A 72,089-nucleotide genomic window follows, 5' to 3' on the forward strand; every position below is an offset into this window, starting at 1 on the left:
GAAATGGAAGGAAGGAAGGAAGGAAGGAAGGAAGGAAGGAAGAAAGAAAGAAAGAAAGAAAAGAAAGAAAGAAAGAAAGAAAGAAAGAAAGAAAGAAAGAAAGAAAGAAAGAAAGAAAGAAAGGAAGGAAGGAAGGAAGGAAGGAAGGAAGGAAGGAAGAAAGAAAGAAAGAAAGAAAGAAGAAAGAAAGAAAGAAGAAAGAAAGAAAGAAAGAAAGAAAGAAAGAAGAAAGAAAGAAAGAAAGAAAGAAAGAAAGATGGAAAGAAAGATGGAAAGAAAGAAAGATGGAAAGAAAGAAAGAAGGAAGGAAGGAAGGAAGAGAAAGGAAGAAATGGAAGGAAGGAAGGAAGGAAGGAAGGAAGGAAGGAAGGAAGGAAGGAAGAAGAAAGAAAGAAAGAAAGAAAGAAAGAAAGAAAGAAAGAAAGAAAGAAAGAAAGAAAGAAAGAAAGAAAGAAAGAAAGAAAGAGGAAGGAAGGAAGGAAGGAAGGAAGGAAGGAAGGAAGAAAGAAAGAAAGAAAGAAAGAAAGAAAGAAAGAAAGAAAGAAAGAAAGAAAGAAAGAAAGAAAGAAAGAAAGAAAGAAAGAAAACACTAATTTGAGAAGACACATGCACTCTAATGTTCATAGCAGCATTATTTACAGTAGCCAAGATATGGAAGCAACTTATGTCCATCAAAAGATGGATGAATAAAGATGTGGTATATATGTACAATGGAGTTTTATATAAAAAAAAGAAAAGGAAAGAAAGAAACTTTGCCATTTGCAACAATATGGATGGAATTGGAGGGTATTATTCTTAGTGACATAATTCAGGCAGAGAAGGACAAATACTGTATGATGTCATGTACAAGTGGAATATAAAACACAAACCACCCCTTCTTGCCACTTCTATTCAACATAGTGTGGACATTCTAGCCACAGCAATCAGACAAGAAAAAGAAATCAAAAGAATTCAAATTGGAAAGGAAGAAGTAAAAGCATCACTGTTTGCAGATGGCATGGTACTACACATAGAAAATCCTCAAGACACCACTAAAAAAAAAACTACTAGAACTCATCAATGAATTCAGTCAAGTTGCAGGATACAAAATGAATACCCAAAAATCTATTGCATATCTATACACTAAAAACAAACTCTGAGAAAGAGAAATTAAGGAATAATACAATCTATAATTGCATTAAAAAAGAATAAAATACCTAGGAATAAACCTACCTAAAGAGGCAGAAGACCTGTACTCTGAAAACTATAAGGCACTGATGAAAGAAACTGAAGACTTCAGCAACAGATGGAAAGATAGACCATATTCATGGATTGGAAGAATTGATATTGTTAAAATGACCATCCCACCCAAGGCAATCAATAGATTCAATGCAATCTTTATCAAAATGCCAAGGACATTTTTCACGGAACTGGAACAAAGCATTTGAAATGTTCTTTGGAAACACAAAAGACCCCAAGTAGCCAAAACAATCTTGAAAAAAAGAACAGAGCTGGGGGAATCATGCTCCCTACATTCTGACTCTACTGCGAAGCTATAGTATTCACAACAGAATGGTTCAGGGACGAAAACAGACACATAGGTCAACGGAACAGAATACAGAGCCCAGAAATAAACCCACACACCTATGGTCCAATGGAGACGAGACAGTTCTTTCCACAAGTGGTGCTGGGAAAACCGGACAGCTACATGTAAAAGAATGAAATTAGAACATTCTCTGACAGCACATACAAATATAAAAATATAAAAAATGTACTAAAGGCCTGATTGTAAGACCAGAAACCATAAAACTCCTAGAGGAAAACATAGGCGGAATACTCTTTGACATAAACCATAGCAATATTTTTTTTTGGATCTGTCTCCTAAAGGAAACAAAAGCAAAAATAAGCAAAAGGTACTTAATTAAACTTGAAAGCTTTTGCACAGCAAAGGGAGCCATCACTGAAATGAAAAGACAGTTTACTACATGGGAGAAAATAGATGCAAATCATATCACTGATAATGGGTTTCTATTCAAAATATATAAACAGCTTCACAATTCAACATAAAAAAACAAACAACTTGATTTTAAAAATGGGCAGAAGACTTGAATAGACATTTTTGCAGAGAAGATACACAGATGGTGAACAGGCTCATGAAAATCATCACTGTTAATCATCAGAGAAAAGCAAATCACAACCTCAATAAAATATCACCTCGCACCTGTCAGAATGGCTATTATCAAAAAGAATGTAAAAAAAAAAATGTTGGCTAAGATGTGGAGAAAAAGGAAGCCTTGTACACTGTGGGTGGGAATGCAAATTGGGGCAGACACTGTGGAAACAGTATGGAGGTGCCTCAAAAAACTAAAAATACTGCTATCACATGATCCAGCAATCCCACTCTTGGGTATATATCCAAAAAACTGAACAAGACACTAGCTCAAAAAGATACATGCACCCCAATGTTCACAGCAGGATTATTCACAATTACATTTTTACAACTGCGTTTACAACATCATTATTACACAATATGGAAGGAACCTACATATCTATCAATAGATGAATTGATAAAAGATATGGTATATACATATATACAAATAGAATATTACTCAGCCATGAAATAAATGAAATTTTGCCATTTGCAACAACATGGATGGACTTGGAAGGTATTATGTTAAGTGAAATAAGTCAGACAGAGAAAGACAAATACTGTATAACATTCCTTACGTGTGGAATCTTAAAACTGCAACAAAGTAGTGAATACAACGAAACAGAAACAGAGTCACAGATACATAGAACAATCTAGTGGTTACCAGTGGGGAGAAGGAAGGGAGGAGGGCAAGAAAGGGGTCGGGGTCAAGAGATACAAGCCACTATGCATAAAATTAATGAACTACAGGGGTGTATCGTACAACACAGGGAAAATAGTTTATTAATTTCCCACCAGCTGTAAATGGAGTTTAACCTTTAAAAGTGCATCACTATGTTGCACATTTGAAACTTGCATTGTACATACACTGTACTTCGACAAACAAAAAAAAAATTGGGGAAGAAGCATGAGATAGATGATCTGTTTTTCCACAATGTGAGCACACAGCAAGAAGACAGCCAGGACGCATTTACTCACCAAACACTGATGAAAAAAATCTGAGGCTGGAAGGATTAGCAAGTTTGAAAGGTGGGTTACAGTCTCTTACCTGCCATGATGGGGTTTTATGACCTAAACAATTGTTCGTCTTTCTGGGATTTTTTGAACATGGGAAATATATCGGGTAAAAGTAACACCAGTTATATCGTATTTTCCTTTCCACATACACAATTTTCTGATTCGCTAATAATGAAAATAAGAATACCGTGGAAAGGGTTATCGTGTGTTCAAATCCAAGATTTTCCTGCGTGACCTGCTGAGAGGGTCACAGTTGCATTCATGGCCTGATCTGCAAATTATCACGACAGCTTTTGTCAGTAAAAAGTAGACCGTCTACCAGCAGCTCTGAACAGAAATGAAGCAGTGTGAACGCAAAGCCTACTTAAATTATTTATAGACAGTTTCCTCTCCTAAAAATACTAGGAAAAGTTTTCAAAGTTTAAATAGAAAACAGTCAAAAGAGAGAAGCTTCTGGATGGCTTTACCTCCTTGGCTACCACGAGAATTGTGGCAAAATAGGACAGAAGCTGACCTGTTAAATTTATGTCTTGGGGAAATACATATGGTCATCAAATATGAGTAATTTTTGATCATCAAATACAAATAATTTTTAACAAAAAAGGGAGTCTTAGCTAAATGGAGATTTAGGCTTTATTTAATTAAATTAAAAAGTGCTAACACAACATTGCCAGCTTCGCCAATTGTAACCAAACTGGACCAGTTTTTGAGAAAATAAGCAATTTTACTTCCCACACAAGTTAAATAAGCAAGATTTTTTTTTTAATTTCTCTTTTGTCTAAAGTAATCATACAAAAAAAACACAAAGAGAAAATCCCATGATTCTGATCCTTAGGGAGAGATTGACCGAGATAAATTCCAAGGTAACTGAAGTGAAAACCTACTTTTACAAAGGGTTTTGCAAGAGGAAAAAAATCTTAGGGAATGGCTGAAAAAAACAGTTACTTACACAGTATCGAAATGTTTTAAAATGTAAGTGACATGAGTCTTAAGATAAACCTTTTAACTAAAAGTTTTTGAATCGTAGTTAACTATTTAAATATAAAATACTTTGCATCAAATTATTTTATAGGTCGATTTGTACTTTAAGATTTTAATAAAAACTTATGAAACATACAAGTGCACATGTCATGCAGTCTCCGAGGACAAGATCCTCTCTGTTGTTTGAGAAGACCCTTTGCAGGTGTAACATAATTTTGGTCATGGGTTATGTCATGTTGTTTGATAGAAATCTCACATTTGAACTGTCTTCCTCTCCAGGAGAACCAGAAATCTAAGAGCTAGTATGTATTTGAAAGCTTTTTTTAACGCCTCAAGGTGAATATTGGTATATTACAAGGAAGGAACGTCTTTGACAGCTGAGTGCAGGGCTGACCAGGTTGGTCTTCCCAAGAGACTGTCTCTTCGGATGGGGTCTGAGAACCAGCATCAGAATTCCCTGGAGCCTTAATAAAAATGTACATTTCCATTGAGATTGTATTAAATGGAACCATTAAAATCAAGAGAATTGGCATCTCTGTAGTGTTGAGTTGTCCAGTTCATTAACATGGTATATCTTTTTATTTATTCATCCTTGTTTTAAAACTCCAATAATCTCATGTATACATTAAGTGACAGTAATTGCTAACTATTGTTTTTGCTTTTATTATAAACATTTCCTTTTTTTCTTATAATTTCTAGATTTTTAACTCAGGTCTAGAGAAATGCAACTGGTTTTCAAAATTAATCAATTACCTGCATTACTCTTTCCAGAACGTTTTATGAACTTTGTGTATAGATTCTAACCTTTCCCATCCTAAATCTCAAACTTCTTGTTTCTCGTTTTATGGAATAGCCTTGGACTTCTGGTACTGCATTAAGCAGCAGAAATGGGGACATTGTTAGAGTAGGAGAAATGACAGTTTTCTCTATTAGATATGACTTCCTCTAGGTTTTGTTATATAATCTTTATCCACTGTGGCAGGCAGAATTCTATGATGCCCCCCTAAGATTCCTGCCACCTTCTGTATACACCCAGTATGATCTCCCCACCGTGCTCAAACAACTTGTGAATACGACGGAATTTTATTCCCACAATTAGGTTACATTACATAGCAAACATGAAGGGGTTTTTCTGGTGTCATTGGAGTTCCTAATCTGTTGACTTTGAGTTCATTCCCTCAGTGGGTCTGACCCAATCACAGAAGCCATCCATGAGAGGGCCCAGGGCTTTTCTGAAGGGAGAGATCTGTAGCAAGAAAGATGCTCCAGCAGACTGAAGCAGCAAATAGCCATGTTGTGAGCTGCTTGTGGAGGGAGCCACATGGCAAAGACCTCTAGAAGCTGAGAGCAATCACGGACTTCATTCCTACCCTTCAAAGGAACTGAATTGTGCTAGCAAACTGAGATCTCTTGAAAATGGATTCCTTCCAAGTCAAGCCACCAGATAGAATGCACCTTGGCCAATATACTGGTTTGAGCTGGAGAAACCTTGAACAGAGTGAGTGAGCATGCCCAGAATCCTGTCCCATGGAAACTACGAGATAACAAATGTGTGTTTTGAGCCATTAAGTTTGCGGTGATTTATTGTGTAACAATATAAACCTAATACATCACATTATCAAATTCACTTTTTTCAAAATTATTAAGAATTTTTAAGTAAAATCATATATAATCATTGGAAATTATCTAAGGCTTTTTTATATATATTGATTTGGTAAATTATCCCTAAAAAAGCTTATTTTTTAAAGGTTCTGCTGAATTCAGTCAATATTCTTTTTAGGATGTGTCTACCTGTGCTCATGAGACAAATGGACCTCGTTTTCCACTTTTATGTTGTTCTTACCTGATTTGAAAGTATAAGTTGAGCCAGGTACATAAAATGATTTGGGAAAGTTTTCTCTCTTTTCACCTTTACTACATTTATTTCTATAAGACAGAAATTATCTGTTTTATGAAAATTTGGTTAAAAAAAATTACCTTAAAAAACATATGAATCCTCTTACAATGTACATGCATATCAAACGATCATGTTGTATAATTTAAATATGCTTTACTTTATTTATACAATGGAATACTATTCAGCCATAAAAATGACAACATAATGCCATTTGCAGGAACATGGATGTCCCTGGAGAATGTCATTCTAAGTGAAGTAAGCCAGAAAGAGAAAGAAAAATACCATATGACATCACTCATATGTGGAATCTAAAGAAAAAGAAAAGAAAAAGGTAAATGAACATAAATACAAAACAGAAACAGACTCATAGACATAGAATACAAACTTGTGGTTGCCAAGGGGGGAGACAGGTGGGAAGGGACAGACTGGGAGTTTGAAATTTGTAGATACTGACAGGTATATATAGAATGGATAAACAAGATTATCCTGTAGAGCACAGGGAAATATATACAAGATTTTGTGGTAGCTCACGGTGAAAAAGAATGTGACAATGAACATGTGTATGTTCACGTATAACTGAAAAATTGTGCTCTGCACTGGAAATTGGCACAACATTGTAAACTGGCTATAACTCAATAAAATAAAATTTAAAAATTAAAATTAAAATCAAAAATAAATAAATATACTGTACTTTTATTTGTTACTTATGGCTCCATAAAGTTATAAAAATGATACAATAAGCCCTCCTGAAATTTGGGAAACATGGGAAAGTAAAAATAAGAAATTAAGGTCAGTCAACATATCAACACTGAGAGTTGACAGACACTGAACAGGGACTTACAGGTGCAGCTATGCTGTGACGGCAGGTCCCTGGGAGCACAAAGTACAGAGATGCGACCCGGCTCAAAGTCCAGGGAAAACTCTGAATTAAACCTGAGACTGAGGAGCACATGGTGGCCAAGTGAGAGTGACAGGAGAGCGTTCCACGTGGAAGCCACAGTGGGTGGTGAAGGCACTAACGTGGGGAAAACGATGCACTTTTGAAGGACAGAAAAGTGTTTAGATGTGGTGGAGCAGACAGAGCAAGGAAGAGAGCGACGTGGGATGAGTTTGGAGACCACGGCAGGACCTCGGAGGCCATTCAAGAGCAACGGGAAGCGGGACTTGTTCCTTCCGCAGCAGTTTCATGGAGACGTGGGGACGTTTAATATGTCCCTCGGATCAAAGCTTGAGTGGACGTGGGGGGACCTGACGGGAGGTGATTGTGTTCACGCGACAGACGATGAGGCTGGACTAGAGTGGTGTCGGTGCTGTGTGTGAGGACGTCTCTTAGAGGGTGACAGAAGCTCTGATTCCCAGTCCAAATTCTTCAATATAGATTGAGCTAATCAATTCTCTGCTTCTTTTTGAGCTTTTAGTTCCATATTTTCCAGAAGTTTGTCCGGGGCTTCTTGAGAATGTGTTTGGGGGGAGAAATTCAAAGGTCAATGCCATTTTTCGATATTGTCACAAACTACAAGCCATTCCTGTTCGTTCCCTCCCTTCCTTCCTTCCTCTTTCCTCCCTCCCTGTCTCTCTCTCCCTCCCTTTCTCTCTCTTTCTTTTTTTTTTTTTTCTAATTTAGGAATAGAGTACAAACTTAAGAAATATTCCAAAAGAAAAAAAGTTACATGCAAAAGAAATGAGACTGGAAATATTGGCTACATATTGAAACATAATGTAAAAATTCTACTCAAAGCTAAGATGTTTCTCATAAGTACCACAGTCTTACAATACAGGACATCCTGGTACTCACACACCTTTCAAAACATCAAAAATAACTGAAAAAAATCATCTACTGAACATTTTGCCTTATAATTATTATACATTATTTTTCAAATTTCTTCAGACCATCACCCCCCCCCCAAAAAATTGCTTATATCTTCAGCCAAAAGGGAAAATTTCATAAAATATCCAATGTAGTAATAATAGAGGACGCGTGGTCTGGCAGGAGCAAATAAAATTATAAAATAACAATGTTTCCAAAAATTGAAACTTCCTGGAAAATGATTCCTGTCCCTTGTATAACTCCAAGTTCAAAGAAAAAAAAATAATAAGCAAAAAAAAGTGATACATTTAAAAACAGAACGATGGGACTAGAGATAAAATAATCTGTAAGAAGGTTTTTTTTTAATCTATAAATTAGTTAGTCATTAGGCCCGCACATGGCTTGGCCACTCTCTTCAACACCAAGTCTCTGACCCCTGACACATCCCCAGCCCCCCAAACACTCAGCGACCCCATCCTGCATGCTCACCTGGGGGCTCTTGAAGAAAGGGGCTCTGCTCCTGTGTCCTCACTTCGATCACACCACTGCAAAATAATTTCTCGTTCAAAACAATTTGGGTTCAGTGCCTGCTTTGTACCAGATATTGTTCTTAGCTCTGGAGACCAGAGCAACGAATGAAGAGGGTGCATCTCATTTGTGTCACACACAGGGTATTTGATCTGTGTTTCTGTGGGTAGTTAAAAATGCGATGGTCAAGAGTGCATCGAACTAATTAGACAGTAATAAGCACAAAAGTTCAATACATGGAAAAACCCAAATAGTCATCGGCAGGAAAATGGATGAATAAATTACCGTATTTTCAATGAAACACCAGTTGCAGTGAATGTCAATGAACCCCAGCCAACCACAGTACTGTAAAGGAATTTTTCACCGTATAAAACTGGGTCGGGGAGTTAAGTCCCAGAAGATTCCATAGTGCCTAACACCCTTCTGATGAAGTGAAAATACACATTTTTATTACACAGTGAACCCAAGACTCAGCATGCCGGTTACTCTGGTGGGAGTTGCAGGGGAACAGAATAGAGGAGAGATGGTATATTTAGCTGTAAGTTACTGTCAAGGATTCTCTTTTTGGGTTCGGTGGTAATTTCAGGATGCAAAATAAGGGAGAGAAAAAGAGGGAGAGAGAGAAGACGAAGGGGAAAAAATTACAGACGAGAAAACCTCCTTTCTTTTCTTCCTGAAAAAAAAAAAATTCAGTCCAAAATCCTAGAGGCAGGGCTGATGAAGGTAGGTGTCCCCAGAGGCGTGGAGGGACAGTGGCCCAGGAGGGGACTCAGAGAGTCAAGAAGAGGGCATGTGAGCTGGCCTTGAGATGAGTTAAGGCCGTGGGACCCAAGGCCACGATCAGAGCATGTTTGTAGTAATGCAGGAAGTAATTGCTCCATGCATGGGTCAATTATATAAGATTTAGAACAAAGAAAATAGAAGTACGCATGTGCTAGAGATATTCTGTAAGCCTAATGAACAAAGAAACTCAGACCGCGCATGTGCTGACAGAAAACAGATAAAAGCAGGACAGGTGCATCATAGGCACGCACCTCCCTGTGGCAATAAAGTGTTGTTAACCCCATGGTGTCTCCGGCGGAAGTCTGTCCGGCGGTTTGGCAACTCCTCGTGCATTTTTTCATTTGGGCCGCTCACCTCCTAGAACCCCACATCAGCCTCCCTCGGCTGACAGGGCATATCCATGGGTGGGCACCATGGGTTGAATGCGTGTGTCCCCCACCCCTGATTCGTACATTGAAGCCCCGACCTCCAGTCTGCCTGCATAGGGGGCTAAGACTCTAAGCTCATAAGGGTAGGACCCTGATCCAATAGGATTAGTGTCCATCTCAAAAGACTTGCAAACTTGTGAAGGTCATACATCAAGGAAAGAGTGAGGCACAGCTCCAGATCGAAGAGGACTAAAGGATACGACCATCCATTCAGCACAGGACCTTGGGTTTGACCCTTTTGTTGTAAAAGACATTATTTGGACCATTGGCAAAACCTGGTTGGGGTCAGAGGAAACAGATGCACAGTGTGTATAACTCATTTAGACGGTCACGTGGGAGAACATCTTTGCTTGTAGGAAATACACAGCATTCGGAAGTTGTGGGCTTCAGGGAAAACATTATTTGTCCTGAGCTTGAAACTTTGGGGCAAACTTGAAATTGTTTCAGAGTAAAGAGATTTCTAAAAAGAAAGAGAAAGGAAGAAATTAAGGCAAGTGCAAACCGAGATATGAAATTGCAGCAAAACAAACAAGCAAGCAAAAAACACCATAGTTGGAGAGAAATGCGGAATCAGGGAATAATTCTCTTAAGGTGAAGTGGTGGGTCCACCCAATGTGTTTGTAGGGTTCTGGGAGTGATGCAGCAGAGAAGAAAAATGTATCATTGAGTAAAGTGGCACCTTGGACAGATGAGAAATGTGGGGGTCCGGCAGGAGACGCAGGAGTTACCATCATTTAGGGGCAGAGAAAATTAATCCACTGAAAGAGAAGACAAAAATCTACCCGTCTGGAGGCAGGTAAGTTTGTAGATGTGATTGTGGAAGCATTTCTTTGTTTCACTATTTCATCCGTGACGTATCCACCTGTCGGGCAAGGGGGAAGGTAAAAGAAGTCGATTGTGATGTGGATAACGGAACAGAAGCTGGAGAAGAGGAGATGGTGAAGAGATACTGAGGGCCGGGCACCGAGAAAAGGTGATTAGGTTAGCGGATTGGTGGTTTTGATGGGAGAACAGATGGTGGGGGGTTAGGGGTCAATATTCAAAGAGTGGGGCGTTTGGAAAGTAAGATACTCATCTTACTGAGCTGTCTCTCATGGTGACGTCAGAAATAACATGGCTCAGTGGTCTCAGGACTGGATGCACTGGTGTCAGAGACGATGTGGATGGATAGGAATAAAAGCATGTCTAGAACTGTATCAGACCCGGGGCTGTGGGGGTGGCAGCTCTTAGACACATCGCTGAGGAAGAGAATCAAGGCACCCCCACTTTTTGATATTCATGGCTTTTGGTGACATGCACGTATAAGGGATTTAACAATCATAAAATGAGTAGATTTTAAATCGCAGCATTTAAAAAACTTCTATAATATGATGGGAATATATTCCACTGTGTTGCTATTCTTAAATATCTGTCCTGGCTAGAAGTGGGTTTTTATCTTGCTGGGAAAACTCGGTGTCTTGCCCGATGGCTGCTGAAAACAGGTAAACAAAAATGGGGAAACGTACTCATTTTGATCATTTTGAGTCGTTTAAAAATATATTTGTTTATCCAAACGTAGAAAGAGTTCATCATTGCAGAAATACATGGGGATTTTTGTGACATGTGAGTTCCCAAAGTTAATGTGGATTCTATGATAAATAGGAATGTGGTTGAGGAAATATCGCGGATCACGTTCTGACATAGTTTTGCCTTTATTGGAGAACGCAAGTCACCAATGGGGGACTTTTCTGGTCTGTGAAGTTAAGCACAAAGGGAAGGAGAGATGATTGTTTATGAGAATTGCTGGGACCATATGTAAGTGGCTTAAAAACATGAGAGTTTCACCTACTATGTCAAAATAATTAAATCACAGAACATTAGAGGTGAAATATGCACATTTTAATGAGTTTTAGAGTGCCTGTTTACTCCAGACCCATCTCTAATTTATTCTCAAAAGTTCTTTCTTCTTTTCTCTTAGTCACGTTTCATTAAATCTACTTCGCATTTTTCCGTCTTGTCTTTTATTTACTGAGCTGAAATAAACTTTTTTGCAATTTCCGTTTGCGGCGTTATCCTTTAGAATGTCAGCGCAAGGAGATGTAAAAGCTACTTTTCTAGGTCATTATTTTTCCAAATTACATTTACAACTTTTTAAGTCCAGCGTTTGTAGAGTCATAAGGTAGACAAGCTGTTAGGGAGATGAAGGCAGTCCCGGGAACCTGAGTGGAGGCTTCCATGTTTAGGGCCCATCAAAATCATCTTGGAGACAGAGGCTGAAAATAAGAGCCTGGCAATCGATACGATATCCTCTAAAATTGAAAATTTTAACTCGATAAACTTAAAGAATGGCCCAACCCAAGCAATAAATTCCTAGTTTCTTAAAATAGAAACATGCATTGGTTTTTAAAATAAATTTATGATTGCAATTCATCAGTTTTGACAAGTGTGGACCCGTTTAACCAACACCATGGGCATTTTTATCACCCCCCAAAGATTCATCATTTTTCAGTCAGTCCCCGTCCTCACACCACAGAAAAGCATCGTTGGCTGCAATCATCATAGATTAGCTTTTCCCGTACCTGAATTGCCCATAAGCAGAATCACTCATTATTAAGCTATGATGTCTAATTTCTTTTGCTGAACGTTACAGCAACACGGTTCATGCTGTTTTGTGTAGCATATGTTTTCTCTTTTTTTATGGTGCGATTTTCCATTGCATGAATATACCGCAATGTATTTACCCCCAACTCTACGTGAATGGACACTGGATTTTTTTATTATTATTATTACTATTTGGAGCTTAGAAATAAAGCTGCTAAGAGCATTCTAATTCAAGCCATTTGACAGACATATTGGATGCACACCAAGGAATCAAAAAAAAAAAAAATCAGAAAATAAGTGTATATGTAGCTTCAGCGATCCTGAAAACCATTTCAACTTGCTTGTTCCGTTTCATTCTCCTACAAACAGGAGGTAAGAATTCCCATTGCTCTATATCATAGCCAATGCGTGGTGTTGTCACGGCTTAATTTAATTTAAATCATCCTGGTGAGATTGTATTTCCCTGATGGCAGCCATCAGTCCTAGAATAAGCAAGTAAAATTCTACCTCAGGCACAAAATTTAGGAGGGAAGATGCCTAAAAGGTCACTAATAAAGATACATAATATTTTAGTGCAATAATTTAAAAAAATAAATATTAGTGAGAAAAATCCATTGGAACAGAATATCACAATGTTAAGTAAATATGTGCCATGCTGACAAGGATAGGGGAAAAGCCTTTATGTTTTCCCATTTAGCATCATGTTAGCTGGAGATCTTTGGTAGGAAAGTCTGCTAATCAAATGAGATCAATTTCCTTCTATTCCTAGATTTCATGCATCGATTGAAATAATCATGCTTTTTTTTCTTGGATATTAATTGATATTAAAATTTTAAACCAAACATTCACCACTAATAAACCCAACGTCACTGTGGTATGCAAATGTATTTATACATTACTGAGCTCACTTTGCAAACATTTGTATAGAAATTTTATCCCTATGTTTCTGAGGGTGATTTTCCTGTTTTGTCAGGTTTTGATACCAAGTTTAACCTCACAAAATGAGATGGAGGTGTTCCTATTGTTTTTCTATTGTCTGGAGGAAATTATGTAAAATTAGTGTTATTTTTTTTCCGTAATGTCAGGAGAAATTCACCAATGAAGACATCTGGACACAAAAGTGTCTTTAAAATCAATTTATAGGTTTAGTACCGTCAGAATGTCTACTTCTCCTTGTATTGGTTTTGATAAAATACATTCTCAAGGAGTTCTCCAGTTCGTCTATGCTGTTAAATTTATTTGCACATAACTGTTTATAATATCCTATTAGTCCTTTGTCTGTAGGGTTTGTAGTGATGTCTCTGTTTCATTTCTAACATATTTGCTTTCCTGTGTTTTTCCTCTACCAGTCTTGCAATGGATTTATTAATTTTACTAATCTTTTTTTTTTCAAAAACTGAGGTTTAGCTATTTAGTATTTTAGTTGAGTATGTCTCCTTTCTACTTTATTGATTTTTTTCTCATCTCTCTATATTTTATTCCAGTTTGATGACTTAGTCTGCTGGCTTTTACTAGCTTCTTGGGATGAAAGCTTACATCATGGGTTTTCAACATTTTTTTTTCTTTTCTCTTATATGCATTTAAAGCCATAAGCTTCCTTTCAATCATCGCTTCAGCTGTACCCCACAAATTCAATACGCCTTGTTTTTGTTTCATCTTTTATTTGAAAATATTTCAAATTTTTATCGTGATGGCTTCAGTACAGTACAGGTTATTCGAGAGTTTGCTGTTAATTTTCAACCCTCCAGGGATTTTCTAATTATTCTTCTGCTGTTGATTTCTGGTTTAATTCCACCGTAATCTGAGAATATAGTCTTTATTATTTCATTCCTTCAAAATGTATTAGGGCTCAGTTTACGGCTCTCCAAACAATTTTTTTTGTTTGTTTTTGGTAAAGAATCAGTATATTTATGTGTGTTTGAAAAGGACATGAATGCTGCATTTGTAGGAAGCGGTATTCTGCGTAGATTGCTGACCAACGTGTTAACTCTGTTATTCCAATCTTCTGTATTTTCATTGATTTTGAGATTGCTTGTTCTGGCATTGAGAGACTGAGTTAAAAATCTCCAGCTACAATGATCAATTTATCTATTTCTCCTTTTTTCTCTCATAGTTTCGTTTCATGCATTTTGATATTATTAAATGCATACGAATTTATGATTTCATTTCTTCTTGTTAAATTTTACCATTATAAATCTCCCTTCTCATTTCCGGAAGTACTTCTTACTATAATGTCCCAATTTTCCGGTAGTATTATAGCCAATATATTTAAGTACCTGTGAGCCTCTGGTTACAACGTATTTACCAATTGATAACTGTATGACCTTGTTTAACACGTGTTTCTGTTTAAAGCCCCCCCCCCTTTTTTTAATATATATTGTTGATGGATTAACCTTGACCTCGTGGCCAATGACACTATAACACGCGTCCAAAGGAAGTAATCTAACACATTCAGTTTCTCTTAATAGCCTTCTTGCTATTAGGAACACTGGGACGTCAGTTCAGTACTATTTGGGGGGTGCCATTTAAACACGAAAGTTCACCCCCCAAAAAACCCACCAAAATGCAAAAAAAAAAAGTGATGCTGAATAGACTGCAAGAAAGGACACCTGTTGACAGTGTGAGAGCTGAAACAAGAAGGTAGAATGTCACCCTCTTTTTTTTTTTAACATTTTTTATTGATTTATAATCATTTTACAATGTTGTGTCAAATTCCAGTGTAGAGCACAATTTTTCAGTTGTATATGAACATACATATATTCATTGTCACGTTTTTTTCTCTGTGAGCTGCCACAAGATCTTGTGTATATTTCCCTGTGCTCTACAGTAAAATCTTGTTTATCTGTTCTACAATTTTGAAATCCCAGTCTATCTCACTAAGTTAACAATTTCTCCCCTTAAAATTCTACCCCTCCACTCGCTTTCATAAAGTTTTACTTTTGATAACTTCTTTATTTGAATGTTCTATTTATTTATTTTTGATTGTCTTGATTAGTAAGAAAAACATCTAAGTTGAGAAAATGTTTCTAAGTACAGCTTTAGAAAATTCCATGTGTTGCTGCATAAAATATTCTTGCTATTACGCGTCTGTGTATTTAAAGAAATATTTAAACAAGTACCTTACATCTTTTGGATCATTTAGTAACTACTGATTATTTGCTAATCTTACTCAATGTGTCAGATTCTTTATACATTCATACATTTCATGTTACTTAACACTCTCCAAAATCCTAAAATTTTTTTTAAAAATTCCAAAAATAACAGAATCTAAAATCTTGCCCAAATGTGACAAATTCATGGAGAACTCCAATGGTATATGTTCAAGTTGTACAATTTTTGTAACCCTCAGCATTTCTTACAATATTTTCTATATTTAAAAAAAAATCAAGTAAGTGAAGGTCCATAAACACACTAAAACCTCACTCATTCACAAAATAATAAAATACTAATGGGAATTTTTGCTTTTAAAAAAATTCCAATTTCACTGTCATATTCTTATCGCATTCATGCATTCTTCAACACATTTAGAAGTGTTTCTTGACCATTATTGGCAAGATCACAGTTTTCCAAGGAAAACAAAGAAAACATAATAAATTGCACAGTGTCTTCCAGTTGTTAGCTCTCTATGAAGACCACTGAAGTATTCCTTTCAAGGTATTTAAATTTTTTCATATTTAAGTCATCCTACAACTGTTAGCAAAGTCCCCACAATGACTTTTATAGTACTCCGTCTCCGTCCCAAAGAAACAATTGGAAAAACTTCATCGACTTCATTTCACACAAAAACAACCAAATTTAAATGAGTTACTTCCAACCCAATGAAAGGAAAATTAATCTAAAAGTTGAAAAAAAGAGTCAAAGTGAATCATGATATTAATACCAATTTTTAATAGAAATTCATCAATGATAGGATATTATCAATAATATGTAATAGTTGGAATCAAAAGAATACACATTTTAAATATTGCCAATGAAGAGATACGTGAAATAGTTGCCTCTCTATGTGTGCATTTTAAGTCTATTCTGGGTTCTCCTATAGTCTTGTCTGTCCATCCCTCACTTCCATTCATTCAACCCATCATGTTGAGTGTCTACTGTAGCCATTGAGTTAGGTGCTGTGAATACAGTGGTTTATGAAAGAGATGTGGTCCATCCTTCTTGGGCCTCACAGTCCAGTGGGAAAGAAAGGCACTTTATCAACTGAATAAACAATTACTTATCTGGCTTCATGATATCCTGTGAAAATGCATAGGACCCAGATTGCTTATAGCAAGAGGTGGGAACTGAATTCTCACATCGCTCAGTCCCAAGTGTCTGTAAAGGAAGCAGTAACACAACTGTGGGGCAGCTATGTGTGTATAGATTTCCCTGCAAACAAATTGAATCAACAGGAAAACTACCCCCCCACCAAACAATGGGGACAATTATAGGGAAATTTGGTTAAAAAACTACAAAGATAACCTCAAAAGTCAAACTCATAAAAGGATATATACCTTGAGAGATACACCACAGACAATATGCAATTTTTAGGTACTTATACTCCGTGCATGCAAATTAAATTACAAATTAAAGATACGTGTGTAACATATATAAAAACTACATTATAAGATAATAGTGTAAGATGAAAAAGGGAGCAGGCTGTGAAAAGCACAAGGTGGTCACATCAAAGAAGAGATGAAGATCACACTTTTGGGGGAACTGAATTAGTCATTGTTAAGTGGGTCTTAAGAAGCTATTCAAAAATGCAGCAGAAAAAAATCAGAATGGACTATAATGAAAGAAGAGATAATATATACAAAAGAAAGAGTGATAAATTGTACCAAGGGGACAGATCGAATGGATCTGAATTCATAATCAAAGTTATAAATGAAAGAAAAAGACTTTTAAGTAGAAGGACCCATCAAATTCAAGACAAGAAAATAGTCCAAAAAATTGCTAGTGGTTATATTCATTTTTGTGTCTGTCAGTGATTCCCTGAATTTTTACAATGGATATATAATTTTTTAAAGTTATTTAAATTATTTTTTTTATTTTAGAACAGATTCAGATTTACAGAAAGATTGAAAGATAGTACAGAGAACTTTATCGTTCATCCCGCAGTTATTAGCATCTTAAATTTTTATGGTATATTTCATCCAAACAAAAACAAATGCTGATAAACTATGATTACCTAAAGTCAATCGTTTATTCCGATTCCCTTAGTTTTTAACCTAACATTCTGCTCCTCTTCCAGGATTCCGTTCAGGTTGCAACAATACATTTAGTCATCATTTGCCCTTAGATTTCTCTTGCCTGTAACAGTTTCTCAGAATTTCCTTATTTTTGACAGCCTTGACAGTTTTGAAGCATGATGGTCAGTTGTTTTGTAAAATAATCCTCGACTGATATTTATCTGATGACTTTTGTCATGATTAGACTTAGGTTATGGGTTTTGGGGGGAGGTAGACGCCAGACGCAAAATGCCATTTTCATTGCACCAAACCAAGGGTATAAATAAACATAAATTCAGGTACATTTATTTTGTATTTTGGGTTATAATACAATACTACTTCACTCAACTGTTGCTCAAATCATTCCAACTTTGACACTGACAATTCTTTCCCTTGGCCCCTGGGTCCCTTTGACATGTCCCCATCGTTGCTCGTTGCTGGTTTGAGCACATCCTTACTCTCTGGCCCTACAAGATGACTTAAGGGCATCCTGTGTATTTCCAGCCACACTTCCAGAATCAGCCATTTCTCCAAGGATCTCTGATGACTTTTTTGGAGAATGGTGTTGGAAGCCAAGTTCTGACAGGTCGGTGGGCTCATTGCTACTGCATCTAGGCATTCTCAGCTGACAATCCCAGAAATATAAATATGTACCAACCACGCATGTGCACATATATATTTTTTTCTGTGGGTGACCAGTTGCATCTATATTATGTTAAAATGAGTTCCCACTGATGTCTTCAAATCTAACCCATGTCTGCACAGTCATTCCAGCCTCCTCTCCTTTCTTGCCTGTAACCTCCCACTCCAACGGTGACAAACTGGGCTCCCAACCACCGGCCACCCATTCACATTAACTCCAGTGTACCTGTGCAGTGGCGTGAGAATGGTTAACTCACACCCTCATGGAAAACAACTCGATCAACTAGGGCACAGGGCTTACGCACGTTTCCTCCTCCCTTTAGACTTCCCTGCAGGATCCATTCCATTGCAAACTTACTGAGATCCGCACGCTTCCCCCACTAAGTTCAGCAAGTTTGTCTCACACAGTAGTGATAGAGTTAGGTCCCTTTGTGATATTTTGCATTCCCTCCTGGAATCCCCAAATTTCAAATTAATTTTTTAAATGCGCATATTGCTGAGGTTCAGTCTGTGAGCTGTAAAGTTCTCTGAGTTTTCAAAAATACATGATATTTTATATTACTAATTATTGTAGGATTTTATCTTCTAGTCAAAGGGGTCATAATTGGCATGATGACCTTTTGCAAAAGAATTATTAAACACTTTAGCAATGAGATGCTTCTTTTGGAATCTCAACCTGGGCATAGTGGAAACAAAGAACCTTTTTTACTCCATGTCAGATCCTTCCACTCTAAGAATTCTTCGTTGTCCCTGCTCAGCTTGAAGAAGTTACAGAAATCAGATCTTTGCCCCTTTTCCATAGAAATGGAAGGAAAATCTGACAGTGGGGACTGTCAGTGAGGCAGAGAGATTGTAACTAGGGACTGTCAACTTTCTGGATTTCTCCTTGTTTCTTTCTTTTCAGGACTAACTAGCCAGAGACTGATGACTTAAATAATGTTCCAGCCACAAGCAAGACTTGATGGCTGCTTGGAATCATGTGACCAACACAGTCATCTCTGAAAACAGAAGATCGCCGTCTCTCCAGAACAGAACCCTTTCCTCTTTTCCCGATAGAGTCTCTGAGCCAAACCTGGGGAGCTGGGAGTTGGTTCTTTGCAACATGAGTCCACCTTCTCCCCTGGACTGCCGGCTTCCTCAGTAAAGCTATCTTTCTTTTTGTCCAACACTTGTCTCTCAATATTAGATTCTTGAGTGATAAGCAGCTGACCGTGAGTTCAGTTAACAATTACACTGGATTAAGTAGTGAATATTTTAAGTATATTTTCAGTGATGTTTTGCATGTGCAAATGAGTAAGTTGGTTGCATTGGAGCTGGCTGCACTGATAAAAGCTCTCGTGCCTAAAATCGCCCTCTCCCCAGAACAGAACCCTTTCCTCTTTTCTGCTGCCTGGAAAGCACATGTGGCCATCCTGAACCAAGAGGGCAAAGGCACACTCTGCTTCTCTGAGGCTTTCAAGAGTAGAACGTCAGATGAGCTCTGAACCAGTGATGTCCTCTGACCTTGTTACATGACAGAGAGATGAGGTTCAATCTCGCTGACAGTTATTGTTATTTGGGAGTGTCCATCACTGCGAGCAGAACTTAACTCTTACTGACAAACCTGTCCTCTTTATAGTTAAATAGCCTTAAATGCTTCAATCCTGCAGGTAAGTTTGTGTGTCTGGTGACCGAAAGTTGGGTGAGCTTTTCTTCTGATAGCTTCTATGTAATTCTCGGCGTGAGAATAGAGTATTTGCACGTCGGAAAAGGGGGGCTCTGAGGTTGAAGGCTGAGGAACCTGGAAAAAGTTTCAAATAAACCAACTAGGAAAATAATAGACTTGTTCATTACTCCAATGAAAATAACAGAGTTACAGGTTTCGCTGAGGGCTGGTTTGAGGCTGGTGAAAATGAATGTTTAATGATGTAAGATTAACGGCAGTGGTTTTGAATTTCTTGTTAAATTTTCATTAAGGAAAACTTCAGAAAACATAAATGTTCAAGTCGATAATAGCACGCTGAGAATATTCATATAACCAGCTCCCAGATCAGAAAAAAATAGATACGGCCAGTACACTTTGAGAGTTTTCCTGCAAGTTCAGTAACGACTTCTGTCACGATAGTAGACCGACATCTGGGGGGTTTCTGGATAATTTTATTGAGTAGCTAAAATACAGTATATATTCTTCTGTCTGGCTTCTTGTGCTCAATATGCTTGTGTTGTACCAATTTTCTTATCTACAGCTGTAATTGTTCATTTTCTTTGGTGTTTCATGTGTGAACACAGCACAATTTATTTATCGACTGTAGACAGTCATCTGGTTTACCTCCAGTTTTGCGTTACTCAAAGTAGGGTTAATTTAAATATACCATACAAGTGGGGTTTTTTTTAGAATATATATATATACATACACACATACATTCCTGTTCTAATGTACACCCTCATTAGAAGAGCTAAAATTAAAAATTAAGGGGGGAGGATAGAGTTTAAGTGGTAGAATGAATGCTTAGCATGCACAAGGTCCTGGGTTCAATCCCCAGTGCTTCCTCTAAAGATAAATAATTCTAATTGTCTCCCCCCTGCCAAAATAAAAATACTATAATAATAAATAAATAAAATTAAAAATTAATATTCCCACACGTTGACCTGCATATAAAGCAATTTTGGAAAGTTCGTGCTGTTACATAGAAGTAGCAATCAAGTTGGAACCACCATTTTTGAACACAGTTTGATATATACTAAGAAACTTGTGGACGTGTATTTACAGTAGCACGTCTTTTAATCACTCAAAACTAGAAATAAACCAGGTGTCTCTCTACGGTAGACTAGGTCCTCTATTTCAATCTCCTTTGTCCATTTGTAATCACACTAATGTGACAATATCTTATAAATTCTTTACATTGTCTTGGCATATCTAGTAGACCAAGTCTTCATTCCTCTCTTTTTTTTCTTAATCTTTCCTATTTTTATGCTCAAAAAATTTCCAAAAGAAATTTCAAATTCACTTGTCCCTGACCATAAATAATTCTTGAGGTCTTGGTTGGAACTGCATAGATACATACATTCATTTGTCTTCTGATCAGTAAAGGTGCAAATACCCTCATTCTACTTAGATCCCTTATGTCTCCCAAAACGTTTACAGTTTTCTGCATAAAGACTCTTGACATTTTTCATTAGACTTATTCCTGGGCATTTGACAACTTTATTCCATCGTAAATTCTCTCTGTGTATTTTTTATAATTTAAATAGTCTGAGCTTTGTTGCTAGAATATGGCAACACAATTGATTTGATACATTGATCTCTTGTCCAGCAATTTTTTTCAGAACGTTCTCATAAATTTTGACAATTTATCTTTAGATTTGTACATTTTACATATATTTATATACTTTTACATGATTATAATTTTATATAATCATCTCAACTACAAATGTTGACAATTTGTTTCCACCTTTTTTATTCTCACATATTTTATTAATTTTTCTTAGTTTAACTCATTAGCTAGTTCCTCCACCACAATGTTAAATGGCAGTAAAGATTGTGGACACTTTTGTCTGAATCACAGACCCACTTAAGGTACACATTAAGATTTTTCTATTAAATGTAATATTTACTATTGATACATAATAGACCACCTTTGTAAGACTGAAGATGTTCCATTATGTTCCTTGTGAGCAAAGGGATTTTTTTTACAGTAATTGTAAATGGATACTTTATCTTACGATATTTTTATTAGTTTATCAAAATGGTTCACTAAAGGAAATGCAAGATTTAAGAGGCCAGCATTAGAAGTTCCAGGTGACTTTAAGAATTGGGTTGGCTCAGAGAATAAAACTGGGATTTAAAGATGGCTTACGTTTAACAAAGTCAAAAATGACAAATTTCCTTAGTGTAATGTGGAGGAAGGTTGCTCATGTGCAGAAACAGAAATGCTGCCTGTGTTTTTATATGAAACTCAACCTCCCCACTATTCTCAAGGATATTTAATTTATTTTATTATATTTTTCTCTCAAAGATCAGTCCTTTATTCCTCCAGATTACAGCTCACCACAAAACCCTTTGATTGTAGAAGTCCTGGGGGCCCCTTGAAAGAAGCTCTGTGACACTCGGAAGCCTTGGGTCCTAAAATGCCACCGTAGTTCACCAGCCTGGAGGCTTACTGAAATCACATCACAAACGGAATACTGGCTCTGGGACCAGTATTTGGAAAGCATCGTCCGACTGATGGTTGACGTAACTAAAGGAAGAGGTCAGCTTATAGGTTAGAGGCTAAGAGATGAAGTGCTGAATTCTCAATAAATGAAGCGGACCACCTGTAAATAAGAAAGAGACGTTCTAGATCGATTGACACGCGCTTCCAAGGGGCACAGTCATGTTCAAGGTGGAGAAATCAGATTGGAAAGTTCTGATCTTTAGTTATTTGAAGTGTGGCAGCCAAAATGACCTCCACGGGTGAGCAAGGCTTCTGGGGATGTGGTGTCATTTGGAGGGAAACAGGCTTAAAGGGACCAAACGCGGGCGAGAGAAAATTGGTGGAGAGACCGAAGATGTAGGGAAGTTTGTGAACCTTAAAAGAGAGACTTTTAAGGCACAGGGGAGAAAAGCAATGGAGAATGTCAGCAAGGGGATGGAATGAGGGCCCCATGGAGGAAGCTGGACTCATCTTCCGTGGGGAACAGGTGGATACAGCACGCTGGATACAGTGAGGTCATCTGGCCAAAAGAGTCCTGGAGGATGAGTGATAGTTGGCATTTTTTTCTTTAACCTTATGTTTATTAATCTTTCTCCCGATCCTTCCAACCCCTGAATTTCACTGCTGCAGAGACACACACACACACACACACATGCATGAATCTCTACTCTCAACACAGAGTAGCGCACACACCTTTCATGACTAGTAACCCAGCCCTGCAAATACAGAACACATCTCAGAAAAAATTCTAAAGACCTTCATCTTTTCCCTCTCTCCTTCTGAAACTGCAAAGCATTTTTCCAAAACAGTTTCCTGTATTCATATTTCCTTCCACCTAAAGCCTTTGTCACAATTACCAAGGCTAATGGATGACTCAGCCCGGCCATCGGGGGCTCCTCCCACAGGGCCCATGGGTCTCTCCAAAGAGACGGCGAGATGATGCTCGCTCTCTAAATTTAGAACACTCTGACTTGGGATCAAAATATTCTTTTCCTCCAGCCTCAAATAACCTCGCTGCTAAATCCGGCCATTTACAGCAGCCTTACTTAGCCTTCTGTCGCGTACCTTACAGGTTGCCCAGTCATGGTCCTGAACTCGGCACAGATCTAAGGGCTTCGTACCCCTTTTTAACTAGGATGGGCGTATCATTTCTCATCCAGAGGGAGCTGCTTTTGAGAGCACAAGTGTGCGCTGTTCACAATTATGGTGAGACAGCTGATGGGAACCAGGACCATCCCAGTGTGGTCACTGTATTTTTGACCAACATCCGACCTCCGAGATGCTTCATTAAAAGATGGGGGATTGAGGTGGGAAGGCACCAAGGTCTTATGATGACAGAGGTCCCTTATCTAAGTCGCTGGACCCTTCCTTCTAGAACCAGACTGATTCCAACTAAGTTCATTGCCATAAAGAATCATTAACAGTCATTTATGAACATTCCTGGTTTGGTTGGATGGGACCCCCCCCCTACATACTGGACTCAAACCAAAGGCCGTTCCCTAATGTGACTCTTTGCTTTGACTAGGCTACACCAAGTTTAGAACTCGGGGCTGTTGCCTTGGCTCCTTCTCATGAACATAACCTCAAGGCCCTAGTGAATTTTTTTCCTCAGTCTTGATGTTTTCAACCAACTCCAGTTTTTCCCCTAAAAAAACCACTCTAAGATTGAACAAGGCTTCCCTTTTCATTCAGTCTGAATTCTAGAAAAAGGCTCATGAGTCAGAAATCAGGACAACTGACAATAAAATCAGAGTTAACTTTTATTGAGCACTTACTGTATACACGACATGGTCCTCACAAGGTATGAAATAGGAACTGTTAATTATAGGGAACCTGGGTGACATCTGGGGAGCGTAAGTCACTTGCTCAAAAACATGGGATAAATACTGAAGGGAAACTTGAACTCAGGCTGTGAAACTCAATAATTGGGAAACATGTGCACTTAAAAATGGAAGGCTAGTTAAATGTTTAGAAATTGCATTTGTCTCTTGAACGATTTTCAACAGTATTATTATAAGTTATTATTTCCTTTCCCTCAGACTGTAAATATAGGCAAAGAATCACGGACAGGCTTGGAAATTATAGACTTTACCAAAAGCTGCTGTTTTTTCTTGTGTTTTGGTTTTCTTTCCACAAATAATTATCTGTTGAACAAAAATAAATGTAGAAGGTAGTTATTCATGTCTAATCAAACCCACAGAGTTTTTAGTGAAAAGAAGCATATGTTAAAATTAATAAATATCATAAATGCTGCGTTTTAACTGCAGCATAATTTTGAAGTAGGAAGAAATATTCTGGAGATACAGAGATTCAGCTACGAGATGCTCAGTTTTCCTTACTTCCTGGCTTCTACTCAAGGATAAACAAAATATTCATGTTAACGTTTTTGCTAATGAAGAAATTAACAGACACAACTTACATTTGATTATGGGCCCATTTTAAACTCCCATAAAAAAATGGATATAAGGGTCTATGAATTGGGGGAGCAGCAAGATAGAGGTAAAGGATTAGATGAACTGATATCAATAAAATAAATAAGCTACAAGAATATATCGTACAACACGGCGAATACAGCTCACATTTTATAACAACTATAAATGCAGCATAATCTTTAAAGATTGTGAACTGTTGCACACCTGTAACTTATATAATATTGTGCACCAACTATGTCTCAATTAAAAAAAAAAAAATGGTCCATGAACTTTGTAGAGCCAAGCAGATCGTGGTGTTAACTTTTACAGAAACTGTGATGTTTCCCTTCGCTGTTTCCAGAGGTCACCTTTTGTCCGGATATTAGTTTTAAAATGACATAACATGACCTCATGAATCACTTGAGTTCTAACTTCGTGAACTTCCATTACCAAGTTACACAGAGCCGCACAGAATGTAAGTTCGATTTAAGCAATTTACATTTTAGCCACATATCAAAAGAAAAGCCGAAGGGAGAAGTGCTGGGTGGAATTTTAACATGAACAGCAGTCATCTCATGGGCAGTTGAGAGTCCATTTGGGACACCTGACTATTTAGAATGGTTGATTTCTTCCCGTAACCACCAGTATCCTCTCTCTCTCTCTGAATTGTTTGTAAAACAGAAGATACAAGACAAGAAGAAGGAGATTCAAAGAAATTCTCAGAGTCTGAAAAATTCAACGCTTGTTTGCCAGGGTCTAAGAAAGAGTTTGGGTGCAATTAATTTTGTTTTTAACGGTCCCTTTTTCCATCTAAATAGTAGAACCAAGAGCATCAACAACGAGGATTTGTTTGTTTGCCTTAAAATATTTAATCCTCTACCCTTTGCTTTAAGCATTTTGGATCTTGGAACCTGAAGGAATAAGGTCTTGATTTGTTTTTGTGACACAAGTGTCTGTCACGCCAGCCACAAGACCTCGTAAGTCGCATAAGTAGTTGGGGTTAATTGCTTCCTAAGCTCCATTCTGGTTCTGAAATTCACTCATTTTATGAAGACACGCTGGAGACATGCATGGAAAGCACCTTTTTCATGCTGCTGCTTCGGTCATTATTGTGTGTCCTCGAGTCTGTCAATCTTTGGAAAAGAGACAACCGAGAGGATACTGGTAAATCCAGCATCACCAACACATAGATAATTCAGCAGAAAACAAATTTTAAAAGCTCATCTCTGTTTTGATATGAGTTCGTGGCCTTCTCCTAGACACTTACTCCCTTTATTTTTCCCAAGTGAGAAAAAAATAACACAGGCATGAGGTTACAAATGAAAATTCTCCTCAGTACACTGAAATATTCGCTCCTGTTCAGTTTTGAGCTTCTCCAAAGAGCGTGTTCAAGACCACAGCGGGACACACTTCTAGGTGCAGGAACGGAAGAGCGGGCTCAGCTCCGTAACCCAGTGGGATGCCTGCCAGAGAGGTGAAGAAACCAAGTTCCCTGTTCCATAGACGGCTTTATTTTAAAGGCTGCTTCTAAATAAAATACCTAATTTTGTGTCTTCCAAACATTCAGAAACTGAAAAATGTTTGCATTGGGCATTTAAGGAAAAAATGTAGTATGGAAAGTAATTCTACCATGAGTCTACGGGAGTGAGATGCTGTGGCTCTCTGTTACATCCAAGATGCAAAAATGCCTCAAAGTCTTCTTAGGAGAAAGACATTATATAGCTTATGATCACAGAACCTGAGGCAACCCCCTCTCCTGTTAGCTCTTGGCCAGACCAGTGGCTCTGAAAGCCTTTGTAAAATAAAAAGCTTACAGACATTAAAAGGGAGCAGTGTTACCACTCCTGGGCATACACCCAGAAGGAACCCTACTTCAAAAAGACACCTGCACCCCAATGTTCACAGAAGCACTATTTACAATAGCCCAGACATGGAAACAGTCTAAATATCCATCAACAGATGACTGGATAAAGAAGAGGTGGTATATTTATACAATGGAATACTACTCAGCCATAAAAATGACAACATAATGCCATTTGCAGCAACATGGATGTCCCTAGAGAATGTCATTCTAAGTGAAGTCAGCCAGAAAGAGAAAAAAAACAAAAATACCATATGAGATCACTCATATGTGGAATCTAAAAAAAAAAAAAAAAAGAACATAAATACAAAACAGAAACAGACTCATAGACACAGAATACAAACTTGTGGTTGCCAAGGGGGTGGGGGAGTGGGAAGGGACAGACTGGAAGTTCAAAATTTGTAGATGCTAACAGGCATATGCAGAATAGATATACAAGATTATCCTGTAGAGCACAGGGAAATATATACAAGATCTTGTGGTAGCTCACAGTGAAAAAAAAATGTGACAATCAATATATGTATGTTCACGTATAACTGAAAAATTGTGCTCTGCACTGGAATTTGACACAACATTGTAAAATGACTATAAATCAGTTAAAAAATGTTTTAAAAAAGGAGCACAGTTTGAGACAAAGTTAAGCAAGGTTTTATATACACACACACACACACACACACACACACACACACACACACACACACACACAAAGAATAAACTGCAATCTAAATAAGATACCAAAAGAAGGCAATGAAGTGAACTCAGACTGATTATGCCTGCGGAAGGAGCATATTCATAGAAGCATTTCTATTAAAATTTTAGGGGAAAAATAGTTATGAAGATACACATATTCATATGTTAAAAAGAAGATACATATATTTATATATAAGAAAAATAAAAGACCAGAAGCTAATTCAAAGGGCGAGAAAACAATAATAAAAATGAGATGGTGGGGATTTTATTTTTGCAGCATCTCTTTCCTATATAGGTGTTTTTAAAGAAAAGGTGAGGAATTATTTTTACAGGATAAAGCGTCAGCAATCATTTTGGGGAAGGAGGAAGGGGCAAGAAAACACTTCTCCCATATCTGGATGCAGACGAGCTGGTATGTTACTTCCAGGTAAGTTACTTTCCTGGTAAATTACCACCTGATACATTTCTTTCCTGATAAGTTACTTCCAATCCTGAAGGTGAATACAGTGTTTCACAAGGATTGATTAAAAAGAATGGGACTTCATCTCATCCCTGTGTCATTTGATACACTGGGTATATTTGCTTTTTAATTCCATTTTCTTATTTTAAACGGTTCCTACAGAGTTATTTTGTCTTTAATCAGGCGAATGTTCTAAAGGAGATAATACAAGTGTGTTCAGCAGCGCTATTTACTTAACTTGAGATGGTGTATCAGATACATGAGGGAACATTTTTGGTCTACTTTTGCAAAACTGAAAAAATATATATCAGGCACCTTTGATAAGGAAGAGAACATGTATTCTTTTTCAATTTTATCTTCCTTCTTTCTTCATTTCTTCTTTTCTTACTTTTTCCTCTCTTCCTTCCTTTCAGGCATTCTTTTTCTTTCTTTTGCTGCTTCAATGCTTACAAGTTTTTATTTAAAGTAGTTTGGTGGTTTATCTGTCCTATGAAAGGTTTGCTCACACTTTACTTTTCACATTTTTCAGCCTATTTTTGTTGTACTTCTGCAGTTATAGTGATCAAGTTCCCCTCAGGAGTCAAAGAACTTGGCTAAATTAATTCAGAACTTCTCTTGCTTAACATGGACGCCCCCTTTTATATATATATATATATATATCTCAGAAACTGTTCTAACAGCAGATAACCTTGAAGTCAGGTCATTTTCATGACATATTAATCTCATGTTTATGTCAAATGCTCAAATAAAGCTCAAACCTTGGGATAAACATTGAATGTATCTTGTTAGGCATAAAATTTAAAGCTGGAGGGGGTTAGCCCCTGAGGGTCTGCTCTCTATAAAGTTTTGTTTATTTTTCAAATACTGTTTAGTATGGAGCAGATGGATTAACTTGGATTTCTTTCTCTGTTGTGGGCACGTTCTCCATGAAAGAGTGTTTGGGTATAAAAAGATGTATTTTCTTAAAATGACATCCTTCAGAATCCTTTGCTCAATACAAGTTGGCCTAAACATAAGCAGTTGTAAAACATCACTCAGGACTTCCTCCAAATGGTATGTTCTGCCACTCAGCACAGTGAAAAATAAATATACACACAGAAAATAATAATATTGTTATGAATTTGCTGTGTCTGTTTTCTGATCATTTAAGTTACTGCATAGTCAGCATTCGAAGGGTAAGTCGTTTAAAAATCCAACAGTAATTTTTTTTTTCTTTTTCTGATCAGCAAAGGGGTTAGCCAACTACAAAATTTTTAGCAATCAAATGAAAATGCTATATATCCTTCATTGGTTTCCCAACAGCATTGTTAACACTGAGTCACATTTCTAAATGAGACCAAAGGTTTGTGGTAGAGCTCACAGAAGTTGGAGATTAAATACCTGGGAGTGTCTGCACATGGCAAAACGATTTTCATTTTGTTAAAAAGATTTAAATTCTCTGACTCATGGTGAGACTTCATAGGGACAAATAGTCTTTAAGGCGGTAGACGCTGCTCTTCATAAGAAATAGAACGTACATCTCAAATCTCCTCCAGGGAAGATAGCCAGGTATGTTCCGAATTCTAAAACTTGTGCTTTCGGTTCTTCAAACAATATCACTTATTAATACAACCTTATGGGACATTACACCATTGCTGTGTTAGGCAAAAGAAAAGCAAATAAACAAAGCAAAAAAATAAAAATAAATCTGGCAATATACACCTTTTTGGTGTTGGAAACCCCTCCCCCAAATTCATTTGAAATGGAGGCACGAGAGGCAAAGGGGTGTACGAATTAGGAAAACAAAAAAAAAAAATCAAAGTGAACGTGCTGTGGCTTTTCTTTCTGGAAAGATCTCTCAGTACGTGAATTTCTGTACTTTCTTCGTCTCTTCCATTCGCCAGCTGGAGCGGCGTGCCCCCTGCCTGAGCGGCTCCCCTTCCAGCCGGGGCTGCGCGCGGTAAATCGGGCGAAGTGACACCATGTGATCACTCCAGCTGGAGCAGTTCCTAACTGGTTAAGCCCCGTTTCCCTCGAATGGCTGCTTTCGCCGCCCCGAGCAGCGTCTTCCACCCCTTCCCGCCCCTCCCCTCCCCTCCCCTCCCCTCGCAGCCAAGCCCGCCTCCCTCCCCGCCATCCATCCCCCCACCCCACCCCACCCCACCCCACCCCACCCCCGGCTCCGGCCCGCGTCAGTCGCGCGCCGCAGTCCGCCCAGGCCGGAGGGACCCGGCCGCGCGACCGGGAAGGAGCCGGCCGGGCAAGGATGCGGCGGCGGCGGCGCCTCCTCCCCGGCAGGCGCGCGCAGACGGAGCCGCGGGCCCGGCGCGCACGGAGTTAACGGAGCGGGGCGCCGGCGCGAGCCCGCGAGGCCCCCGCCCCCGCCCCGCGCCCGTCCCCGCGCCCGTCCCCGCACCCCAGCGCCCCAGCGCCGCGGGGCTGCCGCCGGACCCGCCGCAGGAAGCGGAAGGCGGGCGGGCGGCCGGGCGGGCGGGCGGGCGGGCGGCCGGGCGGCCAGGCTCTGCCCCGCGCTGCCATCGGGCGGTGCGCGCGCAGCCCCGCGCCCCGCGCCCCGGAGCCAGTCCGCGCCGGCGAGCAGCGGGGATGCTGGCGGCGCCGCGCCCCGAGCGCTGAGACCCCGCCGGCCAGACCGTGCCATCCCTTTCTTGGAGGGCTTTTTGCCTGTCGGCTACGCTGGCCACGCTGATGTGACCACCCCCCATCTTTTTTTTTTTTTTTTTTTTAGGGGAATGATGGGGATCTTTTTGGTGTATGTTGGATTTGTTTTCTTTTCCGTTTTATATGTACAGCAAGGGCTTTCTTCTCAAGGTAAGTCTGCGCTCATCGGCAGATATGCATTTGCTTGTGCTGTGTGTGTGCGTGTGCGCGCGCGCGCGTGTGTCTTCTCCACATTCAAAGAATAGCCAGGCAGATGTGGTGAGGTTCTTAGCAAGTCAACAGAGAAACCGTGTTCTGTTTGGCATTTTTCTTTAAAGTTTATTAAATAGTAGCCATGCTCGATTTGTGAGCGAATCTGGTCGGCGCCTGACGGCGAGGTGGGTTTCTCGGTGAGCACAAACACAGGGCTGTGTGATGTGAGTGTGTATGTGTGTGTGTGTGTGTGTGTGTGTGTGTGCGCAAAGGGTAACCACTCATGCATACAAAATCATCCTGAACAAACAGCTGGGGAGAGGGGACTCTCCATGGCTGGCCCTCCTCTTCGACGTGGGCAGTATGCGCTTAGAGTTTCCTTTCTCTGGGGGCCGTGTGACTTCGTTTGCATGTGTGTTTACCAAAGGACAGTCTCCTCCGAGGACCCATTTTTTAAAAAGGCACGATTTGCGTTGCAAGCAGCGACAGCCTGCAGAATCCGGTTGCTCGGGACTTCTCAGGCTGCGGTTGTAGTGACCATTTCAGCGCTATGACCAGATCCCATCTCGGCTGCCAGAGGACTGCATCACTCCTGCAAACCGAAAATGCCGTGTTCTCGTTCCTTCCGGCTTGCCCAGAAAAGTCCTTTTCAGATCCAGAATGTCTCCCGAACGTCTCCCATCTCCTCTGAGTGTGAACACAGTTCCACTGCAGGCGAGATCACGCGGGGATTTCATGACATTTTTGAAAAAGAGACGCTGACGGTGACTCGCTTTAAAAAGTGGGAGCAAAGTGCAGCCAGCCTGATTCAGCCCTGCAGCCCCCTCGGTCCCCTTCCCCATGAGTGCGCATTGTAGTGTGCGCTTCCGTCAGCCACAGACCCCCCCCCAAGACTTTTAGGGCATCCTCAGCTCCTCGTAGACTGCCCCTTAGTCAAGATAAGAACAGCCATCCAAGGCATTCCGTGTTTGAGAAGTACCTTTGGGAGACAGGGAACATCTTTTTCTTTTTCGAGTTTCACCATGACTCCATGAATCTTGCAAACTAGCCGTGCCAAGGTTGGTAAAGAGAAGGCTGGCGGGGAGGGGGGGGGTCCTCTCTCGTGACTTCTTTAATCTGAACAGTCGAGCCCAGATGTGTGGTTCTTGCGTCCCATGATGCATGACAGTTTACAGTACAATGCTTGATGGGAACAAACAGGAAGGTTAATTTGGAATTTGGAAAGGAGGAAATACGCACAGCTGGCAAAGGGCGCGACTTGTTTCACTGCCTCGGAATCGCAATTGCCAGCAACCGTTTTGATGTATCAGGAAAGTGCATTTTGGCAGATAATCGTGACCCGTTCTCTGTTACATGAAACACGCAGTGAGTCATAGATTGTTTAGGAACTTGGAGGCAAGAGGCTGTCCTCGTCTACCAGTTTGACAGATTTGTCTAAAAATGTACTTCAGTGAATCCCTGAGTACGTTTCGGGAGCTACTGCAATCTGACAAAAGGCATTTGTACCTAACTGCACATCTTGGCTCACAGAGGGGAGTCATTGGCAAGCTCGTTAACCTTTCCATTATCTGGACTTGATCGGCAACAAAATGATTTCGGCATGATGCCAAAAATAAGACAAGAAAGAGGCAAAGGAAAAGGGCTTGGGGAGCCAGGCAAAGTCTGCGATGTCACAGAAGGGTTTTTGTTCCGGTTTCCCGCCCCCTCCATCCCCCCACCAACTCCAAGGGACATGTAGTGAGCTCTTAAGAGACGCTGGCAAGAGTGGTGAGGATATTCCAAAAGGGTGCATTTCTGTTTTGCAGCAAAATTTACTGAGTTTCCGCGGAACGTGACGGCAACCGAGGGGCAGAATGTGGAGATGTCCTGCGCTTTCCAGAGCGGCTCCGCCTCGGTGTACCTGGAGATCCAGTGGTGGTTCCTGCGGGGGCCCGAGGACCTGGAGCCCGGGGCCGACGTGGCCGGGGCACAGGTAGCCGAGTCGCGGTGCCCGCACCCGTCCCTTCGCGTCCGTCCCACGCGCGCGGGCTTAGCCTGTCGAGTGTCCAGCGGGGGGCGGGGCCCGGATGGAGCCTGGGGACCCACCTGGCTCTCTCCGTGTGGATGGCGCCCAGGGGGTGAGCATGTGCCCTGGGCACACGCCACGTTGAAACCAAGGGAGGCATGTTGTCCGGTCTTGGTCCAGGAATAGCCTCCCCTTTCTAATACTATTACTGTCAGCTGCCCGTGATGACACTGCCGTGTTGTCACACACACACGCACACACCCGCTCTGGACCCTCGCTGCCCCCTTCAGGGAGGGTAAGATGGGGGGCAGGAATTCCGTCGGGGTCTCCATCACCCCTAGCCCCCACCCGCGTCAGTTTCCTCTCGCGTCTGTTGTTGGTAGAGGGGGGAAGGGGGAGACGGAGAGGAGGGGGCGCGGAGAGAGGGGGGCTGAAGAGGGGGGAGAGGAGAGAGATTGGAAGGAGGGAGGGAGGTGGGGGCTGGAGAGAGGAGGGCGGAGGGGGAGGGGGGAGAGAGAAAGCAGGGGGGCGGGGGAGAGAGGTGAAGGGAGAGAGGCAGGGAGGGGGATGGGGGTCACGGGGGGACCCGAGGCCACGGAGGGAGAGGGGGCGGCGGGGGCGGGGGGCGCGGAGCGGCGGGGAACGAGGGTCCGCGCGGAGACTGCAGGCAATTCAGCAGAAGAGGCGGCGGACGGGTGGGGCCGGGACAAAGTGTGTAGAAGAGACCGCAGGGAGGGGACGCGGGCCCGGGAAGGCGCAGGGGCGAGTCCCGCAGACTCCCGCGCGCCCCGGGGCGGGGGGGCTGACCCGAGCGCGGCCCCGTGAGGCCCCGGGTCCCCGGCCCCGGAGTCGGTGCGCGCCCGTCCCTAGGCCCCCCTCCGCTCTGGAGTCCCCGCCCCCGAGTCCGGGTCCCCCCGAGTCCCCCCTCCCCTCCGGAGTCCCCGACCCACAGTCCTGGTCCCCCGGGGTCTTCCCTCCCGTCCGGAGTCCCCGACCCAGAGTCCCGGTCCCCCCGAGTCCCCCCTCCCCTCCGGAGTCCCCGCCCCCGAGTCCTGTTCCCCCAAGTCCCCCCTCCCTCCGGAGTCCCCTCCCCAGAGCCCAAGTCCCCGCCCCCAGTCCCTTCCTTCCCCTCCCCCTTCCCCTCCCCCCCCTCCCCCCAGCGGGGCCCCCAAAGCCGGCAGCGCCCCCCGCCCCCCCGGGTCCTCTCGAGCCGCAGGCCAGGCCGGGGCTGAGCGTGTGTCCCCCCTCCCTCCTCCCCGCAGGCGGAGCTGCTGCCCGACCGGGACCCGGACGGCGAAGGGACCAAGATCAGCGTGAGTGTCACCGCGGCTGCCCGCCGGCCCCAGGGCACCAGTTAGTGAATTTCCGGTTGTCAAAAGCCTTTTACCTCACTGTCCGCAAAAAAGGCAGCTGGCAAAGGCCGCTGGCCCCTGCCTTACCTCACTGGGCTTACACGCGCTGAAGCGGATTTAGAGCCCATACAATGGAGCTGTTTATCCTAATGGTGTAAATGTTTGAATTAGAGAATCATTTTGCCGCCCGCAGAGGTGCGTGACACTTTTTCCTTGCTCTTTTTGTTAGCAGTTACGTAACTGCAGGAGTGAAGGGGCTGCAATGCTAATATCCACTCCAAAACCACACCCATATTATCCTCCAAAAGCAAGTAAAACGCTGATGTGTGAAAATCTTCCTAGGCAGAAAAAAAGTAATATAATAAAGCATTTAACAAGGAGATGAAATTGTGGTAACAACTCAGCTTTCAATATTATTCCCAACGTGTGCAACGTATTTCTAATGCCAGTGATCAAAATCATAAAACTCTAAAGCCAAAAGCTAATAAAAATATGAAAACATTATCGGGAAGGTTAACCTGTTGAAAATAGAGCCGTTTTTCTACTCTGCTGGTTATTACTTTCCATAACTGTGCCTAAAATTAGAAAAAAAAAAAATCTTTTCTATGCTACACTTCCAGTGAAGCCATATAGAATCACTTTATACTAATAAAATTGCTCTGCTTGTCGATAAATAAGTTTCTGTTACTAGAAATAACATATTTATAAAGAACCTAAAAATCCAATAACCCACATTTTAAAAAAACTTATTCTGAGGCTATTCTAGGGCATAAAGTGGTATAACATTGGGGTTATGCCATAACTAAAAGCGTAAAAAAATATATTGTGCGAATACAATCAAATTCTAATCTAAATGTATAATCTCAACGTGGGAGAAAATATGAAAAAAATAAGATATAAACCAGAAACTCCAATTTATAGTCATAGACTTACTGACTTTTTAGAATGTTTCAATTCTTCTTAGATCACAAAAATAGTTGCTTTCAGACAGTGCTAGAAAAGCTTTGTTGGTGAGATCAATTATTAATGATGTTTTTCTTCAATATTTCGTTTTTCATACATACGTATAATTAGATTGTTTATCCACTATTCATCTTCCACCCTTCACCCACGCCTCGATCCTCCAAAGACCACTCTGCCCATCTTGACCCAGGGAGGCACGCAGTCAGATACATAGTCATGCACGCAACTGCTAACAGCATCATCTCTGCCCAGCGTTCATAGAATCCAGCAAACTGGGAACAGTGCTAGACACCAACTGACATAGAAAGCCTTGGGTGCCCGGTTAACCTGCTGTGTGACCTTGAAACATATTCCTAAGCCAGCAGTTAATTTGGAATTCCCAGACAGCTTTCATAAATTACAGATAGGAGCTTCGTCCCCTAGAGATGCAGACAGTACTTCTGCATTCATCCAGGTGAGAGCGTTTTCTAAAGGTCCTTGGGTGACTTTGCTTTGCAGTCCTTGTGGGAAATCACTGACCGAGACCCCTGAACAGTTTCCTTTACTATAAAATGGGCTAATAATAAAACTGCTCTGACTGCCCCAGACTTCATCAGGTGCTTCAGATGAAAACATATTTGAAATTATTAATTGCCATCCTTTGTACAGAATTACTATACTATATATGTAATTTTTTGCACATAAATACATACTCATTTGTATGTGCAACTCTATATGAAAAAAAAAGGAACATTTCGCAAGTTTTCATAATTATTTGTGGCCATTTGAAAGTATAAAGGCTTATAGTGGAATTTTTTCTCTGTAGATCTTTTGAAACCATCCAAATCCTCAGATCTGGACGGTCTTAAGAAATCCATCATCCTGTCAGTCATGGATAATATATGGTGTATGGCAAATCTGGCTGTTCTGATAAGGGTGCTAATTGGATATTTAGATCTATTACACATTATTTAGAATCTTGTATATTAAACACGATCTTATGTATAATCTTGCTGTTAATCTGGCATACAAGTTATGAGAAGCGATAGGAGAGTTCGTTCCCATTTTGAAAATCAAACCCGTGTTTAATTTGATGGTGTCCCAAGTTCAGGAGCATAAAGACCCTATACCTGAGCCATAGGGTTTCACGTGATGTCAGTCTGCACCCTGAGTCACGCCACCCGTGAATATAGGTCCTATATTTGGGGGGCACCCAGAATTGTAGTAGCCAAGTTGATTTCGTCAGTTCCTTTAGCAGTCATCCCAAAGCGGGGGTAAATTCTCAGTTAAACTCAGTCGTGACCAGCAATGTATTCCTGTGATGTCTCAGAGACTCAGCTGACCTAACCAGGCGCGGGCCAATCCCGTGATTGGGAAATGGCCAAGCGGGTACCACAAGCTGGGGGCTGACAACCACGTGGCCCGTGGAACCTGGCCTTGGCTGAATCAAGCTCATTACAACGCAATCTTGCTTTTTGTTTGTAGGACAGATTAAGTAAGATCTTCTGATTTGACCACTGAGGAAATAAACAGCTTTCTGCCTGTGGCTGGGAGGCCACTGGGACACTTTAATTTTCCAGCGTGATTAGTGAGCTCGGGACCAAGTGTGGGAAGGAAACCACTGGACGTAGCACTTTTTTTTTTTTTAATTTGACCTTTTTTACCTGCAATTTTTCAGACAGTGAAAGTCCAAGGGAATGACATCTCGCACAAGCTTCAGATTTCCAAAGTGAGGAAAAAGGATGAAGGCTTGTACGAGTGCAGGGTGACGGATGCCAATTACGGAGAGCTCCAGGAGCACAGAGCCCAGGCTTACCTGAAGGTCAACGCCAACAGCCACGCCCGGAGGATGCAGGCCTTCGAAGCCTCGCCCATGTGGCTGCAAGACGCCAAGCCTCGCAGGAACGTCTCGGCGGCGGCCGCGCCCAGCAGCATCCACAGCTCTGCCAACCAGCGAATGCCCTCCACTTCCAGCCCTCAAGCGGTAGCCAAAATCCCCAAACAAAGTCCACAATCAGGTATGGATCCCCCTTTACCACCCGCAAACCTCCACAGGAAGGTGGATAAGAGCAGCCAGGTTTCCATATGATGGTTGTAAAGGCAGAGAGCTAGCTCAGTTGGAATGAGGATGCGCTGTGAGACAGACGGGAAGCAAGCTCCAGGCTGTCTTCCCAGAGGGTGTGAATTGTGCTGTTAATTGCTGGCCGTGCTTCAGTGCAGGGCATCTGAGAGCTGGACTTTATTTTTTTCCCCTTCTGTATTTACACATTATAAGCACAATAAATCACGTAATGTTTCAGTGCATTACAAATGCAAGTTCATTCTCTCTACAGATTGATGTGTCAGTAGTGACCCAGATCAAGAGACCTTCACTTAATCAACACGCAAATGACAGAGGCATCCCATTTTCAGGGACCCCCATTGCCTTAAGCAGGACCTGGCGCCAAGGGCTTTTGATTGGGAAGGAGGAATTGGGGCTGCCTGTGATGAAAGTCATAATGGGAGGAAGCGAGGTGGGTGGTGCGGAGATAAGGCAGCTCCTGTCAATGTTGCCCTGGTGCCAAATGAGAAGCTCAGTCACACACTTCCTCAGTCAGCTGTGGAAGCTAAAGCTGTTTTGAATAGCGTTCATTTATGCAGTCACTCAGCCAATGGAAAGTCACTGAAGTTTTAACCATGGCCTGGGATGAGCAGGGCCTGACACCACCCCGAAATGCTCCTGTATTTCGCTCAAACGTTTGATGCAATATTATAGGACGAAGGGACCATAATATATTTACCCGATCATTTTTTTAAAGTTTTTCCCCTTATATCCCTTTTATCATTGAAGAGTTACTACTTGCCACCACTATTGGTAATTAAAAAAATCATATTGCTAACATTAAATTTTTTAAAAAGCAGTCATTTTATCAGGATGATTTATATATATATAAATCTTTATGTATTTAAATATATAGATGTGTATCTTTAAATCTTTGCTTGTAAACAACGCTTTTAAAGTAATGGGTGCCCCCCTGGGTTTCCACGTTAAACCTAATGTGCTGATGGAGATGATCCGTGGTGAGTTTGCCTAAGGCTCCCTGTGAGTTCACACCTGCTTTAAATGTAGGCGAGGCGCTCTCCCAGAATGCTTTTGTCATGGCAGCTCATGTCAGTGTGGTGAATACACAACTTAGCCCCTCTGACGTCCAGTTTTGTCTGACTTTGTCTCATCTCCCCCTTTATTATCTGTTTTCTTTCCCAAAGTAAAGAAAAAAAAACCATGGCTAGAATATACACATTATCTGCACATAATATAAGTATGCATACATGCTATAAGCTATATATATGCTGCATATATATGTATACCTAATGGTTATCATTTCTGTAGCCATTATTTGGTAAAGATTTAGTGTCTTTGGGGACATTGCCCTCCCCTTTCATGCTATCAAAAAAAGCAACTAGACATTTAAGGCAGAATTACAGAGTACCCTCAGCAGACAGTTCACAGCCTAATTAGTGAGAACGGCAAATCATGGAAGTGAAATTATTAGCCTGTGTAGAATGTTCCAAGCTGGATGCCATAAATCCACGCTGGGAACTCAGACAGACAGATTTCCGTATTCCCAGTGAAGGATCCCAAGCATAGAATGAAATGTTCTATCCAGTTCTGAACGCGTTACTTTTTGGATTAAAAAACGTACTCAACGATTTTATTTTAACGTCTCTCTCAGTGTTGCAGTTGGTGCCACCTGGTAAAAGGTTACCTTTCTTCTAAGTTTCCGACCACACTCACTGTTCATTTTCCATCCCGTCACCAGCCTCATTCATTGCTTGTTCTGGAGGAAGGATGAAAGAAATCAGGGGATATGCTGATGCATGGGAGCTTTCACTCATTAAAAGCCATTTCCATTAAAAAAAAGTATCCGCTAGAGCAAAGATTCATCGGAAATGCATTTCAGAAAATTTTTCACTTCTATTTTCTTTTCTACCAGTGAATACTGGAAAATATTTTGTAGGCATTTAGCATCATTTTCTAACTTCTCGTTCAGAAGCGAGGGCAGTCCAGCCCCCCGTTTTATTCATGTGTAAGTTTCTGTGCTTGCACACGTATTGAGTAAAATACGGTATTTGGGATGGATATTTATAAACCATGATATTGACTGTAATACCCACATCCTGATTTATATTTTTGCTTTATAATTTTTCGGGTTATATTCAAATAAAGCTGATTTCAATACCCATGCTTCATTTATTCATTCACTCTCCATCCTCAAGAGCTTATATGCCAGGCTCAGTAATGCAAAAATGGAAGACAGAACTTCCTCTCTTCAAAGAGTTTATATTTTCATTTGTGAGGCAATAAAATATTTGTAAATTCCATTGATCATACATCTTCCATATTCTATTGAAGACAAGCCATGATGAAGACACAAAAATTAAAACCTTGCCTTTAAGGGCCAAGAGTTGCACTAGCCTTTCTGTTACGTTTTCTTGATACAGGAGTCATGCATCACCATAATATATATGACACCGTGGTACCAACCTATTACCCAAGGGCTGGTCCATCGGCTTTTTATTTTCATCATAGTTTTGACTTAGTTGACTGAATCATTTAGACAGAAATACCCAACTCTCAATTTCATACCCTTTTCTGTCAAATAATTTCCGTGTCTCTGTGAAGGAAAATTACTAGCTGGAAGTAACTCAGTATGTAATGTTCCAATTGTCATAGAATTTTACCAGTTTTCCCAGGGCAGATACTTACATGAAAAAGATGGAAAAAGATGCGTACGCGATTACCATCTCAATATCACAAGATAAAGAAAAGACTTCACTGTCATTTCATACGGATAACCCCATGTTTTCCCCAAAGTTAGCGAGCATGTGACTATTTCCATCCAGCGTTATCGTTATGATATCTCTTTTTAAGTTCTTTTAATTCTCCCTCCATTTGAGAATCCACAATTAGAACCAAAATAATGAAGACAAATGATAAAGCCAACAGATGAAACTTGGCTTTTGAGCATCTTCGTTTCTCTTCTCGGACTCTTCTGACCTCTCTCCAGTTGTAACTAACACTGAAGAACCGCCCTGCGGATGCTCCGAGGTTGATGGCCCCTGATTCTAGCAGGAAGTGGTGTAGTTCCATCTTCACAGAGAGCAGAGACTTAGCTGAGATCCCGCCCCGTCAGCACATCTCCAGATACCTCAATAAACTACTTCTTTCAGAAGCCAGACTTCCCCTCCAGCCTCCACCCTCCCCCAGTTCCCATCCTCGGTTCCCCTCTGTCTTTGCTCCCTTCTGCCGGTCCCTTCCCCACACTCCTGCAATCAGGCCGACAGAACCGCCCCTGCCCTGCCCCAGCCTGGCAGCCACACCCCCAAAAGGTGCACAGCCAGCACCCCCTCCCCTGAGGCTCTCCCTCCTGGGTCCTGGACCTCTCCATCTCCTTCCCACGTCAGTCCTGTGCGGGTGCTCCTCTGTTGTGGGTCTCCTAAAACTCCCGATTCCATCTCCACATCATTTGTCCTCAGATCCCCTCTCTTTCCTGAATTCTTCCTTTAAATGTGGCTCTTTTCCCATTCTCCACGCCCTGATCTTCTCATCCATTCCCACGGTTTCAGCTGCTCACTTTTCCCTAGAAAACGTCTCGGTTCACATTCTCATTCTGATTTTCTTCCTGGAGAGGCCAGACTAGGGCTCACCCTAGTCCCCCCAGAACATCTCCCCATGTTTGCCCCAGGAGAGATGTGCAGATGGCTGACACCAGCCGTTGACACGGGGAGCCCCTTGTCCCCACCCCGAGCCTGCGCTGGCCCTTCCCACTGTGCCCAGCGCGGTGGGAAGAATTCACGCTATGCCAATTTCATGAGAGATAATAATAAATTGTTGTTTTAAGGCACTAGGTGTTAGTGTGGCTTGCTTTGCAGCAGTAACTATTCAGGTCAGGTCCTTAAACTGAAACATTCAAAATCGAATTTATCTTACCTTTCTCCCTAAAAAGAAATGTTCTTCCTCTGGTGTTCCCAAAATCATTTGTTTTCTTTTTTTTTTTTTTTTTTAATTGAAGTATAGTCAGTTACAGTGTGTCCATTTCTGGCACGCAGCATCATGTTTCAGTCATACACACACATACATATATTTATTTTCATATTCTTTTTCATTATCGGTTACTACAAGATGTTGAATATCTTGTCGTAACCCTGTGCTGTACAGAAGACATTTTTTAAATCTATTTTATATATAGTAGTTAATATTTGCAAATCTTGAACTCCCAATTTATCCCTTCCCGCCGGTAACCATAAGATTGTTTACTACGTCTGCGAGTCGGTTTGTGTTTTGTAGATGAGTTCGTTAGTGTCTTCTTTGTTCTTTTTTCTTTTTTTTTTTTTTTTTTTTTTTTTTTTTGTTAGATTCCATATATGAGTGATCTCATATGGTATTTTTTTTTTTTCTCTTTCTGGCTCACTTCACTTAGAATGACGATCTCCAGGTCCAAAATCTTTTAATAACATCACCACCTTCACAGGTCCTGGGGAAACCTTGAATACGTTCCCTCCTCTTGTGTCAGTTGCCATGATGAGTTAGCCATCGGTGCCGCTAAACGTCTCTTCAGAGCATCCTTGGACAACTGCCTCCTTTGTGATCTGCCAGCATAGCCTTCGTTCTCAGCACAGACCCACGTCTTTCCTCATCTATTCCAGCAGCTCCTCCTTGCCTGTTTTTATTGTGAGACACGGACCAGATCACAACAGAATTAAGTATTACACAGTTACCATTTCCAAAGAACCGCCGCCACCCTGCGTGGTGCAATTTCCAGCCCTTTTTTCTCCCGATTCCCCGATCCTCACACAGAATCTTCCAAATCGCTCTTTCCTGGGTATGTTGCCTGTATCTCTTACCCTGTGACTTTGCACGTCCTCGCGTGGGTCCTTCCCTCTTCGCTGAGTTCCTACTCAAAGGCAAATCCCTTTAGAAAGGCTTCTCTTACTGTCTTAGAACTGGCTGTCTCCTCACTCCGATCTCCGTAGCATTTTTTTATACTTACTGTGAAGCTGTATTGTATCATTTTCCCCTCTTTTCGATGCTGCCATTCCCACATGCTGGGAAACCTCAGACTCAGACAAGAGTAGGTGGTCACCCTGAAGATAACTTCTTGGCTCCAAAGGTCACCACGTCCCTGTTCATTCCTCTAAGTGCCTGCAAGAAGTGGAACTCATATTTGGGGACAAAAGGAGACAAGGGAGGTTCTGGTAGATCTCTGATTTTATCTTTTTTTTCTTATAATTATATTTGCATAGATAGATACCATTGCCACCATTTCAAAATTGATCCAGATGCCGAAAGAGTGTTTCTGCAAGTGTGTAGTGCTGGTCACCCGCCCCGGATTTGCCAGGGGGCTTGTTACAAATTCCTATTACTCCAGGACCCCACCCTGCACCTGTTGAACTGAAATCTCTGAGCCAGAAATAAGCTTTTTTCTCTTTTTCTTTTTACTGAGTTATAGTCAGTTTGCAATCTGTCAATTTGTGGTGCACAGCTCAATGCTTCAGTCCTACATGGACATACATATATATTCCTTTGCATATTCTTTTTCACCGTGAGCTACTGCAAGATCTGGAACATATTTCCCTGTGTTCTACAGTATGAACTTCTTTATCTATTCATTTTTATGTGCGGTAAATTATGAGAACCATGCCTCTAAAAAGTTCTTATAGGTGAGAGAAAAAAAATTATAATAATATGGCATCTGCATGTGTGTGATGCTGCAAACGGCTTTTTCAGAAACTGGTCTTTTGCTGTTAATTGGGTTGTGATGGACTTTTGTGGCGCTGTTGGCTTCATTTCTGAGCTCAGCAGTGGGCACGTGTCAGAAAACTGGCCGTGGTTTCGGTGTGGTTATGTTTCCACGTGTGGGTAGGAGTGATTCTCTGAGCTTGGAAAGATGATCATTGTGCTTTCGACATGATGTGAACCTGAGCGTTGCTACAGCAGGTGGAAGCCGGGAGCTCTGGGGGGCCCTGCTTGGCTCACGCACGTGGCAGCCTTCCCAAAGTGGCCAACGTTAGCGCGAACGATCTTCACAACAGATTTCAGAGCTGGTGAGGGGAGGGAGGTGAGGGTTTGAAGGGCCTGGGAGGAGATCACTTTTCTGATTTTAAAATATGAGCAAACAGTTGACTGCATCTAGATAAGAGGGCCAATTGTATAATCCAGACCTCGCTGTGGATTTTGGTTTAAATGATCCAACTTGGCTACTTACACGGGTTCAATTAACTTGATCATTGTAATTCTATCAGTTAAACGATTGCTGTGTGAATCGAGTGTCTATGAGGAAGATGAAAAATGGATCTGAGGCCATGCTTTGGGTAACAGAGGCCAGGGAATTTGCTGGAGCTGTGTTTGAACCAGAATTACATAGATGAAAAGTCTATACTGACTTCTGCGGTATATTTAACTATATTTAACTTAACTCACTGAAATTCAGTAACCAGCTGGGTCTGTAAAACCAAGGCTCTGTTGTGAGCTGGAAGGATTTTTCAGTGCACGGCCACCTTAAGATTCCTTAAGGTTCACTTGTGATCACCAGGAGCGCTGTGATGGAGACGGGAAGCGGAATTTGCCAATGTTTTAAGCTCTTTAAGGATGTCGTGATCCTTGAGATTTGAGGAAGCTGCTGGAAAGGCAGTTTTCTGGGTGGGTAACCAAGGGGTTGAGAAGTCGCTGGAAGGACCTCATTCTGTTGGTCAAAAAGATGACAGGTTCTCAAAGAGGAGAGGCAAGGGTTCTTTCTTCCAAGGACACTGGGACAGGTGCCTTCATTTCAGCTGCAGAGGGGCAGAAATCTGCACAGAGATGCTCCCTAGACTCCTGAAGCCTCTCACCAACAGAGAGAAAGGTTGCACATATTTCATTTCCATCAGTTACAGTTGTGTGGTGCTCCACTTCCTCATCAATTAAACAGGAGCTGTAGCACCGTCCTGACAGAGCTTTGAGGATTAAGTGGAATTGTACACACAGAGAGCATGGCACTGATCAGCTCTCAAAAAGGTGGCAACCAGTTGCTGCATTAATATGGCCAGAATGGCATGCGCTATTCTTGTATTTTTATTATTATTAGCAGCCGTGAAATGACGAAGGTAAATGGTTTCCATCGCCTGGCCCCAGTGTGGCCAGTATTTTCCTGGGTGGCTGTCTGTAGGTGAGGAGTTGAAGGGGCAAGACTAATTTATTATTCTTAATGAAGTTTTATTAAGTTTCATTGCTCACCATTTCACAGCTTCCTTATTCCCTTCTGTCACGATGCCTTTAATGGGTGATAAATGTCCCCTACATAACCACGCCGTGCTGGCCACCAGCTGTCTTGCCCAACGTTGTAGCCACATCCTTATTGTGCGAAAGAATAAAATTCCAAAGGAGTTTTAGGACCACGAACTCTGTGACCTGAATAAAGAACATGTCTTTGGAAGCCAAAGTTCTACACACTGGCTGATATCTTAACTAAATCCAAGCTTTCAAAAAAAGACCCTCGGAATTTTTTAAATCACAAAATAATTGCACATGTATATTTATATTTTCATATACATATATTTATGTATACATATATTACATATATTAGATTATATATTACATATATTTATTGTATTCATACACAATATATGCACATTTATGTATATTTATAGTTTATATCTGATATATAATATATTTATTTTATATAATATTCATATCTACTTTATATATTATATAAAGGTTTATATCTGTGTATATTATCTAGGTATTTAGTTATATATAGTATTTATATCTTCTTTATATATCTTAAACATATACTTTATATATCTGAAAACATAAACAAGTGAGAATTTTGTTAAAAGCTTTAAAAAGAGAGAAAATCAAAATGGATTTAGAACCATGTAATAAGAAAGGCGTAGCTTGTGGTAGGAGATAAACACAGAATTGGTTCCTAGATTCACTCTCTACCACCTTGTTAGTTGAGTGAGCTGCACACAACAGTCACTCTGAACCTCAGAGTCTTTATAAATAGTTTAATATATTATATAATATAATATAATATAATCTATTATATAATAAATATATTTATATTAATATAATGAATAGATTTATATAAGTTTTATATTATTGATATATTAATAAATATATTGATATATTAATATATATTTATATAGAGATGAAAGAAAATTAGTGTGGAAAATTAAAACTGTAAAAAAATAATAGCTGATGAAATCAAAAGTATAATAAGGATTTATTTAATTAATAAGTGACAAAAAAAAACACATGATTACAATTTGTGACGCAGATTCGAATGAATTTTGATTAATTAAAGAGCTAAGCAGAGAGGAAAAATTTGACCAAGGACAATTAACATAAAATCAGACACCTGAGACTTTGAAGGCTTAAAGTGCAAAATAGGCAAATGAAAATAACATTTTACTCTAAATCACTTGAAACATTTGCTTAATTAAATCAAGTGTAACCAATAAGTGATTTAATAGACGAATATATTTGTGTCTAATAATCAGGAAAAGAAGGGAAATTTTCAGTTTTATTGATGCAATGATTATGTAATCCACTCCAAATGACCTAGAGATGTTGAGAATGATCATGTTACAATATTGATAAAAACAAGATAAAGACATAAATGTAAATCAATTCTCCATATGGCAGCAATAACCAAATAAAAAGTCTTTGCAACTTAATATATAATCCTTAATACTAACTACAAGAAAAAGGTATAAAATATCTAATTTTTAAAAAAAGAATAACAAATAAGTTGTATAAATATAAAAATCATCAGAACAGTTTGTTAAAAGAGTTTAGGTTTGAGTAAATGAGTAAACATGCTGTTTTGGGATGGACAGTCAGTATCGTAAATGCCAGGTGTTTCAAAAGTATTTGCAGATCTGATGCAGTCTCAATCAAAACCCTAGTCATTTTTTAAAAATTGACACATATAATCCTGGCAAAGTTTTTGAAAATCATCACGTGTCATCCAGGTTGCAGTGACTCACACATTCTGCTGTATCAATATTTGCAGGGTGAGTTGGTACTTCCCTTCTGGAGGAAAATTGGCAGGAAAGATAGGGCTTTAAATTGTGCGACCCGTTGTCCCTGAAATGATGCTCCTAGGAGGAAATTCCAAGGAGCTCGGGAGTGAGGCAGACCCAGACCCATGAACAGGGATCTGCCCATGACTGGAAATACTCACCAGACCAAGAGCAGGAGAGTGTCCCAATGAGCATGGCAAAACCATAGGATAAATACTAAGCACCTTCTAGAATCATGTTTTCAAAGAATGTTTAGAAGAGAACCAACATGTAACATAATGTGAAAAAATACAGGATACAATACTTTAAAGTGAAAACTAAAAAATACTAAATTTTAAATCAATCTAAGACATATGCATAGAGAAATGACAAGAAGAAACCGAATGTACATCAAAAGTCAAGATACCTTACAATTTTTTATTATTTGATTCCTCTGCTTGTGATGATAACATTTATACAATGATAATTTATTACTTTTGTTATCAGGGAAAAAAAGAACATTATTGTACATTTCCCAAATTTAAAAATAGCCCAGTGTCAGACAGCCCATCAGAGAGAAAACAAACTTGTATTCAACAAAGAAACAAAGAAAATCAAAGTAAATAAAGGTCTGGTATGATTGTGAAGCTCCTAACAAATTAAAAATACACATACATGCACGTACACACATGCATATGAATATTAAAAGTTTTACTGTGAAACTGTAGTCAGGGGTGGCCAGCAGCATTGAAATTAAGAACGTTATATCTTATTTCCTGGTGCTAGGTGGAGAATCTGACCGTCAAATTATTCCTGTTTTTCTAAACGTAGTGAGTGTGATCTAGATGAATTTATATTGTTGAAATAAGTTAAGCACATATAAATAAAATCCATCAATAAAATGACATGCAGTCATTTTTCCTCTCCATAGTATGAATCACTGACCCCCTGGTCTTGGGGGAGAACAAAGTAGTGACCCCTGGTGCAGTCAGTGGGAGCTCCAAGGAGACTTGGAAATGATAATTATGTTTTATTTAATATAACTGCTTAAAAAAAAAAAAAGCCTGAGAGAGAATTTTTGCATGAATTCTGAATCCTATAGGCATTAAAAAAAAAACCACTCAGTATAGGTTAAACTCTCAGTCCTTGAATTAAAGCAAATTGTAATAGTTGGAGCACCTTTTATCAGCTTCCTTTCTCAGGGCATCTGTCCTTGCCTACAAGGGGACAGGTGCTCTTGGTCACAGCCACTCAGCCAAGCCATCCTGCACTGACACCAACTGTCCTCAGAGTTTCCTCTGTTCTGTTCCCTGAGTTGCATGTGCTTATTTAAGCCTTCATACAAACACTGTTTGACAACATCGTATCCCAGCAAGGTGTGGATTAATATCCACCTTCTCCTTATGAATAAAGAGTTTGCTAATTAATAATGAAAACTTCCATGCAGAAGGCATATTTAAACTCAATGAGTAAATAGTTTCAAGCACTTTAACAGCATTAATTTAAATACCAGTAAATGTAGAGTTAATAATAAATCACTCTTATTTATGCATTAAAGCAGTTATTAAATATATGTAGCATTAAACTGAATTCTTTGAAAGCATTTGTTGTTCCACTAATGTATATTGTTCTCTCATTTTGTCAAAGCCACTCATATTTCCATGTAGGCAGAATTGAGAAGTATGGAGTTTTCAGGCATGAAGACTCTCGGGTGAGATTATGATGCAAGTCAGTTTGTAGCATCAGGCGGAAGTGGTTCTGAGTCTCAGCCCCCCCCCCCCCCACCTACTCGCTGAGTAAAGTTGAGCGTGTTGTTTAACTTCTCAGTTCCTTAATCGGCAAAATGATCGTAGCAGCCTTTCAGGACCACGGACAGAGGCAACACAGTCTTAGCTGTGGCGCCTTAATCGTCACCGTCCGCACTAAGATGGGTTCTTACGCAGATGCGTGAATGATGATGAAAATGTGCTGCTTTAAGATGCGCTTGGACTCAGCAGGTGGGAGGCAGCGTCGCTTTTCTGTGTCCATTCTTGAGTCGCTGCAGACAGTAGGAACTCTGGGAGCCTGCAGGGATTTGTTGTAAGCAAGACAATCTGGAACATTCTGTGGTGAATGGGGCATCAGCCACGCACTTTGTCACCTAGACCTTGTGTACGTGGGCACTTTTCTCCCTCAGCTACAATAAGAGGCCTTATAACTAGAATAGAGGTGAAAATTTGCTGACTGAAGGAAAGCAGGAAAGAAAATTTGAACAGCTGCTTGCTGCCAACATGCCTGGGCAAAATAAAATAGGTAATTTATGTATTAGGTCAAGATGAGGCATATTTCTTTTAAAAATGGATTTCTGGAAGAAACTGGCTCTGGACCCATAAGAATCTATTAAAAAAAGATATTCTTTTCAAAAAAAAATTATAGGATAAAATTATCCTACTATTTGACCTTTCCCCTAAAATTGTGATTCAGTATGTGCAAACCTGAATAAAAACTGCATTAAAAGCTAGCCCAAGTTTTCCCCCATAGCTACTTTCATATCCTAAAGCTGGCATTTGTAATAGAGAGACAAGTCAAAGGCCTGTCTGTCCCCAGAGCTGTAAGGGACACCCCACTGTGTTTAAGCTTGGCCTCTTCACAGGGCAAAACAATTGGGGTGTTGCTTCTTTTATTATTGGAAAATTTCCATTTTTAGGTTTGTTCATGTGATCAGCATCACTAATATTCACTTCTACAAAATAAAGATTCTGGAGTCAGACTATGGGATCACAGCAGGAGAGAAATTGTGTTCTTTCTCTCTTTTTTGCTTCTTTTGACCCCACTACATACTCAAACAAGAAAAGAAGAGAAAAAACTAAATCTATAGGCAGGTGCCCTGAAATTGTGACTCCCATATCAAAATCAAGAGTTAGGCTCACATAGGAAATTAATCCATCACAAAATAATCACAGCCGAGAGAGGATATTTGAAGAGCTGGAAAGAGTAGATGGAATAAATTGTCTAGACAGTTGTCCCAGTGCTCTCCTTTCTTCTTTGAATTAAAGACCCCCATCCTCTTCTAAAGATCTTTTTGGGAACCCTAGAGCTCTGGTTCTCTCTCCCCACCACTAACTAATGGTGGCACTTTGAACAATCAACTTAACCTCTTCTGGTCCCAGATGATCAAATTTGAAAACAAAAGTTTGGGAAAGAGAAATTCATGGAAAGAGGCGGACGTGTAAGGATAATGGTGGACCCACCTCTCATTCAAATATTTAAATGAATTTAGAGGAAGCTTTAAGCTCAAAAAGCTTATACTATGAAAAGTTCAAAATATTATTATATGATAAGGCATTTGGGACAGTATATGGAGCAAAAGAAGCTTTACTTATTAATGTTTAGGAAAACAAAGACGTTAATGATGTTTTCATATCCAATATTTATTAGTTCAGATTTGGGAAAAAGAAGTTTTCTATTTTTTTTCTCCACAGCACATCATAGCCAGGGCATTTTCTCTCAAAAGATGAACGTAAATTTAAATAATAACTTCACATCTTGATTTGACAGACGTGGAGACGGGGACGGAAGCTTACTTTGCCTCAGGGAGTTTCAGAAAAAGCACATATGTCGAGTTGATCTGACTGTGTTGCTGTTTCTTCATTTCTGTTCCTTTGCTTTACAACCTATTAACCACGTAACCCAGGGTGAGCTGTTCCATGCCGCCGAGTTACATGTTCCCCATCTGTATGTTTGCTGTTCAGGGATGTTGAGAGGATGAACCAAGACAATGTGTGCAAAGCACCTACTGCGTGTTCCCTGACACATAGTAGGTACCCGGTTCACTGTAGCCATTTTGAAGATAGATGTGAACAAGTAATAGCTCTGTTAAATATTCTCATGATTGTAGACACAGGAATGAAATGGGAGCCCAGAAGAGGAAGGAGCTACAAGGGAGCCAGAGGTGAGGGCCAGGCAGCCTTTCCAATCTGGTCCCATGAGGCAGGAAGATGGCAGTGACCGTGATGAGATGGTGGAGGAAATGCCCCTTCTCCACCTGACCTCTGAGAATGCCTCAACCACTGTGCTCTGATTGTTTTTGTTTTGTTTTGCTTTGCTTTGCTTTGTTTTAAAGAAATAGATGGAATTTTCTGATAGTCTCTGAAATAATAATTATAGATAGTGAAGATAAAATATTCCAGGCTTTTTTAAGATTTCTCCTTGGCTAAACTCTCATTTGTCCCAGACACCGTCTTGAGAGATGCTGCTCAGTGAAGGCTATGCGTTCCTCGCTATTGCAGGACGTATAAAAAGGGCCGGAAAATGGAAGCCAAGTTTCTGTAGTCATTAGGCTTCTTAGGAGTCTCCGTTTGCAAAATGAAGAAAATGCGCTGCCTCCCCTCCCCTCCCCTTACAAAGGCATGAAAATTACACCTGACAGAACACTATGGAAATCTTCAAGCATAAAAACAAATGAAAGGCGCCATTATTCAATAGGAGTCAAAGGACACCATGAAATCACATTCTGAGTCAGAGAGGCATCTCTTGACTCTCTCAGCCAGCTCTTCATTTCGGCATGCTATCTGCGCATTTTCTTCACATAACAGCACAATAGTATCTCCCTTTCTTCTTCACAGGGTATTGTGTGTTGGAGGCAAAAGTTTCGAAACTCAGGGCATTGTTTTAAACTTTGCGAGTAATAAAAAAAAAAGCTAAAATGTCACCCTTGCCTTTAATGATCTTTTAGAGTGATCAGTGAGGACAAATGTAAAAATAATGATTATAAGTCAGTATAAGCCATGCGCAGGCTATAGGAGAAGCAAGACCAAAATGGCTGCTGAAGGTCGGAGGAGAGAGAGCTTACAACTAGTTGGTGGGAACAGACTCAGTGGAAAATAGGATATTTGAGGGCATGCATGACCATCTTAGGGCCATAATACATTATGGATAACACATTATGGCATGGAGCAAAAGAAACCAAATAAAGCAGAAATGAGCGGTCCAATGCCACGTTTCACATACTGATAAGAAAAAAGAAATACATAAAACAGTAGTACACAATCATTCTGCTTGTGTTAGAAAATAAATGAAAGAAACAAATACCTTATTTGAAATTTCAGGAGTGGCTGCAAAGGAAATTAGAACTCAGGGCTTCTGACTGCAATCCTGAATCTCATTATTTTAAAAAAAAATAAAATGTTTCTATCCATAAAAATAAGAGTAGAACATGACAAGCTGCCAAAGTTTGCATTTGATAAAAAAAAATTGATTTTTCTCTAGAATAGAATGTTATGTTTGCTAAATATTGGTTATATCCAGGAAAGTGTTCATCTGAATGAAAGTGATTATGAAGATTTGTTAAAATTACACAGGACAAACGAAAACATTTTAGAGGCTCGGGTTTCACTGTCTAAACCTTTGCAATTAACAAAGATAAAGGAGCACATATCTTCTTCATTCAAGACATACACAAACCCTAGAAAGAAGAGAAAAACAATCAGTGATTTGATGACAAAACAGATTTGTTTTAGAATTGACTCTACAGTAAAAAAAAAAAAACTTGTAATTGGCTTGACAAGGATAAATTTCATTTAATTAAAAATATGCTAGGAATCGCATTACCTAGAGTGGATGAATGATTACAATCTGAAAAAAAAAAAAGTGCTGTGTTGCAATGGTTTATTGCGTATCTGATGGCAGTTTAAAAGTTTAGTCTTAAAATACCTTTCATAGTATATCATGGGGTTTGCTTCCAGTGATACCACGCAGGTAAATTTTGTTTTAACTTGCACATCCTGGACATAATATGATAGGAAATGTTGGGTCAAAATAAAGTAGCTGTTCCCTTTGAATTTTGAGAAAGAAGGCTTGTAGTACACAATTTCAAGCAATTTGAGCCAATCTACCATGGTCATGCTGAAAAGGGAACCATTATTTCACGAAGTACCTTTCTTGAAGAGTGAAATTTTTTTTCCTTGGTTTTGTTGTTTTTAGCATTTTTTTAAGTCTTTATTCAATGTCAGATGTACTTGGAGTCAAGTCAGGTGTTGGCAATTTGAAGAGCCACAGAATCAATTTTTTTCCCTTTCTTTTTTTTTTTCAATTAAATAAATCCCCATCAAAAATCTCTCTTCGAAAGATACTAAGAGCATATATCTAATTTTGGAAAGCCCTCTTGCTAAGTGGATTGTGTATATTTTCCTTGCAAAATATTTGTACTTAGAACTGCATAGGGGTCATACGGTTACATTTTTTTTACTATTTTGCACTTTTGAACCTCATCACCCCTCCTTGAATGAAGCAACGCTCCCCAGAGACCCACTACGAACCTCTGGGTCTTCTGTTAGTAGATTTCTGTGTTAAATGCATGGCTCACCCCACAAATGAGGGCAAATCAATGGCAGAATGAAAGTAACATATCTGAGAAACAGTATTGTGGGTTAGAAATAAACAGCCCCGTTAGAACTCCCAAATATGTACTCTACAGTGTGACCTTTTGAGAACATGTGTTTCCACCTCAATTTCTATCATTGCCAATGTGGACCTGAATATAATTTAGCTGAAATGTGTAAGAGATTGATTATTCCTACCGTCACCCCTCTTCAAACTTTCTAACATTTGTTGAATTTAAAAAAAAACAAAAACAAAGAAAGAAGAAATGCTTTGAGGTTCGTTGCATTTTTGTTTTCTTACTACTAAAGGTATTAAATACCTCATGTGTAGCTGACTGGATTAAAATATGGGGAGAAAAATGCAAAAATACAATTTAACCTGCTCCCTTATGGAGGCTCAGAGCTCTTTCAAAAACGTCCAGTTCTTGGTAGCACTAACGTTTTCTTCAGATTTGAAGGATAAAAAGTTGGGAAAGGTTTTCCTCTGAAAGCCGGTGCTCAAATGCACCCATGCCAGGGCGCGTTCTGCTCGCCCTTAAGAAGCCTGCTGCTCTCTCAGTCTGGGTTTCATCCCCTGTGGCGTTATGTTCACACCGGATAGTCAAACAGAGAATGTGTTTTTAGGTACCAGTCTAGGAGCAATCGAATGACTCTAGAGTCACGCGAGGAAAGAGTATTTGGGTTTGTTCCTCTCGGTGTTCCCAGTCGTGGGACGGCGTTGTTTGAGGACAGACAAAAGCAGACAAAGACCACTTCCTGGGACTGAAATCCTCTGTATGTGTTGTCGTTTGCAGTGCATGCCAAGACATTCATGAGCACCAGAGCCAAGCTGGCGAGCTAATTAAATATATATCTGTATGTGTTTAAAACAGCCTAATAAGGAGCATTGGAAATCTTCGAGATGAGCGAATATCTTATAACTTCTTCCGCAGGTGCGTGGATAGCTACAAGCCATGGACTTTCTGTCCTGCTTCTTGTTTGTGGCTTTGTGAAGGGTGCTTTGCTTTAGTCTAAGGTGTTGACTTTGTTCCAATATCACTTTCTCTTCTTAAAGCAAAGAGCAAATCGCCTGTAAAATCTACGGAGCGGACAGCAAAGTTGACCCTAAACTCCAAGCACCACCACTCTGCACCCACTGCTCTCTAGTTACCCACCCAAGGAGCGCCCGCCTTCGGAAGCATAAACGGAGAGGCTGCCTCACACTTTGTTTATAATCTTGGCCAAATCACTGATCTTTCATTTCAAGAGAATTAGTGTGACGTGATGAGACATTTTTTTCTAATAGCAAGATCTATTTTTTTTCCCCCTTTTCTTTCGGATACTCAGAGCATCATTTCACTGACTGCTCAGGGGTTGGCCTGACCGTCATCGATAGTGAATATTTACTACAGATCCCACTGGTTTCCTACTAAAAGATCCATTCTCTGCAGGAAATGAGCAGAAATCAAAAGGCTACAGAACACAAACTATCACTGAACAAAACCCCCGTTTGGGGGCAAGAACAAAATTATCAACACTGCGAGTCAAGAAAGAAAGCATTGTCTTAAATAAGGAATAATAAAAGAATTTTTTTTTTAATTTTTCCTTTCCTCTTGGGTTTTTGGGGTTTTTTTTTTTTTCCTTTTTCTTGATTATACTTCTTGTATGGTGGCAAGTGGTGATTTTGGCCAATCCCTGTCAATCCTGGGAGGTTTATATAAAAACATTCTGAGTGTTCTAGATTTCAGTGCATTTTAATTCATTTTGCAATTCCTGTATATGCCAATGACAAATTCTGTAAATTGCTTATAGTATGTGTGAAATAGCATTAAAGTAGATAGAGAATGACCCTCATGCAAGCTGATTTTTATCATTCTATATATAAATATAGACATATGAATATCTGTATGTTGGGCCATCGACCAACCCTTTTTTGATAAAGCATTTGTTTTTTCACTTACAATTCATACATTGTGGGACTTTTGTAATGCACTGGTTCACTTCCACAGGTTTGACAGTTGCAGATGGTCCTGACTGCCCTCTGCTTCCTTCTGGAAAATGCATCTTCAAAACTGTATCGGTCTCTGATAAAGGAATTGATTGTGTTGTGTGTATGCTGTGTTAGAATTTGCTACGTTCCTTTCTCTATGGTGTTTATTCAGGTCTGAGGATCTTTTGACTCTGAAGAATGTATGCTGTCTGGTTTTGACAGCCATTCCTGGATGGTCATCATTTTTATTGTCAAAGAGCAACGTTGTTCCTGGAAAATTTGCCGTGGAAATGGGGATGGGGAAGGCGAAGGGGTCATCACGATTCCTTAAATTCCTGGAAGAACACTTCTCACTGTGGCTAAAAGCGCTGCTTCCTTTGAACCTTTATGATTTTGGCGAGCTTTGTCATTCTGTTATTTGCTGCTAATTACATTTTCATGTCTCCTAATTAAAGATTAAAATTTGGTTGTTGGCTAAATCTGGTATGCAAAAGATGACTGCAAATCTCTGACTAAAGAAGACGGTGTGCTCCATTTTCATTAGTTGAGCGAATTATAACATTAAACATTCCAATCCTATTTTTGGTGTTATGGTCATTCAGACTATTTGATTTAGAACCTGTTCACTACTCTGGCAAAGAATGATAAGCAGAATTCTCAGTGTGTTCCATACGCACTATGGAATAGACACACAGACACAGAAATGACCTAAGTTTTCCTTCCAGAGAGATTCTTCCATTTTCTTTCATAACAAACCAGAAGATCATCACTGTAGGACTGTCAGTGGGAGCCTGAGGTGCTGGACTGAAGCTTGAAAGCAATGAATACCTCTGCTTTTCAAAGGTAAATGCATTGATTTTCTGCAAGTCAATTACAAGCAATCTGCATATTTTCGTAATATTCTTGACATCATCTTCTGAGAAATAATGTTCCATGCTGAATCTTTTATTAGCATCTTTCTTGTTCATTTGGTTTATTATTTCAGTCTAATGAGAAAAATAAATAAAAGATGGATTGCACTATTTTATTAACCTAGAAATTTATTTTCTTTCAAAGTTGAATGCTTAAAATACATAAAATACAAAGATAAATATTATTTATTAATGCCTATCTGGACTCTAGACACTGCATACATTCAAGCATAAATTAGTGTTACAAATTCAAATCCAGCCACACTGGGAAAATTCACTGTGTAATTTACTGTGTAAAAACCCAAAGTTGAGGTCATGAGATTGGTCAGTTCTAAAACAAGACAGCCACGTACCTTTATCACTGATGCTCACCATTCTCGCTCATAATAAAGGCCATTGCACAGGCTTGGGAAGAATTTTATTAGACTCACAGTGTCAGGGTCCTAAATAATGAAGATTTCTTTGTCAGAGCACCACCAAGAGTCAGGATCACTGGCTTCTTTGAGAAAGAACATGGCATTCAGTCTATTCCTCCAAACTGGAAAATTTAATGTGGAAACTTCAATATTGGAACAGAAGACATAACCAATTAAAGACACGTCTAGTGGTTTTCACCTTAAATTGTGTGCCTCTGGGATTTTATTACCCTGTATGTAACCATGACAATAGAAACAAATAAAGCTTGAAAAGTACGTTATATGACTTTCTCAACCTTGATTTCCAAGGTTAGATAATAAACATTTTTCTAAGGCGGGGGGGGTCATAAAAAGTTCAAATTGCTTACCTGAATTTAAGTAAATTCTTTAGTTCTTTCTTAAAGACATACAAACTGCTTACAAATGAAACAGTGCAAATGAAAACATTTGAAGATACGGTAGCAAACCCACTGAAGGCAGGAGCTCTTAATATGAGTTAGTAGATGAACTTGGTGGAGACCATGAACCCACCAACACTAAAGGATCTATTTATTATCATTTTGAACAAGTTCATCTGAAAGTTCTTGGAAGCAAGACATATTTAGGGAAATAGTATATATATATATATATATATATATACTTGACAAAGAAAACATATACTTTTAAGTCCAGAATTTTTTTTTTAAATTTCTCGTATACAGCACAGAATAACAAATATGGGGTGATGTTTGCTGAATTTTTTAGAACAAATGTTAAGAGCGTCAAATAACAGTTTTACAAAATATACACAGATAACCATTCACATACAGTGATCCTGGTATGGATTTTGATCTTATAAAAAAAAAAGACAAAATATTAAACTTAACCTAGTGGTAATTTCTATGAGAAAAAAATAATTGGATAATTGGAAAGGGTAAATGTAATCTGTGTCAGATAATACATAAACTCTGAGGATTATGTCTTGGAATTACGACTATGAAGCTACAAATTATGGATGTACATAATGTCAAATATTAAGCCCAAATCATTTTAACTATAGAACTACTCATTAATGAGGAAGCAGTCTATCATTCAGGAAGTCCTATAGACTCGTAGTTTTGGGGATGGACAGGTAAGATCCTTTCCTATATTTAGGGAGAGACAGACAGTAAACATTCAAAAATAAGAAAATACAGGATAGTGATCAATTCTAAGGAGAAAATTCAGGAGGATGACTGGGGGTAATCAGGGGAGGCTGCCCTGAGGAGGTGACATTTAAGCAAATGTTGAATAATAGGAAGCCAGTCAGGAGAGGACCCGGGAGAAGAGGGTGCTGAGGGAGAGAACAGCTTTTGTAAACTAATGTGAGTCCATCTAACTTCATGGAAGGAGGGAAGAGGGGCCGGATCAGCTCAGGCCAGGGGCAGCCAGATGAGACCAAGCCAAGGACAGAGGAGCAGAACAGACTTTGAAAACTCCACTGTGAACTGTTGCTCTGAGATCAGGACGCACGTCAACTCTGGAGCCCACTTCTTACTGTGTATAGAGTTTAGGTCATAAGCAAGACTTCGGGAACAAAACTGAGTCTTTCAAATCGTCAATTTACACTTTTACATAGATCCTGCACAGGTACATTCAGCTTGAGGGAAATTGCCTCAACACGTTCAAGCTAATTTAAAATGGATAATTTTGAGGAGCAAAAAAAAAAAAAAAAGATGGAAAGATCATTGAGACTGCTTTAATGTAGCACTGAACGAGTTTCAGCAACGAGTTTATGTCATTTGAAATAAAAACGTGAGACTAGAAATTGAAAGTGTAGACGGATTGAAAGAAAAGAGACTCTTAAACGTTGTAATGGAAAAAGGGGATGGAGAACCTACATGTACACAAGAAAAAAAAAAAATGATCAAAGAATCAGAAAAGAAGATCTTAGAATTCTCCACAATACAAATCCCAGAAGACAATGGATTAAAGAGTATAGTGGGGGAAATATTATAGCAAAATAATTTGATACTTACTTAAGTTGTACTTTCGTTGTTATAAATTTTGTTGTTATAAATAAAATTACTCAGGAGTGGGAATAGAAAAAACAGCACATATCTACTCTTCTTGAATGTTCTAACCAAGATAGGAAGCAAATATGATGCTAAAACTAAACAGGCATAATAGAAACTGTCTACCATGTGAGCTTTGAAAATGTGTTAAATCCAAAGGATCATTGAATATTTTATTGCATTTCACTGTATATGAACGTAACAAAAGTTTCCTGAAATGATCTTTACCCTTATTTTGTGCACGCAGTGAAACACACGCTAGTCTATTTTGTTCTGTTTTCTTTTTTTGGCAACACTTGTCGCAAAACATTAAATCGATTTTACATCACGGAATTTGAAATAGCAACATCACAGGTGTGTGGTCTTCCAAAATTTGATACAAATTGCAAGCATTACTAAATGGCTGTATACAATGTGAAACAATAATTTAACTGAGTTCTGAACTCTTATTATGGTCTTAAAAAAAAAAAAGTCAAGATGATCCAAGAAAGAAAGAAATGCATTTTTTTATTATATTTTAATTCATATAAGTAGTTTGCCTTTTTCCAGTTTTATTATGTAGAATTATTGCAGGTCAACTGCACATACACATTATATTGCATGTAAATACATATAAACAATATACTGTACATTTTTTTTAGTTTTCATATATGTACTAATTATTGTTTCTAAGAACAGATTACACTTTTAGCTTTTTAAACTTGCATAGTTATCAAAGGAATAAAGCCAACTACAAAATAAGAATCAACAGAACGCGATAATCCAGTCATAAAGGACCGTCAGATGTTCTTACACATATACGAGAAATCAAAATAATAATTAGTTCATTTGTGTCCTTATTATTGTCATTATTTTTTAGATTTTTCATATAAATGATGTCATGTGGCATTTTCCTTTCTCTTTCTGGCCCACTTCACTTTGAATGACAGTCTTCAGGTCCATCCATGTGGCTGCAAATGGCATTCTTTTATTCTTTTTCATGGCTGAGTAGTATTCCATTGTATATATGTACCTGTTCATAGCAGCACTATTTACAATAGCCAAGACATGGAAACAACCCAAAAGTCCACCAACAGATGACTGGATAAAGAAATGCATTCTTTGTCTCTCGTTAAGTGGTGTCACTCGTGTTGGGGGGCAGGAGAGTGACAGGGCTATTGTATATGGCTTTGGTCTTCCTGTTTTGTTTTGGTTCTTATCTTTTTTTCTTTTCTGGCTTATTGTCTGTCATCTGAGCCCAAACCCCTAGTTACAACTGATGAGATCTTCCAGAAGACATTTCCTTTTTCACAGTTGAGAAGTACACTGGAGCAAGGCATGCCAGCATATGGAAGTCCTCTCCCATGGTTGTCCCCTCACACCTGAGACGTGGTGGAGGACACTGGGGCAGTGGCATTGACTCCCTAGATGAAAGGCATGTGTGGTGACTGTAACAAGAAGTAACCCCCAAAAGGTAATGAGAACCCTCTGACCCAGTTTGGAATTGCTGATTGATTGTGGCATCTCCAGGAAGGAAACAGAAGGGCCACCTTCTTGAAGTCACACTTGACTTGTGTGAAACCTTATAAGAAAAACCCTTCAAGAACGGCCACCATACTAGACAATCCTCATCTAAACCCGACACCAGAGTCAGATTCCCTGAAGGGATCCCTGGCCCCAACAGTAATGCTTCATAGGTACACAGGTAACATTTCTCTAAGCCTCCCCCAAAGGGAGCCAAGATGCTTGGAGAGCAACTGTGCCTCGAAGAAAGAGGAACATCCAGACCTTGCTATGTTACCAGACAGTGGCTCGGACCTAAGACTGTATCCCAGGGTCCCTGAGGTGCACTGGTCCACGACTTAGGGGCAGGCGATCAACAGAATATTTATCACAATCCATTGTTGGCCCATAAAGCCACCTACAATTATTTCCCCAGCTTCTAAAATCTCAGTTGAAATATATACATTTAGCAGTGAAACAAAAACTCTACATGGATATTTGTTCCACGATGTGCTGACTATAAGCTTTCAAAGGACCCTGGAGTTTCTCCTCTTTATGAAAATAGTCAGTGAAAAACATGACAGAATAGTCAATTTAGAAAAAAAAAAAAAAAGGGACAGAAATGAATAACGCTATTAAAGTCATGAATAAAGCATTTCCTTTTTCTTTGGTGTGCAAAGGACAACTGGGCCTTGAGTCTGGGCTGTCATTGGCATAATTCGATGCTAAATGCAATTGGAGTTGTTGGTCCAAATCCAGGTAATTATTGGAGCAAATTAGCAGCGCTCCGGTTAATAATTTGGGAAATTTCTGCTTTATTGCAATTAGAATAAATAAGTTGGTTTTTTTTTTAAACTGTCAGGGATAAAAATACCCCTTTGCCATCTTGCCTCAAAGTTATGTTGACCTCCCAGGTCTGGGCCCCGCTCAGTCATTCTCACTCGCCCCTCAGACATCCTATTGGTCTGTTACGTCGATGGCGTCATGGTGATGAAATCTGGAGATCAGGAAAAACACAGCGCCCTGGAGGCCTGAATAATATACAGACACTCTACAGGATGGAAAATAAAGTCTATAAAAATATAAGGCCATGGTGGCTTCAAGTAGACTTTTAAACACTCAGCGATGTAGTAAGTTCAATCTTTCACAAAGTATTCCAGTGAAAATGGAAAAAAAAAAAATATGGCATGCTCTCCAACTCATTTAATGAGACAAGCTGTTAATTACCCTGCTAGAAAGATGATAATGGCAGTGAGAGAGTGTGTGTGCAAAAGTCACCCAAAGCTTAAAAAGGAATGTGTCAATATATAACACATCACACAGAATGAACATGGTTTATTTCAGGAATGCAAAGTTGAAGGGTCAACCATGGTCTTCGACTGTAGTCCCCAGAGGCAGACCCTGAGACCAGGGTTCAAGTCTAACTGATTAGTGCGGGAGGTTCAAGGACCACGAGTAAAGATGGAGGAGGTTGAGACAAAGACAAGAAGACAAGTGATGTCAAGCCAGCTACCTCGGCGGGCAATCCCATGGGGAAACCAAGCAAATGGTTGTTCAGATGGGCACCTGAGAGCTGTCCTTATGCAGTAGTTAAATACCAGCCCTGCCAGCCATCAGTTGAGAGTGGCCGTCCCTGGGTTTATTTCCAGGCACTTGAAGCCTGCCTGCTGCACAAGCCAAACATCCCTCTGCACCTTCCCAGAGAGTCTTCAGGAAAAGAACCGTAGATGTTGGCAGTGAGGTTCATTGGAGGCTCACACAGCATCTCCAGCTACGTTAACAGAACAAATGAGAAAAGATGCATTTATCTCGGTAGATGAAAGGAAGCAGCTGATGAAATTGAACATCCATTCTTGATTTAAAACTCTTAGGATGTTAGGAACAGAAGGTCCCTGCTTACCCCAGAGATGGGTATTTTCAAAACCTTTATAGCAAACACCATACTCAAGGATGACACTGAATCTTTCCCTTTGTAGTCAGAAATGAAGAATGAGACATAGAAGCTGACTATCCCACACCGGATCAGAACGTTCTTAGAAGCATTTTAATGATCCATGATGGGGAAGATCGCAAATGACCATTAATAGTAGAATACATAAATAATTGCTATGTTCATGAAAGGATATACTGCCAGCAAAGAAAATAAATCAGCAGGGGCTATATACAACATTATGAATCTTAAGATTAAAGCCGTAATTGATACTTGACTGATAAAGACATAAGGGGGTGAATACAGTCGGATTCTGTTCAGACCAAATTCAAGAACAAGTAAAGCTGAATCAACTCCATAGACAGAGAGCGGGCCGTCTCCGAAGAGGAAGAGAAACAGAAGGCCGTGGCTGTAAGGGGCAGAGATGCCAGGTTTTATGTGCTTTGTAGCTTCATATGCTAATAAGTGGGAGGATCATTCTAACTACCCTGGGGAAGGGGCTGGGAGTCCCAGGAAATTGGCCACTGCCCACTCTCGGAGCTGTCATGGTGCCTGGGGGCGTGTTATTCACCATGTTAACATATTACAATGGGCGTATAATGACGCTCAAGGTCTACTAGACGTCAAATCTCCCACCATCTTGCAACTCAAGGCCAACCTGGGGTTGAATCGTTCACCATTCTGGTGTTAATTGCTGTGTTGGTCCCTGAATGGCTGTGCCCTGCCCGCTTCCTGTCTCAGAATGGTCCAGATTTCCATTTCTGCGTGTTTATTTTCTGAAAAGAAGGTTTATCTACACCTAGGTAGGCACAGGATGGATGACTAAGTGGGTGACTCAAGTCAACACAGTGCTACAGAACGACAAAGCCGGAGGACACGGGCTGCCTGACTTCAGGACCTACTACAAGGCTGTGATGATCAAGACACTGTGGTGTTGGCCAAAAAGCAGGCAAATAGATCCAAGGAGCAGAGTAGAGAGTCTAGAAATAGACCCACACCAGATATAGGCAATGATCTTTGACAAAAAAGCAACAGATTCAATTCAATGGAGAAAGGACAGTCTTTTCAGTAAATGGGGCTGGGGCAACTGGGGACCACCTGAAAACCAGTAAATGCTGGCTTTATGCCTTTTACAAGAATTAACTCAAAATGCATTGAAATATAAAAGCTAAATGTGAAACTATAAAACTCCTAGAAAAAAAAATCTGGATGGCCATAGATTTGGGGATGAATTTTTAGATACAATTCCAGGAAAGAAGAATTGGTATCGAATTTTACTAAAATTAAATATATACAAGATCGTGTGGTAGGTCAAGGTGAAAAAGAATGCGACAGTGAATATATATATGTTCATGTATAACTGAAAAACTGTGCTCTACGCTGAAAATTGGCACAACATTGTAAATTGATTATAACTCAAAAAAAAATTTTTTTAAACTGTGAAAGACACTTATAAAATGATATAAAGATTATCCATCTAGTAGAAGCAAATACTTGTAAAACACGTTTCTGACAAAGGGCTTGTATCCAAAATATACCAAAAAAAAAGAAAAAGAAAAAAACTCTTAAAACAATTATAAGAAAACAAATAACTCAGCTTTAAAATAGGCCAGGGGCGGGAGGGTATAGCTCAGTGGCAGAGTGTGTGCTTGGCATGCACGGGGTCCTGGGTTCAATCCCCAGTCCCTCCACTAAAAATAAATTTAAAGGATAAAATAAAATGGGCCAAAGAACTGAGCAGACACCTCGCCAAAGAAAAAAATACACTGATGGAAACCAAGTATATGAAAAGATGGTCAACGTCGTAAGTCATTGAGGAATTCCAAATTAAAGCAATGAGACATCATCATACACCTGTTGAGTAGCTGAAATTCGAAATACTGACTGTACCAAATGCCAGTGAGGGTGTGGAGCGACAGAAACTCTCATTCTCTGCTGGTGGGAATGCAAAATGCTTCTCAACCAATTTGGAAGACAGTTTGATGGCTTCTTGTATAGCTAACTGGGGTCTTGTCACAGGATTCAGAGCCACATTCCCAAGCATTTACTCAAGTGAGTTGGAAATTTATGTCCCCACAAAAAAAAACTTGCACATCAATGTTTACAGCAGCTTTATTCGTAATTGTCAAAAAATAGGCGTGACCAAGGTGTCCCTTAAAAAGTGAACGTCGAAATAAATCTGGTGCATCCATGCAATGGACTGTAACTCAGTGAGAAAAAAGAAATGAGTAATTGAGCCATGAAAAGAAGTAAAGGACATTTAAATGCATATTTCTAAGGGAAAGGAGAGGCTACATACTGTACGATTCCAATTATATGAAATTCGAAAGGCAAAATTATGTAGAAAGTAAAAGATCAGTGGTGGCCAGGGAGTTAGGGGGAGGGAGGACGGATGAATGGGTGGGAGGAATTTTGGTGCAGGGAAACTGTTCTGTATTTTACCACAGCGCTGCTTAAATGACGTTGTGCGTTGGCCAAAACCCATAGAACTGACTGTTGTGAATGAAGAAGACTGCAAACCAGATCAGTAAGCAAAGCATGCTGAAGCCATCAAGCCATCAGTGGCAGCCACCCCCCACCCCCCCAGTGAGGACCAGCCTGCAGCCCGGCCTCTGCAGCCACTCACAAGGGTGCACCCAGAGGGGACTCAGAATAAGAAAGGACAGGACACTGGCCCTGGATAGCTGGGTGCTTGTCAAAGGAATGAATTCAATGAGCCCAAATGTCTGCTCCCTCCCATACATAGAAAAGCGCTGAATTCTTTAACTTGAGATGCCTGCTTTTCTTCAGTTAACAAGTCATCTTTTATTGTTCCGACCACTGGTCTTCGCTGTAAAATTCCTTTATATCCTAGCTCCTCCCCTACCTCTTAGGAGTGGTCCCTCAGAGCATCTGAGAGGCTGTCATCCTGGGCTCGAAGGGGTTCGAATCCTCAGAAGTGTCCACCAAATTAAACATAACTCTCAGCTTTTAGGTTGCGTGATTTTATTTCAGTCGACACTGTCCAACACAAAAAGTGGTCTCTGCTATTAAACTACGAACTTCAGTTAATATTAATCTATCAGTGTAAGTTCATCAGTTGTTACAAATATAATGCCACACTAACAGAAGATGTTAGTAACAAAGGACACTGAGCGGGAGAAAGAGAAAGGGTGTCTTATCTCTCTGTACCATCTGCTCCATTTTCTGTAGACCTAAATTTTTTCTAAAAAACAAAATCTAGTAATTTAAAAGCAAAAGTTGACTCAGATGCTTTAAAATATGACAACACACTTCACTGGGTGTCAAAAAAAATTAAGATACTCTAACTGTAGACTGACTCAGCTAGATTGAGGTCAGATTTTTGATAGGATTATGGGAGGCACACCATAATTATTTGGCTGTCTTTAAAATCATATGCCAATGTTGCTAATTAAACCATGAGGTCAGTGTCTTCAACCAAAAATCAAGCCAAGCCAACAATTAAATCTTCACACGCCAAAATGCAAAATATACATTAAAACCTTACTAAAATTTTTATGGTGATGATAATTATGCTAAGGAAATTGTAATGCAAGCAATGAGCCCTAAAACCACAATATTATACATATATTTCCACATCGTGCAGTTAGGAATTCCTTGGCTGTAAAACTTTATTCTGTCTGCATCTCAAATTCAAAGGCTTGAAAATGTGATCTTAGGTCTTCAGGCAGAAATGTGTCGACCAATCAATGCACGGCCTAAAAGTTGAGAGTTATGTTTTATTTGGTGGCAGGACTGGATCCGGGATGACAGCCTCTCAGATGCTCTGAGGGGCTGCTCCCAAGGGGTAGGGGAGGAGCCAGGATGTATAGGAGCTTTACAACAAAGACCAGGTGGTCGGAACAATAAAAGATTGCTTGTTATCTAAAGAAAACCAGGCATCTCAAGTTAAAGAATTTAGTGCTTTTCTATGTATGGAGGAAGCAAACATTTGGGCTCATTGTATTCATTCCTTTGACAAGCACCTGGCTACCCAGGGCCAGTGTCCTGTCCTTTCTTATTCTGAGTCCCCTTAGGGTGCAACCTTGTGAGTGGCTGAGGCCGGGCTGCAGGCTTGTCATCACTAGGGGGGGCGGCAACAGCCACTGGTGACTTGATGGCTTCAGCGTTCTTTGTTTACTGATCTGGTTTGCAGAGTTTTTCATTCACCAGTGGTACATTTCAGAAGCCCCCAGGAGTTGTAAATCTGTATCCCCAACAGCAGCGGAGGCTCTTGCCTAGAAAGGTAGAAATGCAATGGTTGCATTAAATCAAGAGGAAAGAGGGAAGGAGAAAAGATTGAAAAAAGATAATGAGAGAATGAAGATGCTTTGATGAGGTGGTCCGGGAACTTTGGAGAATCTTAAAGCAAACTCTTCTGTATTTGACTTAACATTTTGACTTTTTGAGCCTGTGCAGAATGTCTTAGGGGCACCACTGGTCGCCTTGAAACTGAGCTCACTTCCCCCTCTATCTCATGCACGTTATTCTTAAAGGATTTGTCTTCCGTGTACATCCCTTCAATGACAGTTACAGATAAGATTGACATGTCTAAAATATTTTAATATATACCAAGACAAGAATTTTTTTTTCATGCGAGCATCATTTCATTTTTAAATTGGCAGCACGACTATCTTTTCTCATTTTCCTCAGCACGGACACGTCCTGTTCCCGGCGTGGTCGGAGGGTCGGCATTGGCATATAATTTACATGTTTGTTGTCATGTATGCTTGCGTTTTATTATCTGTGGCTTGGGGGTAGTTAATGAAAATGATTTGCACAAGCTTCTAAAATCACACCTACCTGCAGAGATGCTAGTGGCGGCATCAATAATGTTATCTCTTCATGAACTAGAGATATTAGATATCCTTGCGTATGAATGTGACTCTCTTTTTTCTCTTATTCATTTGATCATCCTTCCTCTCCTTCCTCTTTCAGGACGTAAGAGGGTGCAAAAGAGAAGCTCTCATTACCTTGCAAAAAATGTGTATTTGTGCAATCAGACATAAATTTACAGAAATACAATTGCAAAGGTAAGACTCTGCTGTTGCCATTGGACAAAAAATTAAGATAAGCTCAGGGAGACCAATGTTTATGGGAAGAAATTCAATCGGAAATCTCTAAAGGTAAACTATTAATGACGCTCGTATTGTGAGAAGGAGGAGAGAGAGTATTATCAATGCCGGCACTAAACTCTTAGCAAAATTAGACTCTGAAACAGATCCTGACATACTGCAATTCAGTCTAGGTCGAGTGATGCTCTCTGCACAATACAGAGTAAAGATTGTGATGCCTGGCTAGCCCCATGAGCTGTTGCTGCACTGGACTAGCCCATCTCTATTTTATAACGCCTACCTATTTATTGCAAACATCTAATAAATTAAAGAACATGCACACGATTATAATGCCATAAAGATCATATATCGTGAATACTATGGAATTTTAAAAAGTCACTTAATTTTTTTGACTCTGATAGCTTTTTTTTTTCTTTTTTTATATTGAAGTACAGTCCGTTTATAATGTCATGTCAGTTTCTGGTTCACAGCACAGTGCTTCAGCCATACATGAATATTCACATATTCCTTTTCATATCCTTTTTCATTATAAGTTACTACAAGATATTGAATATGGTTCCCTGTGCTAGGCAGAAGAAACTTGATGTTTATTTTATATATAGTAGTTAGTATCTGCAAATCCCGAACTCCCAATTTATTCCTTCCCACCCCCTCTTCTTCCTGGTTACCATGTTGGTCCTCTATGTCTGTGAGTCTGTTTCTGTTTTGTTAATAAGTTCATTTGTGTCTTTTTTTTTTTTAGATTCTGCATATAAGTGATACCATATGGTATTTTTCTTTCTCTCTCTGGCCTACTTCACTTAGAATGACATTCTCCAGGCCCATCCATATTGCTGTAAATGGTCTTACTTTACTCTTTTTTATGGCTGAGTAGTATTCCATTGTATAAATATATCACAACTTTATCCAGTCATCTGTCAATGGACATTTAGGTTGCTTCCATGTCTTGGCTATTGTAAATTGTGCTGCTATGAATATTGGGGTGCATGTATCTTTTCAAATTATGGTTCCCTTTAGATATACACCCCAGAGTGGGATTGCTGGATCATATAGCAAGTCTATTTTTAGTCTTTTGAGGCATCTCCGTACTGTTTTCCACAGTGGCTGCACCAAACTACATTCCCACCAACAGTGCAGAAGGGTTCCCTTTTCTCCACAGCCTCTCCAGCAATTACTGAAAAAGTCACTTAATTTGTTAAATCCAGTTGGAAACCAGTGAATGCATCCAACGAATGCACAGTGTTACTTTGTTCAAACTTTTGCAATGTCTCTCATTTGATAGGGGAGCATAAATTATGTTAATAGGCAATTGGAAGTCTCTGAGACCTGGATGCACCCTGCCACCACAGACTCATCCCACAGTGGTTCTTTGTAGCCTGCCTTTGGTCCAGCCAAAATCATATTTAACACACTCCAGTACACTACAACCCACAAACACATCACTCAAGCCTCGGGGCTACACATCTCAGGCTATTTCCAAAGCCTCTCTCCCCAGGTGACACCTGACCATCCTACTCTTTTCAAGAAGTGGCAGGTGCTATGGGAAAATGTTATGATGTCCAGGAATATAATATCTGCATGTCCCTTACAATTAAAAACGCTGCAGGTCTGTGATCAGTTATTCACCCAGAGAAGTGTTCCAACAAAGGAAACAGACACAGATAATAACAATCATAAAGCTGCCCTTTCACTCCATTTTCAGCCGATTTACCCCATCTTGTCACTTATCCCTGTTTGTCGGCCGGCTCTCCAGCCTTCGGCTGCTTTCCTCACTCTCTGCTCATCACATTCATTCTCTGAAGCTTCAAACTATCGCTCTGGGTTTGGATGGAAGTTGGTATTGTTATTCGGTGGTTTTCATTTTAGGTGACTTTTAAAGACACAGACTTCAGGGAATTTGAATGACGAGACCAAGACTGTGCAAATGGGAAGACAGGACCCTCAGAGACTCTGACTTCTGAGCAGGTGTCTTTTCCCCCATAGGTGCTCCTTTCCAGCAGAGGGGCACCCCTGCGATGAGCCACTTATCCTCCCCGACCCCCAATTCCTCATCTGTCAGTGGGAATTACGAGGACCACGTTGCCCATCTCACGTGGTGGCGGCAGCGGCAAATAAGATAATGTATGTGAAGCAGTTTCTGAACTGCTAATAAAAAATTAAAAGTGTCATTTCATTATGTTCACATGGAAGACAGCTGAAGAGAACTGGGATCCAAAAATACCAGATTTAACCTCTCACTCCCTGTGTTTCCCACGGCAAATAATGAAAGCTGTTTGGGCACAGTGCTGTTCCCAACTACGACATCAAAAAAGGTGAGCGGCATGGTCACACAGATCCCCACCAGGGACTGAATCAACGTTTGGGTTCATCTGACATCTGATTTATTTTTTTTTCCCAATTTCCAGTAGCCTCCAGATATCACAAGATGCACCAATCTTGCGAAAGGTGGAACATTTAGGAATTCTTGGAAATATTTTTCTAAGAGTACAATGCCTTAGGATTTAGGGTGAGAAAACCAGTTGTACCCACATTAAACTCAGTCTTAAGAGAAAGTTGCAGAATGGTGCCTAGGAAGAGCGGTGAAAACAAATTCCAATTTTAAGGACCATGATTGGCCATTGGTGTAGTGCAAAAACGTGTGAGGATTTTATATTAACTGAAACATCAGCAAAGCTGGATTTAGACTCGCCCTCAAGGTCTGCCAGACCCGCAGAGCAATCCTCTGACTTTCTGTGCTCCCTTGTAGATACGACAGCTGGACTGCGAGCAGAGAGGCGGTGGGTCCCTCTGCTGAGCTGTGGCTGCTGTGAAGTGGCCGGAGATCGCTGCTCCCCAAGCCAGAGGACCCTGTCGGGAGAGGGCAGGTCCTGGTAAAAATAAATAAAGGAAAAACCTCATTTAAAATGGAGCCAGCAGGTGCTGGAGGGTTGCTTTCACAGGTACCACCATGCGACCTGCGTAACCAGCAGAATGAGTGAAGATCAGGTCTGTTTGTGTGAAACTTCCTCTAGCGCAACCTCTTGTCCATGATGTTAACAATGTTACTTTTCTTCTGGTACATTTCTCGCGTGGAAATTTCATCTCCAGCTTTTAAGGAAAAGAAGGAAGGTCCCTCCCTTCCCAGCAACAATGCAGGAGCCGCCACCTGCAGCCAACAAGAAGCCGCCACAGTCTTGACCTCTCCTTCCCCTGCAAGGATCTTTTATTCCAAGTCACCCTCCCCAGCTTCCTCCTAAAACCTAATAGAAATGCCTTTCCCTTTGTCTCTTTGGATTTGCCTGTGACTTGCCACAGCTTGCATGTCCCAAATTGCAGTCCTTAGCTATTCCCTAACAAACTCATTTTGCTGTATATAAATCACTGGCTAACTTATTTTCGAGATCAACACTAGAAACCTGGAGATTGTGGGTTTTCCCTTCTGCCACCATCGCTGCAGTGGCAATAAACAAACCAGGCAGCAGTGAAGGATGATCTTATTTCAATCCACCAGAACCACACTGGATCCATCCCTGGACATTTACGTCAAGTCTTTGCTTGCCCAGCACCTGCAGACGGGAGGTGGGAATTCATGAAGGTCCAGGGTGGATGTCAGAAGGGCTGAGCCAAACCCAAGTTCCTTAAGAGCAAACAGTAGGCTTTGGCACAGCTCAATTAGTTCAAATTTTGCAAAAGAAGAAAAATCATGCACATAGATTAAGAAGTAAATGGACCGAAAACAGTGGAATTTATTCAAGAGGGTTCATGTTGATCCAAAAACTCAGTCAGATACATATGTTACTGGTATTTTAAAAATAAATGTTGTCATATGCGAAGTCCCAAATTATTTGTAAACACTTCTAACTCTCTACTGTAAAACAAATGACCTCAAATCTGGGGAAAATAATCTATACGTTAGTTCCATTGTAATGTAATCCAACTAGTATTCTGGCGTGTAAAAAGACATTTAAGGATTTGTAACATCATGCAAACTGATGGGAAAATATCAAAACATAAAATTTTATGAAAAATGTGATCACAAAGATGAGAGCTAATATTTCTAAGTGTTCATAACGTGTCAAGCACGTTTCTAAGATATTTACATGTATTAATATATTTCATTCTCATATACATATGAAGCAGGCACTTTTTTTTTTTCTTTTCTTGGGTGAGGAATCCTAAATTCAAAGAAGTTAAGTGATTTGTAAATTATTCAGTGCCCCAGAGTGTATGGCAGAGTCGGGATTCAAAACAAGCCATCTGGTTTCAGAGTCTTCAGTTACAATGACGATGCTACGTTAACAACAGCAATGTACACACACACAAACACACACTTAATTAATCCCGGAGTGATGTAAACCAAAATATTCAAGGATATTTGTAGATCTTTTCAACTCAGTCATTTTTCATTATAAGAAAACAACAAACCGTTACTTCTAAAATATAAAAATAATTTTATTAAAAAAAATTGTTTCTGTACATTTACACCGACCTGGGTGATAGGATGAACGTATATGATATAAAAGATGCCGTCTGCATGACGGTTTACCCGAATTAAAATGGACTGTTTTTATGTCCCAGGAGAATGTTGGCTCAGGGCCGAGCGGTCACCAAGTGGACACAACTTAGGGAAAATGTGTCCCATTATTTTTATTTAGGGTTTCTTTGTTCCTTGAGTTGTATTTTTAAATGGTCTAAAACAAATGTATATTTATATATTTTTTAAATTTCGGAGAGACAGTCGTAAATAATGCTTTTCAACCAGATAGGGTAAAAAAAAAAAAACAGTAATAATATTCAGACAAGTGGAACCAGTGAAACGTAGAAGTAAACGATGAAGAATTTCTTCAAGATGATGCAATTAATGTTAGTTTAATAGTCATCCCTTAAAATTCATCTCTGAGGTAGTTTTAATAAAGAACATAGATTCAAGCATCCGCAATTTGGTGTCCGTTCAGACCTCACCATGGACTACTTGACCTGGTAAGGTTTCTTGACCCCCGTGTCTCAATTTTCTCGTCCATAAATTAAGGATGCTAATAGCACTGACTTCATTGGATCTTGTGAAGACTGAATAAAATACGTTTATGTTAAGTTTATAATTAGAATAGGGCCTGTTCTGCAGTTAAGAGTTAAAAGATGTCAGCTACTCTTCTTCTTTAGGAATCAAGTCATAGACAATTAAAAGACGTGGCACTGTCGCTTCCTAATGATGTTCTTAGGTGAAAATGAAAAGTCTAGAATTTGCTGCTCAACGTGTGCAAATTCAACACCGGGGAGCTTGTTAGAAATGCAGACTCAACATGCTGCCCCCCTCCCTTCATCTGAATCAGCATGTTAGCAAGATCCCTTGGGGGATTTCAGTAACTCTGTGCACAGGAGAAGTGGCTTGAGGTCAGAGACTCCCATCGGATGCCTGTCTTACTCCTTGGGTCTCCCCTCGCCCTGTGACTTCAGGAGCCTGGGCTCCTTTTGGTGAAAACTTCCCTTGATTTAGCCAAAACAATCCCCTGTGACTAATCCTTCCATCATTCAATTTCAGTTCTGATGGTAAGGAACATACGTGCCAGACAGACACGGAGACCAATGGGACAGAGCAGAGAGCCCAGAAATAAACCCACACACATGCGGTCCACTGACCTTGGGCAAGGATGCCAAAAACACACAATAGGGAAAATGTAGCTCTTTCAACAAATGGTGTTGGGAAATGGGCTATCTACATGCAAAAAAAAAGAAAGAAAGAAGAAGGAAGGAAGGAAGGAAGGAAGGAAGGAAGGAAGGAAGGAAGGAAGAAGGAAAGAAAGAAAGAAAGAAAGAAAGAAAGAAAGAAAGAAAGAAAGAAAGAAAGAAAGAAAGAAAGAAAGAAAGAAAGAAAAAAGAAAAAAGAAAAAGAAAAGAAAAGAAAAAAGAAAAAAAGAAAAGAAAAGAAAAGAAAAAAGAAACTGTATTCCCACCTTATGCCACGCACAAAATCAACTTAAAATGGACTAAAGACTTAAACGTAAGAACTAAAACTGTAAAACTCCTAGAGAAACACATAAGGGAAACTCTACATGACCTTGGTCTTGGTGACACCAAGAACACAGACAACACAAGCAAAAATAAATAAGTGAGACATTTAACTAAAAACCACTGCACAGCAAAAGGAATGATGAACAGAATGAAAAGA

The 72,089-nt window shown here is 40.0% G+C and overlaps 1 protein-coding gene and 1 non-coding gene across 5 annotated transcripts; both read left to right on the plus strand.

Moving 5' to 3' along the window:
• Positions 1–29,763: 29,763 nt before the first annotated feature.
• Positions 29,764–55,689, plus strand: VSTM2A (V-set and transmembrane domain containing 2A). 4 transcript variants are annotated; one of them, XR_006724364.2, is made up of 6 exons: positions 29,765–30,403; positions 32,251–32,417; positions 33,713–33,763; positions 36,423–36,762; positions 52,923–53,060; positions 53,183–55,689. XR_006724364.2 is itself a non-coding variant. In XM_010953319.3 (5 exons), exons 1-5 carry the CDS (start codon positions 30,325–30,327, stop codon positions 53,135–53,137), a joined length of 714 nt encoding a protein of 237 aa, XP_010951621.2. In that variant the 5' UTR covers positions 29,764–30,324; the 3' UTR covers positions 53,138–53,187. The 4 variants fall into 4 exon arrangements, 3 of the variants coding, with proteins under 3 accessions (XP_010951621.2, XP_010951613.2, XP_010951637.2); XM_010953319.3 differs by lacking the exon at positions 52,923–53,060 and having other exon boundaries at positions 29,764–30,403; positions 53,061–53,187; XM_010953311.3 differs by lacking the exon at positions 52,923–53,060 and having other exon boundaries at positions 53,183–55,688.
• Positions 55,690–62,487: 6,798 nt separating this feature from the next.
• TRNAA-GGC (transfer RNA alanine (anticodon GGC)) lies at positions 62,488–62,560 on the plus strand. Its single transcript has one exon. It is a non-coding gene; the product is annotated as a tRNA-Ala (tRNA).
• The last annotated feature ends 9,529 nt before the right edge of the window (positions 62,561–72,089 follow it).

This window comes from Camelus bactrianus, chromosome 36 (genome assembly GCF_048773025.1).
Source record: "Camelus bactrianus isolate YW-2024 breed Bactrian camel chromosome 36, ASM4877302v1, whole genome shotgun sequence".
NCBI classification, from domain to species: Eukaryota; Metazoa; Chordata; class Mammalia; order Artiodactyla; family Camelidae; genus Camelus; species Camelus bactrianus.

Excerpts from the sequence above, each read along its gene's own strand:
- VSTM2A (XM_010953311.3), top strand. The coding sequence starts at position 30,325 with ATGATGGGGATCTTTTTGGTGTATGTTGGATTTGTTTTCTTTTCCGTT. Across the intron at positions 32,418-33,712 it reads CCGACGTGGCCGGGGCACAG|GCGGAGCTGCTGCCCGACCG; the intron begins GTAGCCGAGTCG and ends TCCTCCCCGCAG. Across the intron at positions 33,764-36,422 it reads GCGAAGGGACCAAGATCAGC|ACAGTGAAAGTCCAAGGGAA; the intron begins GTGAGTGTCACC and ends GCAATTTTTCAG.